This window comes from Anas platyrhynchos, chromosome 2, assembly GCF_047663525.1.
Source record: "Anas platyrhynchos isolate ZD024472 breed Pekin duck chromosome 2, IASCAAS_PekinDuck_T2T, whole genome shotgun sequence".
Classification (NCBI taxonomy): Eukaryota; Metazoa; Chordata; class Aves; order Anseriformes; family Anatidae; genus Anas; species Anas platyrhynchos.
In genome coordinates, this window is record NC_092588.1 from 7,467,781 (window position 1) to 7,538,492 (window position 70,712).

Sequence of the window (70,712 nt, forward strand, 5' to 3'; positions counted from 1 at the left end):
ACATTTGCCTTTCCAATCTAAACATCAAAAGTCCTTTCGCCTCATTTTTCAAAATGTGTTGGGTTTTTAAAAAAAATCAGTGACAGAAATGGAGAACTGCTGTTGGATGCAGTGCTGACTCAAGTAATCTCTGATAGCTCTCTAACAGATAACACATCTTGCTACGCTGCACAGCCACTTTCCGACAGATAATGTGCAATTCTAATTTGAAAAGTGTTTGAACATAATGTTTCTGTCTTGCTGCCTGGTTCTTCAACTTATGTTTCTTTACAGTGTTAATTCTCATATTATAGACCATTGGCTCTTACAGAAAAAAAAAAAATTATCTCACTGTTAGAGAAAACTGTTTATTCATTACTTAGTTTTTTTCCGCATTGCTGTATCACTGAAAAATCCAACAGACAAGAAATATAATACATTTTCTTCACAGATGAGGCTGGTGTTCAAAAAAACCCAGAGTATGAGATGAGGACCTGAGGCAGAAAAATATTCCAGTGACATCAGAAAAAAATCCATGAATATTAGGACACCTGCTGAATACTCACTGGAACGGAACAAAGATGTCTTTCTGGGGAAGACTGAAGTGCAAGTTCTCTTGTTCTTCAATATATTTTCTCCAGGTCCCAGAAAAGTAGATCACAGTTATATAAAAACCATGAAAATTTCTCCTAGGTTAGAAATACGTTGAAGATTTCAAGATATTAGAGAGTTGGGAGATACAGAAAGAAGGATCTTCTCGGAGGATGGAGGCCACAGGACAAACAGAAGAACTAGTTTTCTGGGACAAAGGTTGGCAGGATTGAGCTTACAGGATGAAACCTTTAAATCAAAAAGCTTCAAAGTAAGAAATCATTGTAGGAGATGGTGAAGTTCATGTAATCTTCATACTTTGTTGTAAAGCATAAGGCAGAAGAAACTAAGCTGAACAAGGATACTGAACAAGGATAGAGTAAGGAACATACTGGACATTCAACTTTATTGTATAGTATAGTACATATGTATATGTATAGTATAGTATAGTATAGTATAGTATAGTATAGTATAGTATAGTATATGTATAGTATAGTATATGAATAGTATAGTACATATAGTATATGTACTTGGCTCTGGTGAGGCTGCACCTCGAGTACTATGTTCAGTTTTGGGCCCCTCGCTACAAGAAAGACATCAGGGTGCTCAAAAGAGTCCAGAAAAGGGCGATGAAGCTGGTGAGGGGTCTGGAGAACAAGTCCTACGAGGAATGGCTGAGGGAGCTGGGTTTGTTCAGCCTGGAGAAAAGGAGTCTCAGGGGCGATCTTATCGCTCTTTATAAGTACATTAAAGGAGGCTGTAGCGAGGCGGGGGTTGGTCTGTTCTCCCACGTGCCTGGTGACAGGACGAGGGGGAATGGTCTAAAGTTGTGCCAGGGATGTTTTAGGTTGGATATTAGGAAGAACTTCCTTACTGAGAGGGTTGTGAGGCATTGGAATGGGCTGCCCAGGGAGGTGGTGGAATTACCATCCCTGGAGGTCTTTAAAAGATGTTTGGATGTAGAGCTTAGCGATATGGTTTAGTGGAGCACTTGTTAGTATTAGGTCAGAGGTTGAACTCAATGAACTTGAGGTCTCTTCCAACCTAGACAATTCTGTGATTCTGTGATTTTGTGAAACAGGGGATATTGCCACAGACAGTTGATTTGAAATCATTCTGGAGAAATACTTTTAAAGATCTACAATACTACCACGCTAGAGGGTTTTCTGCAATGATATTGGAGAGAGAAATGCCCATGTCACTAGGGGAAACTGCTCCTTCTCAGTTGTAGATTGGTGAAAAAAAATTAGTAATAACATTATTATCAACATATTTGTTTGCAAAATATGCAACATTAATTCTTCACTGCTTAGTTATGGAACCAGAAGATGTTTCAGATGCATAGCAAAGATTTTCCTGAAAAGCTGGTAGCAGAAACTAACCGTGCATTATGAGCTGAGTGATCATTTACTGAGGCTGCTATAGAATAAGAATATATGACTCTGGGTGAGATACCTCTATTAGAGTGAGGATATTAATAATTCTACAGTCCAAGCCACTGATAAAACCTTGTGTGAAATACTGTGCAACCGTCAGGTCAGAAAAAGTGAATTCAAACAGCAACATTCCTGAGTCACCAGGGAAATGGGAAAAATAGCTAAAGATAAGAGAATAATGAACTTGAGTGTCTTCAGAAATGAAGGCTGGGAAGAGATTTGATTGCTGATTCTAAATAGATCAGGAGGTAAGCACCAGATAAGGAGATCAGTTTTTTAAACTAAAAGCCAGTGCTGGTACTATAACAAGTATTAACAAATGGGCCATGAATGGGTAAGGAAATTGTACCGAATGGGTAAGGAAAAAAAAAAATCTCACCATCAGAATGGATTTCTGGGATAAATTTCCTGAAGAAGTAAAAAGGCAAAGCCAACCTGCATTTTTGATATGGTGTTTATCCATTTTCTGCAAATGAGTTAGTTAACTTATTCTTTCCACACTAGGGGTGAGACAAAGGGAGAAAGGAAACACAAGGCAATGGAATTCAACTACCAATGCTTTGTCAATGTTCTGTCCAGAAGAAATGTTGTGGTTTAACCACAGCATGCAGCTCAGCATCACACAGCCTCTCACTCAATCCCTCCAGGTGGGATGGGGGATTGAATAGGAAAGGTAAAAGTGTGAGAACTTTTAAGTTCTCACTTAAAGATAAGGACAGTTCACTAGGTCAAGCAAAAGCTGTGTGTGCAAGCAAAGCCAACCAAGAAATCCATTCACTGTTTCTGACTGGCAGGCAGGTGTCAGCCTCTCCCAGGAAAGCAGGGCTCATCACAGGTAAGAGTTTCTTGGGAAGACAAATGGCATTACTGAACATTCCCTACTTCCCTCTTCTTTTCCCCAGATTTTATTGCTGAACATGATGCCACATGGTGTGGGACATCGCTTTGCAACTACTGAAACATCAGTGTTTTATCAACATTATTCTCATCCTAAATCCAAAATACAGCATTGTGTGAGCCTCTATGAAGAAAATGGACTCTGCCCTAGGCCAAAACCATGACATATGTTGTTTTAGAAATCCCCTTCTCTCTTCTTCTATTTAAGGCACTTAATTTCCATCCTTGAAAGCAATAGTCATTCTGAAAAGCTTAGGTAGAAAGTTGTGTTGGGAAATAAGATTTCTTTAGGAAAATCTGCTAGGAAATCTTAATAGGTAAACCCTACTTCACTCTTGTTCTGAACAACAGACAGTTAGAGGATTGTACTGAGACACTCATTCATGCCTGCATGCTTTGTTATTCAAGAAATACTATGCTGTTGTCCATGTCCTACAAGAAAGATGTAATTCCTACTCCAAGATTTTCTACACAACAGTTAAAGAAAGGCAGGAAGCAAGGACAGCTGATAAAGAAACAGAAATCAAAGAATAGAAATGCAGCAATTAAACAACCTGCAAATTGTGGACTTCCTAAGAAGTAAGGTAATTCAGCTAGAGATACTGAAGTTGGCCCAGCATATGCTAGAAGAGAAAATGTGACAGAGTGTGACAGGATGAGAAATTCCCAAAATCCAAGACTTATTTCCTTATGGCCAAATTCTTCTGAAGAATGAAAGGAGATGGCTGCTTGTTACATTTTAGGATGGGGAAAAGAGATAAACAGCACATTTCAAGATCAAGGAAAAAAAAAAAAAAAGAATGAATATTAAAATAACACTAAAACAAGAGTTTTCTAGCTCATTTCATTGGAAACTGCTAGATAGTTTTTTTCTTTCCCAGTTTCTCATCTGATCAGAGAATAGCAGTTGCTAAAGGCTAATAAACAAAACCAGACAGTATATTTTTCCAGGCTTCAGCCCCTCCTTTCTGCTAATTATAGGCACATTTCAAGCTTTTCAGACCAGTTTATTTGTTTTTCAGCATATATCATCTCCACAGTTCATTTTTATGTATTTAATTATTTCCATTTTCATCCTCACATAATGAATCACATCTTTGTTTCAAGAGCTCCTTATCTCCTGATCCCTTTTGGGATCAAAAGCATGAAATTTGATACAGTAGTTGTTCTATCCCATTACATTAATTAGGAATGAAGATCATGTTTTGAGAAATTGCTTGAACCTTATTAAGTATTTATTGAAATCACTGCATTTTAAATATATACAATTGTATATTTAGTTAAACAAACAAACAAACAAACAAAAAAAAACAGTAGAAAGGGAAAAATCTTGAAATCATATTCTTCTGGATGGAACTGAAATTGCTGTCTCCAATCATCTGTCTCATAGGCAAAAATGCCAAAGGTAAATAGCAAAATACTCCTTTTGAACTGGAAGGTGAAGATATAATTTCCTATAGTTAAAAGTTAGAGTATGTTATTGATCTGATTAAAAGTCATGTCAAATCCAAAGCATGGCTTGACAACCACTATGCTGGGAAGTCAGTTTTTGATTGAGTTTCTTCTGGGAGATTTTTTTTTTTTATTTTTATCAAATTTTGATAACTCTGTGAATGAACAATGGGACAGCTGTCCTTCTTCTATATTTTAAAAAGTTTTAGTTATCTGTCCTTTCAGCTTCAAAATATCATACTTCCATTAAAAGCATGAACTTGCAAGAAGCCACAAAATCAATACTCTCTCTCTGTCTTTGCTTCTCCTTGTGCTAGTGCAGAGGATGCCCAGATGGTTTCACAGACATGATTTTATGGTGCTGGCATGCAGCTGGGTGTCCAGGGGACTAATTGAGGCCCACATTTATGACACAGAGCAAGCTCAACTGTGCAGCAGTTTGGTAAAGAACAGGATGATGATGATGTTCCTCTCCAGGAATAGGGGGAGGAAATAGCAACCTTCCATCCTTTTTCTGTCAGACAGTGGATCCAGTGGCTTCAGAGCAGTATCAGAACAGAGAGAGGTGGGGGAAATTCCCATTGTCTGTTTTCTCCAGCTACATAGCCCAGACTTTTCAGTCTGGGTCTCCTGGCAAGCCAACACTCAGCAGGTTCTCCAGCCCATGGCAGTGCTAATCATTTGTTTGAATACAGTTGAAATTAATTAGTTTTGCTGAGTAGAAATAGCTTATGGATGAGCTTTAATTCAAACACAGGAATACAGGCTTTGCTGGATATGAGTTTCAGAACAGTCTTTGTTTGGGATTGTGGGATAACAGATCCAGCTATGAATGATCAGATACATAACTTCAGTTTTCCCTGCTGTGAAAATGTTTCTGTGCTCCTGGCATTATTTCTAAAGAGGGAGAATAACACCCCCCTTTTGCCAAGGGATTTCTGAAAGCCTGTAAAGATTACTCATCGTCCCTACAGACTCAGAGCAGAGAAATTTATCCAAAAGTCCTCCCTAAGCTGTTTTGTTCTATGGCTTCTGGAGAGGCTTGTTCTCTCTCTAAATACCTCAGAGAGACAAAACCTAGGAGCCAAAACAGACACAATGAAGTTAAAAAATGAACTGAGTGCAAACACAGGCCAGTCCACTCAGGCAGCTTAGATGAGTTCTGGCAGAGTAGCTGAACTCTTGAGTGCTCAACAGCATTGAATGCCAAAAAATGTTCCCCACCTCTGACTTCAAATCATTTTCTTTACAGCTTTGCCTATATTGTCCTTTTGTTTTCATTTTTTCCTTTGGTATTTTTGTCTTCTTAGATAGCAATGATAGGCATATTTACGTAGATTGCTTAATAGGCAAATGTATTCCTGCATGTGCTCTAATGTGTTTCCTGTCATGTTGTTCATTATTCCTTCAGACTTTAATAATGTTCTCAGCTTGATATGCTTAAGAATAATGAAGCATTTATTCCTATTCAAGAAGCTAATTAAAAGACTTAGTTTTATGTCTTTTAGGTGGGTTGATGGCTTAATTATAGATGTAACATTCAGAGAAAAAAAATTCTATGTTGGGTGGCCCTATATAACTACACCATGTCTCAGTTTCCATTTTCTCCATGACATTGTGTATTACAGCTCCATGAAAAAAGAACAATGAAACAAAGTTTGAAAGAACTAGCAGCAAAGCTATGATGAGCAATCACTACATGAAACTTAAAGCAAATATTATTTGGAGCTGGAACAGAGTTTTCCATTCTGTGTCTGAGAGCAAAACGGGGCCTGACTGTTGTCTCCACTTGCCACCTTCAATTCAGATCATAAGTAATTGTGGGTGAATGATACATGGCTACTTGCCCATCCCAGGCTTAATCCTTCAGAGTGGTGAAGTCTATGGGAAGTCAGAGATATTCGGTGCTTCATGGGGTTTTTGTTTTTGTTATGCTTCATGATAGGAGTGATTTAGAGCTGTACTGGGATGCCTTTCCAAGGGTTTACCAGAATTATGTTTGTATTGTCTGTATAACTATTGTTTGAATGTTATTGTCTTCTTGTTTTATATATACATATATTTGTTAAAGAGCATAAATTGTGAATTAAAGAAAGACATAAAAAAGCTCTCAGTTAGACGACCACAAGCCTAGTGAAAATAGAAATAACTGTGAATCTTCCACCCCATAAATCCTCAGTCCTGCAGACCTTCAGAACCCACAAGAAAAGCAGAAATGCCCCTACAGTCTGACACAGACTGGAAGCAGGGGCAGAACTACGTGGGGTACTCCAGCTGGTAGTCAGAGGCAGTGAAATGAGATTAAAACCTTGGGTGAGAACCAGCCACAGACAGGTGTCTGGCAGGGATTTGTGGTAATGAGCATCCTGAGAAGCTCTGAAGGGGATCTCCTTCCCCTTAAATTACACTGGTGTACTGCAGTAGGATCTGTGACAAACCAGCCCCATCCAAGTGGTTTATTTGAGTGGAGAAAGGAGAAGAGGTGAGTATCAAGCTGTGTGTCCAGAAATTGTGTATCGCTTAATTTCAGGTCTTAAGAGGATCATATAAGGAGCATCACATGTGCTTCCATCCTGGGGAAGAGATTGGAAACAAGAATTAGGACAAAATCATGTTCTTCTTGTACTCTGACTTGTCCCTACCTACAGCACAGCCTTGATAGCTACCATGCATGATAACTCTTTTATTAGAGTTCAGGGCACAGTTGCATATGCCTGTGGTGACATTTTCACTGAACCATATTGAAATATGATGGGATATGGAGACCTGCAGATCTTAGGAGTCAACACCACAGCCTGGAGTTTGGAGACTTCTGACTACACTTACAGGATTTCCTTTAAAAAGCAAGGAAACAAGGATTCCCTGTCTTTTTGTAGCAGAAAACTCATCTTGTTTGCAGTTTGGAGACAATGCCAGACCTGTCAATCATGGACAGCAGGAAATTATCTTGTAATGGCAACCTTTCTAGCCAGGTTCTGCCATACCTACTTCCTTGAGTTACAGATGTTAGTGAAAACAATCATTTTTCTTACTACTGGTCAGGGTAAGTACAGCTTCTGACCATAGCGACTACCCACTGCTTGTTAAGTTTGGCAACAGGAGCTACTTTTTTCTATTTCAGACTACAGTCTTCATTTCAGATATAATTATTTTCTTTTTTATTTTCTCTTTTTATTTTATTTCTTTTTCAATGATTAGATTGCAACTTGAACAAAAAGTCTAAGAAAGAATTAAAGGCATAACTACAATGATGCAATGACACTAACAGGTTGGTTCCTTTCCTGGAAAGCTGGCTTATCAGCTGTAGGGGCCTGTGATAATTTTCAGACAATCAGGAAATCTCAGAGGAGAGAGGGCTGAAAAGTCATACAAAGAAGAAACAAATATTTTATTAATGGAGATGGAAGAAAGGTTTTCACACCCTTAAGATGAAGTGAGGCTCAGTAATAAAAGTCTGATGAAAGAAAGGAATTTAGTGCACATGAACAAAGGCCTAAGGGAAAGAATGAATTTAAAGGAGAGTTATTAAAGTCAGGGCATTTGTCATTTTTGAAATGGTGTGTTATGTTTCTGTAGTTGTTTTATTTAGTAAATGACAATGAAGTTTTGAGAACATCAGTGACTGGTTTGGAAACAAAAGATCTCAGATCTTCAGGACCCAACACAGTGATCTAAGTTATCTAAATACAGAGAGCTCAAATAGATGTATACACCTCATAATGAAAAAAACTAAACTGCTGGATATCATTCTTTATTTCTACTTTAGTTGAACTGTTTGTCTCCATTTGAATGCAATCTGAAGTTCTTTGGCAAAAGGAAATATTAACTAAACATAGATATATTCATTCACCCCAGCAAAATCCACAGCTCAATCTCACTGACATTTCCATAGCAACCCACTTCTAATGCAGAAACCAGGATTACCCTTCAAGTATGGGTGTCCAGTATTACACAGATTAAATATTTGTCTCCATTTCTGCTGGCAAACAGGTATGAAAAAAACCTGCTAAAATTGAAGAATTGTCAGAGACTTAGTTTATTAGACCAACATCTGAACAACAACCTAAAGGCCAGGTAACAGTACTTGTTACAAGATATATGAGGGCTCTGCTTAATGGAGCATCATCTTCTGATTACATCTCGGGAATCACTTAAGAATTAAGAATTAGGAATTGTGAAAATGTATGTAGAAACTGAAGGCACAGAAGGCCTTTGGAGAAAATTGAAAACCCAAGCTAGAACTTCCATCACAACAGCTTCTTTATAAAAGATGTGAAATATTGCATTACTTTCTGCAAAGGCTTAACTCAGGAGGAGTAAAATGCAGCTCCATGATGATATTCTTTGATCTTTCCATCTTCAAAAAAGTCCATACACTTGTTAGGATTCCAGTTCTTGTATATGCCAAGACCTTTCGGCTGTGAAGGCACAACTGTTTTGCTATGATGGTGACCCATTTTCTGAAAAGTTTCCCTGGGAAACAGAACCACCTTCATGAGCTTAGTGTAGTTATTAAGTGATGGGTTTTGCACTGTCAACAAAACAAATTTTACCTGTTGCTTCTCCTTCAGAGAGAGATTTCCCCTTTCAGTCAAGAATTGAATTTGAACCTCTTAGGTCTTCTGGATACCAGATCTCCAGTGTGAGGCTGAGGTATATGATGGTCCAGTGCAGTTAAATTAATTAAACCTTTCAATTTCTGCTATCCTGTAAGAACAGCATGAAAACAGCTCACAGCTCGCTTTGCTGCACTGTACGCCCACTTTCTAAATATATGGTAGCCTTGATGAAAGCACATGGACTGCTTAGGCAGTGCTGCTGAATGGCATTAATGCTGGGATGGGGACACTAAGTATATGGGCAGCTCCAGCTGACTCTAGCCTAGCAACAGGCGGTTCTCAACATGCAGGGTTTTCTTCTGATAGCCTGTGCCTGTTGACACCGGCACCTTCTCCCTCCTGCCTCTCATGTCCTGAGGAACAACAAAGATGCAGAAAAACTTCTCCCACTTCTGCGGGATGTTCACTTCTGCACTTAGCAGTTTGGTCACAGAGAGATGCCGTGCCTGTTTGCCTTCATTACCCAATGCCAAATGACAGCTTTTGTGATCAAAGGAGGAAACTTAAACAATGCCTGCCTACAGCCGATACATCAGAGGACTTCAAAGAGTTTTGATGAGTGGGAGATAAAACTTCAAGCTCTTCCTGAGGCCCAGCACCTGTCTAATCCACATGGGGAGTTTGCCCAGTGGAGTCCTCTTAAATTTAGAAATGTTTTTTTTTTTTTTTTTTTTTTGGCATATGTTATTCAACTTCCACATGACAATTTTAATTATCTTATGCAGTGGTTGTTTGAACTGCACAGTGAGTGTTCTGTGAGCTAATGTATTTTAATTGAAAAAAACATTATTTCTTAAAATAAGCAATGTATAAAATGGGAAATTTACCACTGTGTCTTCCAAAAAGACTAATGGGAGAAACCAGGCATGCAGTAAGTGATATTCTAACTGGAGCACAAAATTATATGGATGAGAAGAGGATAGAAGAGAGAGGATGTGATTTAATCCCCTGCAGGATGTTGTGATTCCCCAGTGTGCATCAAGAAATTGCATCAAGACCAAAAATATTCACTCTGGAAGAACAGAAAACACAAAAGGACTGGTTTAACCTGACGGAGTCTAGTTGGGGTGACCTTTACACTACTACTGAATGACACACACTGACTGAGCTGACTGACTTTGTGTGGTTCAGCAGTGACCAAATGACAAATATCTTCCTGAGCATTTTCTGACAGTAAATGTGTAACTGATGGTGGACAAATGTGTCCTGCAACAGGTATCAGTTAAAGGCACTTTGGAATACATCACAAAGTGAGGAGAGTCTCAGAGGTGCAGAGGATCATTTCTCATTGCCTACAAAGCACAGAGGATTTTACTGGAGAGAGAGGAGGACTTTCAAGCTGTTAGCTGCTCTTCAAAAGTGTAATTCTTTAGGAACTGTAAGCACTTAAGCCTATAGCTCTATTTACTTCAGGAGTTTCTTTTAGTCACTAAGTGTTCTTTATAAATGGAGAAAGTATATTCTCTACATAAAATCATAACAGTGACTATAATTCAAGTGCATGCTATTTCACTCTGGAGGTATAGCTAGTTTTGTGTGTTTGGCTTGTCTTCTGTTTAGGTGCTAGTTTTTCATTGAAAGCATTTTACAACCCAGAAGAGATTAAGAGAAAACTTTTTTTTAAAGTACAGGAGTTTATATGCCCTCCTAGGACATAATTTCCTCTTTTTATGGGCAGATATGATTCAAAACTGCTAATATCTTCTGGTACCTGAAATGACCACCTCCTTGTGTCCTCATTGAACAGTCTCAGCCAAAGAACCATGTTTTGTCCCAGTATGTCACCATTTCCATGTGTCAGGAAGGAGACATACAGATGTAGCAGTACAGACAAATACATAGTGTATGAAGCCAGTTTATGAAAATAAATTAGATTGGTGCATGCCCTTCCCCATTCTTCCTGTCTTTATGTTTTTTGTGTTGGCAAAGCCTTCTTTGGGGCAAACATGGGCTTTTGCCATCTGCCTCTGTGTATTCAGAATAATGCTGATCCTTGTTATTTGTTTGCAGAGCTAATATAATACAAATTATCTCCTCCAGATCTACTGATTCTTTTTTCCCTATTTTAAATACCCTTTCCTAAACCTGCAAAAATCTGTCAGTGCCTTGACTCAAATACTACTGAAATACATGTACTTATTTTTCTTTTCCTTTACCTGACTTTATGTCTTCTTAAATTTTCAAGTAACCAAAATCCCACATAATCCTCAAACTCCTTATCTCCTTATGTACTTTACAATATGTGAAACCATCCTCATCTAAGATCTCACAATCATTTCCAAATACTGGACTGAAATGCATTTCTTTTGTTTCAATACTTAACCAGCTTGATTCACTTCTCCCCAGATCCTGTGCATATCCACAACCATCATATACCAAACCCAGTGCCGTGCTCCCTCCCCACCCTCATAATTTTCTCTCTTTTCAATCCACAATGCTAGCTGGTGGACAGATCATCTTCTCTATGACAACTTTTAGTAAATTTATTTTGTTTTCCCACTTAGTCAGGTTCCCATATGATCAGATTTAGAGGGGAAAGGAGAAGACAGGGAAAAAGGAAGAAAGAAGCAGTGAAAGAATAACTAAATCAATATTTGCTACTGCTGGGGATCTCTAATGCAAGTCAATGTTGTATTTCACTGATTTTCTTAAGTTTTGAAAAAAATAAGTTTTTATCATGAAAATACTAAAAGAAACTAATTTACTAAGAAATACAATACAACAGAGTAGCATGCTGATCTCCTCATTGTTTATCTGTAGACTCAAGAAACTTCCCTGTCTCTCGCTCTATCTGTTATAAGGTCATTTTCTCCCTTTATTTTTGCATATACATCTGTAATTAAACATGCCTTTTGAAGAACTGTCACATCTGATTATATCACTTCTAATTGCCAACTATTGATTGTCAAAATAAATGAGCATCAGAAATGTGATAACATTGTGTTTTTTTTTTTTGTTTGTTTGTTTGTTTTGATTGTGTTTATTTTTATACTCATTAATTTGATAAAATAAGCAATTGGAACAATTTGGAAAATTAACATATCTTATTTATTGAAGATATTCTGGCCCTCAGGGGGCTAGCAAAAAGTCTATACATCATTGTAGTTACGTATAGGACCTGTTTTCAGATTTAAGTGATGCATACTCCTTTCTTAGATACTTCACTGGGGTCAGAGGTGATTTTCATCTTACTGAAGTAATTTGAGGCTTAGTAAATCTTCAGCTAAAAACTCTAGTTTTCATAAGTGAAATATTCTTATAATCCAATCCAGTTGCATGATTCAATTTGCTAGGGCTGAATTTCAACTTATTAATTACTGTCATGAGTCTAGAAGGATATTTTTTCTAACTGCCACTAAAAGTTACAATTTATATTTGATTCTAATTATCTGATTTATCTGCAATTAAGTGACCACTGTCCAAAGCATAACAGACAAAGGACCACACTATAAAACAATGACTACAAATAGAAATAGTTGCAGACAAACTAGAAGAAATAGTTTGGTAATACTTTTGGATTAGTTCCTGCAGTAATTTATAGGCCAGATGTTTTAGAACTCTAAGAAAGCTCCAGATGAAATAGAATGAGGAACTATAATTCACATACGATGTTAATGACAAGTAAGATGGTAATAAGACAGTAGTTATTTTCTAATTATAATTGACAATAACAGTCATATTAGATTGCAAGTGGTATATAAACATTATGAGTTAAAAGAGTGTAAACAGAAAGTGAATTATTTACTTGAGTCAAATAAGAATTGTTTTGAAGCTGATCTCATTAAACTTAAGTGTTACTGATATATCCAACCTCTACTTCATTGGTAGTCTACAATGTCAGTTATATTTAGTTTAAGATAAATATGCTACTTAGTGTTACCTGAGGGAAAAGAGACCTAAACATCTTTCAGTCTAAATTTCTATAAAATCTGAATCTTGGTACACTAAGATCCAGATGCTCAAAAAACTCGGTGCTTCAGTGTCTCCACTTCACCTGGGCATTGCAGAGATGCCACATGAAGGAAAGCAAGCAGCCAGGTTTTATTGAGATCAGTATGTTAAAGCTGACTGTTGCACTGAGACTGAGTTGCTAGAGGAAAATTCTGGGTGCAAAAGGAAAGTGTGAAGGCTTAGAGGCCTGATATGAGACCAGAAAAAAACAGCAGCTGTCCTGCAAAGACTTTGTAGGTCCTAAAGTTGCCTTAAGATTTGTGATATACTAATTCAGAATGAATTTCTGGAAGCACTGGATTCATAAAATGAATCAAAAAAAAAGTCATAAAATAAAGGGTCAATATTTCTTTCTAAAGTGTCCAGGGGTTTCTCTGAGTGCCTAGCCCCCACATGCATAGTGTAATGCTGTTCCTGTCTAGTGACCAAAGCACATATACAATATGGATCAAAATACCAGCTCTGAGGATCCTATTGCAGTCCCACAGAAACCTTCACGCCTCTTCTTCAGCCCACTCCATGAGGAGAATTAATGGCTTCTCTCTGTTCAGAAGATAAAGATAGTTTGGGCTATGCTTCTCAAGAAATGTTTTAATTCCAGAACATCACTCTCACTCTGTCATTTCCTTGCTTCTATACCAGAAACAGTTTTAAACCCTTGGAAGCCCTACACAGGAACTAAACTTCTTGTTCCTCTGTGAGACAAGAACATCCTACTAATTGAATGTCCAGCTTTACCTATTTTTTATCTAGTAATTCTCCACCATGTTTCGTAGGTCAGCAGAGACTGTCTTTGTTTCTCTTCCATAGATATAATCTTGTACTTCAATCAGAGGAGTCAATGGACCACTTGAGGAGCATTTTGACATTATACCATCATTGTCTCATCACAAAAGGCCCCAGGATGGCTTCAACTACCCTAACCAATCCTCAAATGAAAACAAGTTTTCTGCCAGGAATTAGAAGAGATTAATAGGAAGGTATGACAAATGGACAGCAGAAAGCAAAAGAAAGACGTAAAGTAGACTGAAAAATAAGACTCCAAATAAAAGAACATTAGTAGTAGAGCAATAGGCAGAGAGGACTGCTTGGGTGCAAGCTGCTCCTTATTTAGCTTGATGACACAGTCTGGGTAATGATTTATTTACTGTTTGTTGGATCCAAAAAGGAATTGCATGACAGATTGTACTGCAGATGTCATTGTTTAAGAGATTTTGTTATTATTATTTTTATTTTTATAATCTTTGCTTTGCTTTTGTGGAAGAAAAATGAAGTGGCAAACAACATTTACTGTTTGTATTTACCAGAGTTATTCCTGGAAGCAGAAAGTGTTATGAAGTTATGAGTTGGGTAACAGAACTGGGTGTATTTTTAATGCAGTATTGTTTTGTTTCATGAAGTAATAGATCTGCAAATGGGAATAAGAGGGCATTGTAGTCAGATGCTTTAAAACACATTTAATTAGGAAATGCTGAAATTATATATTGTTTCAGTAAACTTTCTCAAGAAAAAGAACTATTACTGTTACTAACTTTTTTTCCAAATGCATAAAATTCAAAGAATAAATAAAAGTCATGGGAGCACCATGCATTTCTAGACATCTGATTTCAAGTGCAACTTTCTCACTTTAGAATGTACTTACAAAGACATGCTTGGTAAAAAAAAAAAAAAAAGCACGCACAAAACTGTATGTTTTTGTGATTTGTTTGATTAAAATTATAATTAAAAAGGAAAGCAAGTTTTCAGCAATTTCAGCAATTAAGGGCTTTATTCTATTGTTTCTGAGGTCAGTGATAGAAGTAGGATTAGCCACTGTGAGAAAAGAGAATTACAGACTGGAAACTTTTTTTTTTTTTGATTAAGTTAGTAATGGTTGGTGACCCTGTGAAGAAGAGTAAAATGGCAGACAGAAGAAGACAAAAGATAGAAAGACAGTGGGTGGAAATGTAATTGAGGAGCTTGAAATTAGAAGTGTGATGAAAATTTTGAAATTCTTCCTATATTTCCTCCTCCCTGCTTCACTTCCTTCTAGCCTTTCTTTCTCTGTCCTGCAATATAGGAATGTAAGAGAACAAGCAGAGTGAAAGGACAAAGGAATGCATAGTGAACAGAGAAATAAATTTTCCTGTAGTTAGTGACCGCAGCATCTAGAGAAAATCTCTGATATAAATGCTTAGCTATTAAAATGCTCCTCCTGCCCAGTCCTTTTTGTGTTCTTCCCCAAAAAGTCATTGTGAGTGTCTCAAAAGTGGCTAAGTTCTGCAGAGCCAGAAAGTACTGTAAGAGCTGAGCACCCTGGGTTCTATTCATCCCATGCATTTGCTGGTAGAAGGTCTCTAGAAGTTTAGGCAAGGTCAGTCTGACTTTTATAACACCCTTACAAGTGTCTGCTCTTGGTATTCAAAGAGACAACTTAATCTCTCCATCAAACGCTACTCATGAATACCAGATTAAGACTGATTTTATTCTTTGCTGTTGGTTTTCCAACAGCAAGAATTGTCATGCTTCATGACACAAGATGATGTCCTGAAAGGAGGGAAAAGGAAACATCCTCACAGCAGTGTGCTGGTGACAGACTGCTTCCTTCTGCTATTTGTACTGCCTGTGGATAATGTGTTCACTGTGAAGGCTGACACGATTTGCATACTGTTAAGAAGAAAACTCCACTCAAAACAGAAGGCAGTGCCAGAGCAGGTAACTTATGAATTTGTTTCAATTCCAGACATTATTCGCTACTAACACTCTCACACACACACCCTCCAAATAAACAAACAAAAAAACCTGAGCTGGTTTAAATCCTTAATGATATGGCCTCATCACATTGCAAACAAGAACAGATATATAATTTTCACTTGGTGACCTTGCTTGTTAATGGTGTTTTAACCAAGTGACATTGAACTGTTATCTATACCACCGACTTGGAAGCACTATCACTGGTTAGTATTTTTGACTGTGTCATATGGTAAGTCAGATTAGAAATTCATTTCAGAAGATCAGAAGATTATTTCAACCATATCTCAAAGTCTGATTTTGCACTGGCTTCAATTTCAGTTTGTCCTGTTATTCAGTAAATTCTAGCACTGTTTCTGGGAAGTTTCAGATAACCCCAGTGTATTTGAAAAGCAATGTGCATGTTCTGGCTAGCAAATTGTCTTGCCAAATTCACAAAGACTATAAAGTACTAATACACACAAAAAGAAATGCATGCACTCTGGCATGTCTGGACTGTTTTATTTTATACTGACAACTCATTTTTTTCAGTATTTTTGAAAATACACGTGGTGCTTTCATAACTTAAAACAAAGTACTTCTTCATTTACATTATAAAATTTTCCTCAGGAAACAATGTCTCTGGGATTAAATCATTCCAAGAATTAGCTAAATAAATGATATGTCATGGTTTTGTATTTAAAATAACTTGTTTTTAAGTCACAATTGCTCTTTGAGTCAAACAAGAGCACAACATAGAAGACTACCTAATAAAGCCTGACTACCAGTCTTTATAGATTTCCTGTAAATATTTCTAATTAAATTAAACTTGAGATTTAATCACATTAAAAGCAACATCTTTTAAAATTTATATTATTTTGAGGAAATGTTTTCAAGTTTCCTAAGAAATAAAGTCATTGCCAACCAAGACAAAGCAATTACTGCATGAATGTTGAATTATTACAGCTTTCCCTACAATATAGTTATGCTAATCACATGTTGTACACATTTTAAATAATTTATAAATAATTATGTTGTTAGGTGAAGGAAGGGTCACCCTAGGTTCATAACTTAAATGACACATATTTACACATATTTCAGCCAAAGAGAATGTGCTTGAATGTAATGACATGGTTGGGCTCTACCTTTTCTTCATTTTGTAACCTGAACAGAAATCCTACATCAATTCAGAAATGTCTCTTCTTCAATAACCATTGATTCTTGTATGCTCAACAAACCTAAAACTGTCTAATACTGAAGTGTTTAGTTAATTAAAATCTGTGCAGAGCTGGTTTGAATCACTGCCTCATTGTGATGAAAGTCATCTGTCTGTTACTTGTGTGACACTAATAGATTAGCTTGCTATCTGCCTTTACCATTTCTGTCTTAGTGAAAAGCTATACCTGTATAGCTTGTCTCACCAGTGATTAAGAGAGAATTTTAAACAAAAATGTACCTCAGTGATCTTGCCCACATTTCTTTCCTGTTTATTATCAAGGTTAATCTTCTGCATTGCCCCATCACTGAGGTTTTGCTTTGCATTTCCTTGGCTTTTGGAGCTTCATCCAACAGGCTATTATCTATACTGAGGAATGGCTGATATGGCCGAGTGTTGTGCTGCCATCCAGATGGACCTCAACAGGTTGAAGAAATGGACCAACAGGAACCTCAAGAAGTTCATTAAGGGGAAGAGCAAAGTTCCTGGGCAGGAACTACCCCAGGCACCAGGGCATGCTGGGGGCCACCCGGCTGGAGAGCAGCATGGCAGAAAAAGACCTGGGGTTCCTGGTGGACACTAAGTTGAACATGAGATATCAATATGCCCTCGCACAAAGAAGGCTGATGATATCCTGGCTGTATTAGGTAAAGTATTGACAGCAGGAGAGGTGATCCTTCTCCTTTACTCAGCACTGGAGAGGCCACACCTGAAATGCTGTGTCTAGTGCTGGGCTCCCCAGTACAAGAGAGGACTGGACATACTGGAGTGAGTCCAGTCAAAGACCACTAAGATGATGAAGAGACTGGAGCACCTCTCCTATGAGGAAAGGCTGAGAAAGCTGTGTCTGTTCAGTCTGAGAACAGAAAGTTCAAGGGGAATCTTATCAACTCAATTAGAGACCTGACAGTACATGATCCCAGGTGACTCGCTTGAGCAGGGAGTGGTGGATGAGTGGTCAATGAGATGACCTCACTTCATCATTTCTCAACATTTCCAACCCCAACCTCTGTGCTCCTGCACCATCTGGTGCTAGCACTGAAAACACTTTTCTCAGTAATATCCCATCCCACAAGTGCACCATGTATCAGAGCTTTTCTTCACTATGCTTTTATTTTCATTGAGGTTACAGGACACTTGAGATTGCATTTTCACTAATCGGTTTGTTATATATCTATTTGCTTTTCTTCTTGTTGCAATGATGTGGTAGACAGTTGACTGCAATATAATAGTCACACTGGTACAGTTAATTTTGCAAGTGCCCATGATACTGCTCTTCCTAGTAACCATGATCTTCACCATTCAAAGCTCTGATTCAACCACTTTTCCAGGAAATGCAAATATATCTGAAGTTAATTTTGTACTGGAATGTTTTTCTTGGTGTTCAGCTTTCAGATACCTAGATGAACAGTGATAAAAAGATGGCCACTGCAGTCTGGAGTTAAGCACAGGTTTCAATAAGCAGAACGTTAGATATAGTTTTGGAAATAATCACACAGATGAGTGTGTTGGGTCTGTCTGAGCTGGAGTCACCTTTTCCCTGCAGCAGCCCGCACAGTGCTGTGCTCTGCACTCGTAGCTGGAACAGCACTGATATCACTCCAGTGTTGTGTCTATTGCTGCGTAGTGCTGGCACAGCATCAGGACTCCTAAGCCCCCAAGAGCCAGCAGGCTGGGGGTGGGCAAGTGATGGGGAGGGGACATTGCCGGGGCAGCTGACCTAAACCAACCAAAGGGATATTCCATAACACCTGATGTCACACTCAGCAATAAAAGGGGGGGCTCTCGTGGGGGAGGGGGCTGTTCCTCCTGAACAACCACTACGCGTTTGAGGCCCTGCTTCCCAGGACGTGGCCGAACACCGCTCGCTGATGGGAAGTAGAGAGTAATTTTTTTCTCTCTCTCTGTGCTTCCGCGCGGACTGATTGTTTCTTTTGTATCTGTTTCTCCTTCCCATTCCCTTTCCCTTTAATTAAACCTTTCTCATCTCAAACCTCGAGTTCTCTGTGTTGTATTTTCTCCCCCTCCTTCTGAGGAGAGGGGGAGTGAGAGAGCGGTTGTGGTGGAGCTTGGCTGCCCACCTGAGTAAAACCACCACAATGAGCAACCAACTATATAGCTGAACCGAGTACATGAGTAAAATATTGTAGGCTAAATTACATTCTCAATAACACCATAGAAATAGTTCCTGGGAAGGCAACAATGTAAATATGGACCAAGGAATAGTTTATTGTATGTATGGGGGGATATTTCATGAACTTTTTACAGCCATAAATGTAATCTTGTGAAAAGTTTTAAGAATATTACATAAACCTAGGTGTCTTCTACTTGTCTAGATGATCTGAATGTTGTTGATAATCACAGACAGATCTGAGCCTGAAGATTGATCCCATATGCAGAAAATATTGCAGTGTTTTACAAAATTGAAATAAATGAACAAAGTAAAATCAATACCTGGAGGCAGAAGAGATGCTTCAGATTTAGTAGCATTGATTACAGAATGATTGTTTAATATCACACACAGGGGGATCATAACTGTTTTCAGGAAGAATAAAATGTTCTATGCAATATCTGAGAAACAAGGCAGGAAGGCAAAAACTATTAAAACAAATGCTAGGAATTTGCTTTTATTTGCCAGAACTTTTTACAGCCAGAGCATGTAAAAATACTGAAGATGAGAGTGAGGGTCATTAAAGCATGTTCCTCAGCATAGCATACAAATTGCAGTAGAAACCACTGTCATTAGGCTGGCAGTCTTGTTCTTGGGTTTAAAAGAAAGATAGAGATACAAACTCTGGGTTCTGCTCATTACAAGTCTGGCTAACTTAAGCAGCTTATGTGTGCATGCATTACAAATACATACAGAGTTAAAAACGAAGCTGTCCCAGATCCTTTCTACAGTCAATTGGGAAAGATAGGCCAAGTCATAGTGTGTAGTCTCACTGTTGCTCCTCATGGAGACTTTTTTCTCCAGTGATACTCATTTAGCACAATCGCTTGTATTTGGGGGTGAACTCTTCTGGGGGAGTTGAAGAGGATTTATGTCACTGCTGTCTCCTGTGCTCTTCTGAATGAGGCACACAGGCTTACAGTTGGCAACAGCTTTATGACCAGTTAAGAAGTTCTTGAATTGCATGGTTTACAGCCTAGTGCAGGAAAATAAACCAACCCTGCTCTGCTTAATATGCTCAGCTACAGACTGCAACATTTCCTCACAGAGTTCAGGAGTTGTTCAGCTCTCTCTTCAAAGGAGTGGCAGCATCTATCATGGAAAGGATGGACAGACAGATTTATCTTTCCTATATATATTATGGGAGTCTGGCATCTTTTGGCTCCCCTGTTAAGTGAATTCATGGAGTAAGATGAATACAGGCCTCATCCACAGATTTCTGCATGACACAGATTAGATTTATTTGTATTTTATTTTTATTTTTATTTTTATTTTTTATTTTTTATTTTTTTTTATTTTAATTTTAATTTTTTATTTATTTTTATTTTTATTTTTATTTTTTGCTTTCTAGATCCTTACTGCGCTGAGCATCATGACACCTAAATCCCTGTGTACTCTTGTCCTAGAACAAAAAAACAGCCCTTGGGTCTCTGGTCTCACAGCAGAGACCAGGGTGCTGGAAGAGACCTGAAGCAATGGTGAGAATGATGTAGCCAAAATATCAATTTTAGGTCTCTAACTTATATCAGTCTTTTGTAGGTGCTTTTTTCCCCCCTATCAACTATACAGGGAGCTTTGTTATCCCACTCTACACTCTGGACACAGGTGATAGCAGATGAGAGGAATCATCACCTCTCCCACCTTGCACCTCCCCCAGCCTCCTTAATGTCTTGTAGAGGAAGAGTAATGGCTACAGAGCACATTACACAAATGGCCTAACAAACATTGAGTTGAGGATGGATAGAAGGTATTGTCTTTCTTGTCTTTTGTACCAAGAAGGTTGTCTCTTTCCACTTAGCCTTTCTGTCTAAGAAGAACAAGAAGAAAAAAAAAAAAAAAGTTACACTTTAAAAGTTATCTGCTGAAAATACTTCACCAAATCTCATTTGCTTCCAATATTTTGTTACCTCATCAAAAATAACAATCAATCTCAGATAATACTATGCTATCATAATATTTCTCCTAAATGTCATGTATATTATTGCAAAACCAGCTGGGCATATCTTAGCATTTATGTTTGAGAGCCTAGCTGTGAACCCGTCAGGTTTTCCCGGAGTATTTTTGCAAGAAAAAATACCAATACTTAGCATTTGTATAGCACAACACTGTTTACTCCTATAGTGCTTTCAAATTATTAACTCATCAATCCTCATAGCGTCTCTGTGCAGCAAAGACAGACTTCTATCCCTATTAGACAAATTCTCTACCCTATAAGAAAATAAGCACCTTTGAGATCTCTAGCCAACGTATCTACACACAAATATGCTTGGGTAAATACCTAAGGTGAAATTATTTGCTTAAAACAATAAGGATTTTCAGATTGACATCGGTAGTGTCAAGGTATCACATTCACATTCCTCATTACTCATATAAGAAAAAAAAAACCAACATACACTTCCTATAGATTTCTATTATCATAAACTATATCTATGCAGCTAAATGGAATAGGGTCAGGAGCTATTCTGGGGCCTTGACTTCAAGGTAATGTTGGCCACATCTACCTCTATGTATCACTCAGGTTTAGATACCATGTGAACTCCGTATAATACCTCTAAAATCCTCATATTGTTTTCTGATTGTTGTTTTTTTTCCCAAACTCAAAGTATCTGGGAAACTGTAACCATAAATATGTATATGCATGTGTGTATATACACATCTATACCTACCTATATGTATTTTTTCTCTCAGACTGGTGGTTTCATAGTATGAAACTAGGGTGTGTCTTGCTTACATGGTGTGTCTTGCTTACATGGTGTGCTTTAGGGATTATAGCCTGAGTTATAGGCTTAGAGGACTGTGTAGTGTGGAGGTAGACAAATCTTGTCAGTGGTTCCAATTTGTATGGGTCTGTGGAATGTAACAGTGACAACAGCAATGCTTGTTGTTGTGGAACCAAACCATGCCAGGGATTATGTTGACAAGGAAGCAGTAGTGACAAGATCAAAGCTCAGCTGAACTGTTTTATCTGCAGCCTAGAATGCAGACTTCTCCATTGTGGCTAAAACAAGAAATGGATGAAATCCAGCCCCAAGCTAAACATCCTTCAACTTTCCAATAAGAAACACATGTTCAGAACCCCTTAAAATATTTACCTTTTTTTTTTTTTTTTTTCCCTAAATTCTTCTGATGCTCCAGATATTTGTATGTCTTAACCAACATATATGATTTTATATACTAATTTTTGAAAGCAAAAATACTATATAGATTAAGAGGGAAATAAAACACGTGAGGATTTTGGTGTAATGGAGAACCAGACTTTGCATCTTTGTCTCTTCATACTTCTGGTAAAAGGCTTATGATGAATTGATAACTTGAGGACATAAAAAGGCATAGACATATGTTAATGCAAGTAACAGTACAGAAACAGTATATTTCTTTATACTTCAGAAATATCTGAAGTATAGGAAATGGCCTTTTTATCATAATTGAATTATATATATTTGAATTGGCAAAACTGGCTAAGAGCAGGAGTATGGAAGAGGACTCAAACTATTTCATGAGAGCCTGTAAGACAGTAAGAGCTCACCTCTGTTCTCATTTTCCTAGCAATAGTGATCCTGACAGTGATTTGTTAGGGAAAGTCTGTAGGTGTTTTCTTACCACAGAATCAGAGAATGGTTTAGTCTGAAAGGTACCTCTGGAGTCCAACACCCCCTGCTCAAGCAGTAACAGCTACAGCTTGTTACCCAGACCCATGTTCAGATGGCTTTTGAAGGTCTCCAAGGATGCAGACTCCACCACCTCACTGGGCAAGCTGTGCCAGTGCTCTGTCACCTGCAGAGTGAAGAATTGCTTCCTGGTGTTCAGAGGGAGTCTCCTATGCTTCTGTTTGTTCCTGTTGCCTCTTGCCCTTTCACCGGGCACCAGTGAAGAGAGTCTGTGTCATGGTTATAGCCATGATGGTCTAAGTACATGGGTAAAACAAGGTTTAAAGACAGATGTAATCTGTTGTACAAGACCAACTGGTATAGTTGGAAAATAAGAGACAAACTTTTTGGTAAACAAGTCCTCCCTCAGGACTGAAATAGATTTTCACAGGCAAATGCTAAGTTCACTTGCTGTTATTTACCCTAAGAGCACTGCAGTTTTTATTCCCTGTGGATTGTCTTGGAGTCTGACTGAATATAAGCAAAGATTCAAAGACTGCCTTATAAGTACAAATCTTGCCACAATCTGCTCTGAGTAGAAGAAGCATGTAAGACTGTTGCTAATGCATATCAGAAAAATAAGGATGGAAAATTCCCAAGTGTTTGACCCTCTTTTTCAAATTCAGGATGACATGGGAACAATTTCTTATAGCAGAAAAAGACTGGAGTCTTCTCGTCCAGAGACAATAAGATAAATCAACAGCCTCCAAGTAATCTTCAGTTTGTGGCCATCAGGTGTGTGTATCTCTGCTTAACAAAAGCATCTTTGGTCTGCAACTGAAAGATATCAAATTAGTGTTATTAACTTGAATCCATGAAATTATTTCTGTTGTGGTCTTGTAGGATGACAAAGCTTAGATTCTAGATTTATTTATTTATATATATATTTTTTGGCTGGATTAGCATTTATTCAGCACAATACTGCTGATTGCAATCAAGTTATGCTGTATTATACCAGCATCACTGAAAGAATAATCTGCCCCGGAGAATACAAGATTATCTGATCATAAAAGCCATAATTTGATTAAAATAATCTTTGGGATGAGAAAGTCATGATAATTCAGATAAATATGAGAATTGGAATTGTATCTGTTTTAATAAAGGATTTAGAGTTTTGTTTAATAAAGGATTTAAGGGAATGTTTTAATAAAGGATTAGATGGATCTTAAAGAATGTATTTAAAAAGAATTCTTATCCTAATTTGTGTAAACCATTTTTCTTTCTCTCTCTCTCTCTCTTCCTTCCTTCCTTCCTTCCATTTTCTTTTTCTTCCTTCCTTCCTTCCTTCCTTCCTTCCTTCCTTCCTTCCTTCCTTCCTTCCTTCCTTCCTTCCTTCTCTTTCTTTCTTTCTTTCTTTCTTTCTTTCTTTCTTTCTTTCTTTCTTTCTTTCTTTCTTTCTTTCTTTCTTTCTTTCTTTCTTTCTTTCTTTCTTTCTTTCTTTCTTTCTTTCTTTCTTTTTTTTTTTCTTTCTTTCTTTCTTTCTTTCTTTCTTTCTTTCTTTCTTTCTTTCTTTCTTTCTTTCTTTCTTTCTTTCTATCTTTCTTTCTTTCTTTCTTTCTTTCTTTCTTTCTTTTTCTTCTTTATAAATTCATCAAAGAGATGAATTGTTTTTCTCCTGAATTCCATGGGTTTAATTGTCTTCATTGAGAGTTCTGCTATGAGAAGAATTTTGTTTGATAAATGTAGCATCATCAGCTCTGTACTGCTCAGCAATGCCAGTAGATATTGTTAAAAGGAATTTATTTATTTATTTATTTATTTATTTATTTATTTATTTATTTATTTATTTATTTATTTATTCTGTGTGTGTGCATGTTTGTTTGTTTGCTTTCAGAGGGAAAGCTTTTCTGTTCTTAAAGAGAATTCTCTTTTGTAGAAGGTCAGATTTTCCTCTAGATTGAGTTGGGATAGGATTAAAAAGAATTAAAATTAGCTCAGTGGTTAATTTCTAAATTTACAGGGTGTTTAAGAAGCTGAATAAGTTTTGAAGAAACCTATGAATGTTTATAAAGTGTTTTGTTTTCAATTTTACTCTATTGGTAATTCCACAGAAGGCTACACTGGTAGTTAAACTTTCTCATTAACTCTGAAAAATTAAATTTCATAATTTAATTATAAATGATCCTGCAAAAGTTGAAAAGGTTAAAAAATATAACAATGGTAATAATAATAACTAAAGAACAACAACAATAGCAACTGCAACAGCAACAGCAACAACAAAAACACAATTCTGTTGGCTGAAATGAGGAGAAACCACTCATTTTAAGGCCCCCAAACTGCATTTTTTTTCTGAAAGCATGACATTTCACTATTTCTCTTCTTCTTTCTCTTTAATTTTCTAGCTTATTTCTGGAATGTGTTATGTGAAATGCAGATAATTCTACACAAATATTATTTCTTAGTATTGTCAGACATTGCACTATTGTCTGATAGACTCTATTTAGAAGCACATAAAATTATTTATTCCTAATGAAATATGTATGTGTGTTTGTAATTCCTTCCTAATTAAGATCTTGTACAATGGCCTAATCAACTGTTTTTAGAAATGTACTGACTTCATAAAAGGCCATTTTCCTCTAAAACAGATAAAAGACATTAAATCAATATTTATTCATCTCTTTATAATGTGCCCAATAAGAATTAAAGTGCTGTTTTGGAAACTCTTTCTTAACCCAAACAGATGTCAGCACCAAAAAATACAGATGCCCAAGAGAGAAAGGAATATCTACAATAGTTTAAAAAAAAATCTTGCAAAAATATAAGACCACGTATCTGTGTAAAAAAGGATAGGAATAAAAATAAACAGTACAGATTAATGTAGGAGCCTAATACCAAGAAAAAGGACATGGAGACCTTCCAAAAATAAGGACTGGGAAGATGTACAGGGGCTCTGCTTTTCATGGAGTGTAGCTTTGGTTACAAGGTTTGATTGCACTGAATTTCCAGAATTTCATGCAGAAATGCAGGAAAGATTATTCAACCATTTCACTTATTGATTTGACTTCTTATACATCATGGGATTTTTGGAGCTCCGTTCAGCTGAGATCTGAGGAAGATGCTTAAATAATGCCTGTGCCCATGCTTAGGAAACTGCATCCTTTAGCTGGGGGAGCTTACATTGAATTGTAAGCACTTGTCCCAGTTATTAAGGCAAAAGGTAGGATTAATTTATCCTAACATTAACCATCTAGTCTAAGCAATGCTCTCTCCAGTCAGAGGAGAGAGAAAGGTTCCCAGAGAATATAAGTCATTTATCTTTAATTAGGTACCTAAGACTGGGGAAGTCAACCTCTGCAAGTGCCTATCAGTCACCAGTGATCCAAATGACAGCCTTTAATAGCATGCTTAATTTTAAATGTCTTAGGCTACTGGGACTTATTTTTTTTTCCACAAAACTGTCATCCTCTCAACACAGTGTGTATGATGTGCAGGACCTCAGTCGGTGTGAAAGCATCTTTTGTGGCCTTTAAGTCACTTTTTTTCAAGCATTACAGGTCAGACAGGAACAGCACCATGTGCTCTTGCAATCTGCTACTCCACCAGTCTTTTTCTCACTTGCAAATTATGCAGGGAAAATTAATCAATTTATCCCTAGCTTTAATCTTCTCTTTCTCTTTCTTTCTCCCTCTCTTCTTCTCTAAAATAATATTGGGTTATCAAGCTATCCTTGGCATATCCAGAGAAAAATACCCTGAATATTTTCCTTTTAAAACCTAGATTTGGTGCTCAGTGTTTAATATTTTTTTCCAGTTCTCATAAAACAAATTATTTTAAACAAAATACTGTCTGTTATCCTTTCAAATGGTATAAGGAAAGCTAGTCACACAACCAACCTTTATGAATCACACCAATATTTTTATTAAAAAAAAAAAAAAAGAGAACAGGTTTGTTTGATCAAGCCTGTTTTACAAGAAGAAATGGTAACTAGGATTAATTATATTAATAAAGATGGAGAAGGAAAAGATAGCATCGCTGATTAATTCTGGCATCACTTTAGAAAGGATTTGCATTGAGCACCTGATTTCTGGCTCTATCAAATACTGAAATTATACAGATAATTCCCAAGACTATGGGGATCTCCCTATTTGTCAAAATGTGTTCAGGTAAACTCAGTGATTAAAGCTGATTAACTAATTATTAGAAATTTTAATGGGTACAAGTTACCTGAGTCTATTTTTGAAAATATTTAATTTGAAAAGCCTATGCCCTATGTTTTTTTTTACATGTATTGTTGAGGAAAAGCATTCTATTCCATATTTACTATTTTAGTTTATGGGTACTGTTTCACTATTTGTAACTACATCTGTAGTTCATTTGTAATTCTAATTCCTATTTTTTTGTTGTTGTTATTTTGTTTTGTTTTGTTTTCTCCCCAATATGAGCTTTTTAATAGCCTGCTATCTTCTTTAACCATATTATTATGAACTCATTTACTTCTCTTATCAATCACTGGCAGATTTTAATTTGAAGTTCACATACACTGCCCTTTATGTTTTCATTTTCAGCTTCATCTATATTTTTAAGCATCTTAACAGTATTGCAACCCTAGATGTATTTGGCCCAGGAGAATTTGCTTTGCTCATTTGTGGGAAGTGGCACTTTGGGTCTTTGAGTGAAATGACTAGGAATATTCATTAAGATCTTACACTTAAACACACTTAGTGAGTTGTGCCAATAACTGCATTAATCTTTTGGAAACTGTTTCACTTTCAAGATCTGTTTTTATGAATGTGGGTTAGGCATCACAATCTGTTTGCACAAGTGAAGTGCAACCAGCTTTGATCCCTGCTGCTAGTTGCTATATTGGCAAGCAACTTCCTTCTGTCTATCATAAGGAGATCTCATCTGTCTAGAGCAGATGCCTGATATTCTACCAAACACTACTTTCACCATCATATTGTGTCCTAGCCAGCTTCTCAACAGATTTTCTCTTTTCATCACAGTCTAGGATCATAAAAAGATTTCTAAGAATATAATTTTAGTATTTATCTTCTGTTTGCTATAATGCCACAGTGGGCTTTTGCCAAAGGTGTATCTTTCTGATTACCAACCCTCAGTATTTTACTTAGAGTTGTTCAAAAGGTGGACCACTATTTTGGCATGAACCCCTATTAACCACCAAATGAACTTTGGCAAGTAAGTGGTGTGCCTCTCTATTCAGTACTGGGATGGCCAAGCTTCTGATTAAACCTCTTATCCTTGAGTGTAAGCATGTCTATATACCTACTGAATATTATTTGAACAGTCCAGACAGAAGGGTGTGGGTGTGATGGAGAGGGTAATGAAGAACTACTTCTTTACAACTTCTGTTGTGAGGCCAAAGGAAATCTGCCCCCCTTACACCATCATACCGGTTAACAGAGTTCAGAATGATGGGAACAAATGCCTCTTCTTGATGCCAGATGCTATTTCATTATTTTAATGAGATTTTGGAGTCATTTTTCCAAGTCAGAACTTTGCCTAGAAAGAGAAGGGGAAAGCATGAATTCCAAAAGACACAGGAAACATGCCCTGCTGCATAAATCAAGATGTCTTTGAGGTTTGTTTTGCAGGAGGTTTGGAGGTATGATGTGGAATTTGACAAAAAGTCGCAATACTTTTCACTTGAACTAGCTTTCAAGTTCAAATAGAAGACAAATCTGAGAAATGAAGAGTAGCGTAGTTTAATACTGTTATTTCTTTCCAGGTAAATGAGGGTTATTCATTTACTAGATAGCTTTGGTAAATTGGAAAGTTCTGTTGTGTTACAAATAAAAATGTCAGATACAATCAGGAATGATGATGTTTTCAGAAGGCTTTGTTGACAGCTTGGTTTTGCTTCTGCCGCAGACACGGTGAGATTAGCATAGACTGGGAGATATGGAGTGATCCTGACCCAGAAGACTTGCCTGGAATGAAAGACTTGCTTGGAACAAAGTTCAGGCCCGAAATGTGGCACAGACCTCCTGAATGACCTCAGATGGCACTTATGCAGTTGACACCACTGGATGAATGTGAGAATGAAAGTGTTAAGGATCATGATGACTTCACTGGGGAGTTCAGGACTGAACTGTGAGGAAACAGTTTGCACCTGTATAATTATTGAACTGTCTTAAACTCCAAAACCTGGTGCTTAAATCTATCTCAACTGCCAGGAAACAGTCCTTGGCCCAGTGTAGCTCCAACCTATGCTGGGGAATTGCCTGGGAGACAGGGAGTGAGCCTAAACCACAACCAGTGATCTGTTTAACAATTTTACATTGCAATCAATGTCATTTAAAAGAGGTTTGAGGTTCAGGACCTGAACTTGACACCTTAGCCTTTGCTGAACTTTTTCAAGGATTGTTCACAGTGTGACTTTCAAGTAGAACAGGCGAGTGTCACACCTATTTAGAGAGCTTCAGAACATGGTGTAAAGGGTCTCTTTTGCAAATTCATCACAGTAGGTCAGTATAACATACAGTTATCAGAAGTGAAGTACTAGTTAAGGACATGATACACACCTCCTATTTTTTTAGAGGTTATAATGATTAACCTCTTCAGCTTCTTAAATATCTCAGAATATCCTTCTCTCTGTACTGGGAATACTAGTGCCTGCTAAATGAGCTTTGTTATACATGAAAATAAGGATTGCCTGTGCTTTTAGGAAAAAATCCAGAATTGAACATCAAGGCTGACAGCAGGAGGTGCTTTGATAAGCCTCCATCTGGAAAGGCAACACATGCATATGGAAGAGAGATCATAACCTGAAGATTAACATGACAAAGCAGTACTGCAAATTTTCAACTGGAAAGACAGAATTACTATCAGCTCACACAATAAATTAGATGATGATTCACATGCAGGGTTAATGGTAATATCTATGGTGTCAGAAGCATGCAGTAATTACATCTATGAAGATGAGCTCTGATCCTCTGGCTGGTGCAACAACTAATTATTTAGTGCTGTTGGAAATTCCTTCAAAAATACCAAAGCTAAAGCCCCAAATGGGGAACTCTACAGCTACCTCCCATCTCTCAATTCAATACTTGTTAACCTCTTTAACCTCTCTGTCAAAAAGTACCTTGTTTTTTAAAGTAAACAAATAAATTATATATAATATTACCTAAAAGCAGGATGCTGGAATAAGTGGCCATAATGTTGTCATACATCTGGTCCCCGTAACTAAGGCCAATTCTTTGCATGAGAATAAGCATATGTGAATGGGAAACCCACTAGTTTGAAGAACAGCAAATGAGACGCATTTGCGTCATCAGAAGTTATCTGCTGGATTGTGAGGCTACTGAAACATTCCTTTTAGAAATTGTCAGTCAGTCCTTTTTTGCTGCTCATTCCTTTGCCTTATTTTATTTATTTCTCTTTGGTTTTGGAGGATTTCTGCAGAGAGACACAGAATCCATCTCCTGCTGTAAAAACTACGAATGACAGGAAAAAAAAAAAAAAGAAAAAAAAGAAAAATGTATTTGTGTATTTGTATATCTCACATGGAAGAGGAATGACTTCATGTTTTCATGCATAAGAACAGACAGTCTTCTGCTTTGATTGTCTGGTTGCCTGCACTAAAATCAATAGGCATTTAGGCATTTGGATAGAAAAACACCAACCACCAGAAGAGATGAAGGTCACATAGCAGCAAATGATGCATTGCATGTCATTTAGGAAGTCTTCAGCCCACCAAAGGCCAACCAGAGAAGGTCAGCTCCTTTCTAGTGAGGAATGTCAGTATGAGAAACCCTCTTTAACATGGTCTGTGGTAAAAAGTCTCATGTTCTTCCTGGCATTTCAGAACTGAAGTGTCCCTGTGTCCCACCTGTCACGTCATAGGTAGGCAGCCATACATCAGAGGGGTCCCACATGCCATACAAGAGATAAGGACACCCCAAAAGGACTGCAGCTTGTGGTCAACCCACTCCAGAGCAAAGTCCACAAGGAAAAGTACAACATTGGAAATCCAGTAAGAGGCAAGCAACAGTGAAGGAAAAGCAGTAAGAAGCAAGGAAGAAATCAGCTAATAATACACACAGAAACACTGAATCTGTTATGGAAACAACCCCAACCTCCTGCATCCCTTCATCTCACCAAAGGAATTGGGACAGACCAAGTGTAAATTATGATGAAAATAGTGGAAGCTGAGACTGGAGAATGGGTAGAATAGTTTTCTGGCTCAAGATGAGCCTGTGGAAATGAGGGTTATGTACTGAAGTGTTTTTTTAATATTTCTCTTTCTTTTTTGCCGTTGTTGTTTCTCAGTACACGAATCAGTGAACAGAAATTGATGTTAATTTGCAAGTAATTATATCAATTTCCAGAGTCAAGACTGTTTTGTCTGCCACAAAATAACTATACGGTTGTTTTCATCGCCTTCTAAGAGTCTTCTCTCCTAAGAAACATTGGATCATTGCCCAGAAGGTCCTACTACTACATGAAGAGCACACAGACTTCTGCTGTCTTACTCAGACCACTCATCATAGTGTAGGGGTATAGCTGTTCTCACCAGTTACACCCTGAAATCAGCCTGGTTTATCAAGGAGCAGCATGGTCACAGGAACCAGTAAATTGACACTGTTACAGGAGGTGGAACAGAATAAGGAAATCCATTGAAGACAATCCAATCCCTTGATTCTGAAATAAAACTATCTTTTGCAAATACAAAGTCAGTAATTGCTACCTGCAGAATCATTTGCCTCTGGAGCACTGAACTCTCCAGCAAATACAGGTGGTAAATGTTGAGATAAATGTGCATTTGCATTTATACACTAGCACGTGCACATATTATCCTGTCACTTACAGGTAGCACATGAGAAGTCTCAGGGCAGCAGGAACTCATGAGAATGTTTCTGTGGCATGCCCTTTAAATGCAGCCTTGGGTATTATCTGCTGGTGTACAGTCTGTTCGGATACAGTCTCCTGGGACTTGGGATGTTGCTGACTCGTGCTGACTTCCCATAGCGTCTTCGTAGCCTGAAACCGGTCCTGAACAGTCAAAAGAGTTTTGTAGCCTTTGATGAGGCCAGGGGAGAGGTGGTGTGCTTTCTCTGACAGGTTTTTTTACTTTAATTGCAGAGACTTGGGCTGGTCCTGTCCAATCCCACATTCCTGTTGGAACTGAGCTCCATGGCCAGGGGAACTGGGAAGAGGCAGAACCTCACAACAGGAGCTGTGCAGTGAAGATGATCTCACCACAACCATATCAAGGTGATGACTACTGCCAACTCTGACTTTCCTTTTGCTCTTTATGACCCCTTCTCACTGTCAGTAAGTCTTTCGTACTGAACCACATTTCTATTAGCAATCTTTTGGGTGTAGTAAGCCATAGTCCTGCCAGACCCCTATAAAATGCCCTACACCCCTTCTTGCAGGCCCAATATTGTCCTTCAAGTCTGCCAGTAATCTCAGGGCGGCCTCTGAGGATGAACTCAGTTGTATGCTCTGTGCACTTCTGATTGCTTTTTTTTTTTTTTTTCCCCGATATTAATCTATATTTCTGTTCCTAAACTCACTGTCCAAGGCATTATCTTTTCCTGTTTAAACGGTGCCACCACCTCTGGGCACTTGCAGTGTTTAATTAATAATACTGTAAGGAGCTGAACACAAGTATCATAGAATCATAGAATCATAGAATATCCTGAGTTGGAAGGGACCCTTAAGGATCATCAAGTCCAACTCTTGACAGCGCACAGGTCTACCCAAGTTCAGACCATGTGACTAAGCGCACAGTCCAATCTCTTCTTAAATTCAGTCAGGCTCGGTGCAGTGACCACTTCCCTGGGGAGCCTGTTCCAGTGTGCAACCACTCTCTCTGTGAAGAACTTCCTCCTGATGTCAAGCCTAAACTTCCCCTGCCTCAGCTTAACCCCGTTCCCGCGGGTCCTGTCGCTGGTGTTAATGGAGAAAAGGTCTCCTGCCTCTCGACACCCCCTTACGAGGAAGTTGTAGACTGCGATGAGGTCTCCCCTCAGCCTCCTCTTCTCCAGGCTGAACAGGCCCAGTGCCCTCAGCCGTTCCTCGTACGTCTTCCCCTCCAGGCCTTTCACCATCTTCGTAGCCCTCCTCTGGACACTCTCCAACAGTTTCATGTCCTTTTTATACTGTGGTGCCCAGAACTGCACACAGTACTCGAGGTGAGGCAGGATGGGGTTTGGGATTATTTGAATGAAGGAAAAAATTGAAGGAAAAATTTGTCTCTGTATTAAAACAAAACCACAACCAAAAATCAGACTTGGTATACATAGCATTAAAATCACTATCAAAAGACACAAAAGCATATGTATATATATATATAATTTTCAACTCTCCGACTTTCACACCATTAGGAAGTACGGATGCCCAGCCAACTGCACCAGGAGCTTCCTCCCAGTGACAGGGAAAGCATCCAGTGCCCTCCTGAGAACACAAGAGAGTCATATGCAAGTGTCTTTGTAGCTGAACAGGTATATGGTCCTGCTCCAAGCTGTGTTGGTCATGTTCACAGCCTCTTGACAGAGAGCTGCGAACATGTCATTTGGCTCACCCTATATTCCTTTTTTTCCCCTGGGATGTCTTCCCCTTTACTACTATCATCCCCTCCCAGATAAACAGCTCATTTCTGTGTGCCATTTCCTCATCGGCCCTGGTTTTGCTGCTTTTATACCGTTATTTGATATTTATGCTATGGTTGCCCTGGCAATTTCTAATTTTGACAGCAATTTTGTCAAGCTACTGCCCTTTTTTGCTATCTATAGTGTCCTGCCGTTTCTCATTTTGCTGTCTTGTTAGTGGCACCACAGGTCAGCATGGGCCATCTGCATATACATTACTCCTCTTTGTGATCTGTAGCATCCTGCCGTTCTTCATGTTGTTATCTTGTCGGAGGCACTGCAAGACAGAGTGAACCATCTGTAGATACACCTTAACACATACCTGCCTGTACCATCTGCCACTAAATTAATAGGCAGAGTTAAATGGAAAAGAAAAAAAAAAAAAGCACAACAGGCAAAAAAATAGAAAAGCCTTTTATAAACCAAGTAAAACAAAATAAAATCATGACCACTTTTGAATCTTATAAGTGAAAATTCATTAAATAAAATTACTTGCTGCAAATGTGGTTTACTGGATCTTGATTTACACTGGAAAAGTGCTTTAATATTTCTTGGAGATGTGTCCTGTGAAGGTGAAAGCATAACATCCCTAGTGTTTCCTGGTCAGTTTCACTTTTGGACCCCCAAACTCAGTCCCAAAACCACACAGGAAACCACAAAGACCTGAAAGTCCCCTTTTTACCCAAGTGGGTGTGTTTGGCTCTGTGGAAGCATGGAGACACCATAGTTTGCCTTTCCCATGCAAAGGGGACAGAGTGATAATCCCTTCATGAAAGATGATCATCAACATGTTCATGTGCTGCACTGGTCCATTACAGACAGTGGCCTCCTGAAATAGGACCTCCACCCTGTCTGGGCTTGGTTTTCCCAGCTTTTTCAAAGTGCCTGATTTCTGCAGGTTTTATTTAACATGTGCCAGTAGCACAACAGTGAGTGGATTGTTTTTCCTCAGTACATTTAGTTATAGCTAAATTCCCAGAGACAAATTTAATTAGCAATCAATTCTCACTCAGCACTGTAGACTTCAAAAACCTTTTTCCCTCACTGAGGTTGCACAGTAAAGTGCATTGTAATTAGAAGTAAATATGAGATCCCTGCCTTTTCTTATTTAGGAAGAGTGAAAGGAAGGGTTATTTTGTTTTCTCCAGGAAAAGTGTGAAATGAAAGCACCACAGCAGATGTTCAAGACATGTTTAATGGTAACACTAACACATTTACAGTCATAACTTTCAGCCAGGAGGGCCAGTTAGTTAGGCAGTCCAGGAGTTGGGCAGATGCAGATGCAGATGTGGAACACTGCATCCATGATGAGCCATCTTTCATCCCTTACTTCAATACTTGTCCTGCAGAAGGTTTTGGGGGGAGTTTCTCTTTCAGCATGTACATTTATATTGCCTAAAGCAACAGATTTCCAATTCTGTAGGTTCTTCTCTGATAGGACAAAGTCTTTCTAGAAAGCAATTCTGAGAAGAAAACTCCCAATTCCTCTCTCTACCCTGCACCAGGAGATCCTCCCTAGCTGTGGGGATATGATCCATGATGACATCAAGGGACAGATCATTATAGACATTATTGTAGCCTCAGTTTGAGGTTGTTGTGGCTCTCCTTCTGCCTCACAATGAGGCAGAGAAATGTTCCCACTGTGCCTGTGGGACAACACAGTAATTCACTGTCCCTTACACCGGGCACATGCCAAAAGCATGGCACACCTTAAAGCCCAGGGTGTATTTTTTCAGCAGCTCTGGAGTTCTGAGTCCTAACTCTGTGATCCTGCAAGGGAGACTGTACAGACAAAAGTTGTTTTCATGGTCTTGGTCAAGGTGGCTGGAAAAAGCTGCTGAACTATAATCTGCTAGAAAAAGCTCTGTGAACTGCATACAGCTTCGCCTAGGGAAATGCCATAAACTCTTAGTACTAAATATTTCACTTGTGTGGAGATCTGTATGTCAGAGATAATGGGCCTAATTTGAGGGTGGCCTTTTACAGAAAGTTTAATATCACATACTGGGTTCCTGTTATGGGTCTTTTGCCTTTTACACTTGCAAACAACATCCCCCAGGCTATGCTGTCAACCAAGAATTGTCTGAGGTTGTCTCTGCCTGACAAAGTCGTGTCCTACTCTCCATCCATTACCTAGATAAGACTGAAAACAAGCTGCAGATACTCCAGAATGTTCTGGGATGCTCCTGATGGAAGCGTGTTTAGTGTTAACACCTTCTCTGCTTAACAATGATGATACACATTTTTCCCTGCTCAGACTGTTTTTTATTTAATATATTTGGAATAAATGGTCTGTAGAACTTGTATTTCTGTTAGTGATCTGTTCAGATGAGAGGAAATAACATTTATGGTAGCTCTAGTGATCTCTTTGCCAGGAAGATAAAAATATCTAGAACTTCTTACCAAACTATTCAAGCATTATTGGTACTTGGGTAACACTGCTTTTCCCTGAATCTCTCGCTCATCTCTTCTTATAGCAATTTAAGTCCAAATGTTCTCAGCCTCTATTGCTGTGTTATAACAGTCACCTTCACACAATACTTGCAGAAGTTCAGATCATTATAGAGTAGACTGATTGCCTACACCACATTGTACAAGCATTTATCACAAATAGTCTATTTGATGCAGTCTCTTTCCCAGTTGCCCAGACATCCTTATCACCATGGGCTGCACTGAAGGCTAGGATGAACCATTATGCCAGACACAGCTAGATGCAGTTCTTCTTCCCTTCTCTTGTCAGACATGAATGACAATACTTTATTCACTTGAACTTCAAAGCTTAACGGTACTTCAACAAAAATGTCTTATATCACTATGTGATATGCAGAACTGGTCTGTAACATTCATTCAATTCTGCTTGTTTACCAGCAACTAGAGGCAAAGTATCCTCTCTCTGGAAAGATTTCTCATTCACTGGGAAGCTTTAGGGGCTGCCTTGCTCAGCTCATGATGTGTATCACCAGAGCCTCCCCACTTAAAATATGAGGGCTTACAATAACAACAGTGTCCAGTCCCTGTGGAGCTTGCCACAGAACACAAGACAATACAAGTTTTACCAATGGTGACAATGCAACACAAAATAAGGCAGTGAATTTTGCAGGAACACAGCAGAGCAACCACAGAACTCATATAACAAATCATTGCTAGAGCATTTTTGTTCCCACTTGGTCATGCAGCCATGCAGAACAGGTCCTCTCTGACCGTATTCATACAGAACAGATATTATTTGTGTCTGGTGTCCATGACTAACTACTTGCCCTCTTTCTGGGCAAGATTGCAGGGGCAGGGGATATGAATATGAAAGAGAGAGTGTTTGGCAACTGATTGCTGCCAGAACTGGCTCTTGATGCTTTTTGATTTCTGCAATGTTACTTTGATTTGGGGAATTTGAAATGACAAAGCTAGTATTAATGTTTTTTGACATTTAAAAAAGGTCACACTTTAAATTAAGTAAGAAAGGTAGAAGGTTTATGAAGTCTCCTCAATGATTCTTTATCAAATCTTCCCTACAATAGGTTTGTAAATTGCCTTCATAATTCCCAAACACCAGTTAGACCATGTACAACTAAAAGTACTGAAGGATTAAAGTGTTAATATTTGATTTCTTTCATTTAAGACATCTGTTATTTAAAAAACAAAAACCACCACCAACAAAAAAATCCAACCAAACAAATAAAAAGCCATAAGACATTGCCTTGTTAGCAGCTTTTATTTTTCTTTCCCTGAAATTCATTTCTTTTATTGCAAAATAAATTTATTAATTCCTTAATCTGAAGAAGCGACAGCTCATATATTGACTGGCCACTTAACATTGCTTCTGAACAGTATTTTCACCTTACAGCCTTCTCTCAATTGCTTCAAGAATGTCTAAAGCGTTGGGGTCTGGAGTCACAACATTTGAAAATTGATCTGAATGGAGGACAGGAGAAGGGGAGGGCTGTGCAACATTGAATTACACATCACAGGAACAGACATGTAAGACAGAATTGTTGTGGAGGAAAGAGCGGGATAAGCTGTGGTAGTTTTCTGGCAACCTTTTCTCCATCCTTGGATGCTGTGTTACATCCAAATGTCCCACACTCTTCTTAATTCAGTCATGCCTATGAAGAATACTGCCATAGTAGCCTCAGCAGAAGTCAGCATGTGTGACAGCCTTTGTTTGGGTGTTGGGACACAGCTAAAATTCAGCAGTTCTGTTAGTTTTGATTGCACCTGAGATAAGAGGTTGATGGAGTTTGGCCTCTTCAGTTTGAGGAAGAGAAAGCTCAGAGGGATCTTATCAATGTATATAAATAACTGATGAGAGGGAAAGAAAAAGAATAAACCAGACTCTTCTCAATAGTGTCCATTGACAGGACAAGAGGGAGTAGGTACAAATTAAAACACATAACGTTCCATCTGAACACACACCAAAAATTATTTTAATTTTATCAAGAGAGGGTTGTCAATGACTGGCACAGTTAGCCCAGAAAGGCTGTGGAGTCTCCCTCCTTGGAGATACTCATATTCCATCTACACATGCTCCTGGGCAACATGTGTTAGGTGACCCTGCCTGAGCTGGGGAAAGAGGGGATTAGGACTAGGTGATTTCAAGTGTTTCTTTCCTACCTACATGATTCTGTGATTTTGCAAATAATTTCAAGCAATTTTCTTTGTTTTTACTGCTTGTTCTCAGTTTAAATCAGGATCTTGCCTGGGATGTTTTTTTGATGGTCTGTTCAATCATGTCAATCTAGTATATATGTCAACATCTTTGCCATTTGGAATCTCAAAGTATAAAACAGATATGAAACAAAACAAATAAGTTTTATCTCATATCACCACAAAGTTAAAGAGAAATTATGCAAGATGAATAGATGCCAAAGAAAACAAGAATAATTATGTTCATAAATAAGACAACAAAAAGAATTTATGTTCATTGTAAGAGGAGCAATGACATACCCTGCTGACTGCTGCAAACATTTGAAAATGTTGTTACTTTTAATGGGAAGCAATTTGTTTGGAATCAGAGCAGGGTGTTAGGAGACCTTTTCTCTATTTCTGATGTCATCTCATTCTGGAACAATGTGCAAGTCATTCAGAATCATAGAAAACAGTGCTGGGAGGGACCGGGAGAAACTGTCCAGTCAGTAATCACTGTGGGGTCAGCTATACCCAAACCACTGATCGCAGATGGTAAAATATGTTAGACTGCCATCCCTCACATAGTCTATGCCAGTGCTTAGCTTTCTTATTTCTTAAAAAAGTTTTCCTAATGTTTAGTGGATTCAATTTTTATTCACATAAAGCAAATCTTTGTTCAACTTACTGAACATGGAAAAAATATCTGCAGATATCAAACCTCTTTCATTTTTCTAGAAAAAATATTTTCAATTATTTTGATGTTTTTCCCCAGATCATCCAATTTACAGGTGTTTCCTATAATTCTTAGGAAACACTGCTGTCCTGTCCCAGGATACCAGAAGAGTTGGACACAGAATAGTTGGCAAAATGCTTGGAATGTCCATCCTCTCAAGAGGAATTAGCATCTCTGTGATGCATGAGTCATTTTGAAGCAAGGGTGAAGCAGTGGGTACTCCTCTTGTTTCAGCGATGGGCACCAGAAGTGGCATTCGGTATACTAAAATTAAGTGATCTGCACCTGCATTAGGGTGGGATTAATCTGAGCCTTCCTCTTTGAGGTGAGCTGTGCTCGTGTTCATGGACTAAGAAAACCCTGCAATAAAGAGTCCTTTGACAGTATCATAGAGATTTCCAAATTAGCTAGCTCAGTTTTGCCTGTATCAGTTACACTTGTTCCCACAAACAGAGCCATCACTCCTCTGATACAGGATCTTGATTGGACATGCAGCTCTTCGTACTGCTTACATTTCCCTACCCTGGGAATAAACACCTTTTCTTTCCAACAGTATTGCATCTCACCCAGTAGGCTCTGCTGTTAATCAGCTGCATGATTTTCCAAGCACGTATTTTAAGGCATTGATAAACATAACCCTGGAGGTTAAAAACCTTTTAATAAGTTGACAGAAGACTTGGAAAAACTTCAAGGTTTTGTGAGGGGACTCTGTTGACTTGAAGGGATGTTTGCTCTGGCTTCACTCTGGTGTAATTCATGTGAGAATTTGATTCTGTGTAATTAGTGTGTATTGAAAGGGACTATCCCATTATGCTAATATTTTAGATGTGCTATGATTTGGTAATCACCTATTTGAATTCCAGCTGTATTAAGAGCAACTTCTCTAAATAAAAACAGCAGTATCTACAGTAACTAGATAGAAATCAACTTTTTATATATATGCCTGCAAATTCCCTACATTGCATCCCCAAGGAGGTTCTCAAAGCGCTTCACAAACATTTCTTAAGCTTCACAGCCAGGCTGCAAGAGAGATAAGAATTCATACAGGTGAAGATCAAATATCTTTGCAAAAGAAATCCTGTAGCTCACACACAAGTTATGGTCCAATGCAGGGAATACAAGTTATGGTCCAATGCAGGGAATACTGAGTTAAATTCTATGCCTGTGTCAATTATGAAGGTGAAAAAGATGATGATAAAAGTCTTTGTTGGCCTAAATTATATGATTCATCATCCCCAGGTGGAGTTACAAGAGAACAAACATATTGACATTTTAAAATGGTAGGACCTGTGGGTATATTTCAGAGTTCTGGGTTACTGCTTTAGGAAGGCCTGTTTTGAAAAAGAAACATTCTATGTTTTTCTTTTGCTTGGAAAGGAAAGTGTCTAGCTTCATAGCTTTAGGCATTTAATGTAGGTGTTTGGTTAAGAGCTACACTCCAAAAAGATATCTATTCAGTGGATAAACTGTTGGCCTAGATAGTCTGAATTGGCTTTTTCGACTCTGCAGAGCTTAAAGGTAGTTATTGCGATTTTGTCCCTGAGCTTGATATGTTTATACACTGCTTTTCACTCTTATCTGAAAAAATATATTTGTCCTTTCTGTTGTGGAACAAAGTGTAATTAGATTATACTTAATGTGATGTTTCCTGTTACTTAACATGTTTTTACATAAGCTGATGTTCCCTTGCACTCATTATAATGATATCATTGTGATTCATGGAAAATTATTTTGGTACAAAAATGTTAGGGAGCAGGCTAATGAGAAAGCAAAACAAAACAAGTTATTCTAAAGTAATTAGAAACATTTATCAGCTCAATGTTTATCATTGATTATCATTCTACACACTATGGTTTTGTTTCCTTTTTGTTTTGTTTAGAGGGACAACGCCAGACAGTGAATCATGGATGGCATTTCTATGGCATCATAAATAAAAACTTTTCCTTGGTGTGATGTCCTGTTCCCTGCTCTAGCTATTTTGTCTTTGGACACAGCACAAAATGGAGCTATATATTAGGTAACATTGATTAATTTCCCAACCCTGATGTCACAGAAGTAGGATGTTGCCCAGTATAGCACCAGACTGTAGGATAAATATTGTTGGTAATTTTGTACACAGAGTTGTGAACACCAGGAAGAAAGGAAACTGTTTTGATGAGAAGTTTATGTTGGCATAAGAATGAGTGGGGAACAATTAACCTTGGATACTGGAAACTAGAATAAACTTTCTAATGACTCAGTGGAATAATGAAATCTTGGCATCGCTGAGGCAAAAATAGACAGCTACTATTTAAGATGGAGCTTGATCAGTTTTATAGCAAACTAAAAGTTCTCTGTTAACAGTGGTGGGTTGGATTTGGTGACTGAAAGTTCCTTCCAGTACAACACAGCATGCCATGTCACCAGGCCCAAGGTCGGCCCAAGGTCGTATAACAAAGCAATTATATGTGCCATCTCCCATGGCACAGAGGTACTGTCTGATAGAGCTCTGCAAGAATAAAACAATCTGTATATTTTTTATTATTATTATTTATTTATTTATTTTCAGGAGGAAGAGTTGACAAAGTAGCTGATAGGACGGGAAATGTTTCCACTTGTGAACCATGAGGACAGTAAAATGAACTCTTAGCTTGAAACTTGAAGACATAAAAAAAGGTATTTGGTTCAAATACAGTTCAAAGGACTAAGAGTTCCCATATACTTCTGGAGTATTCATCTTTCTAGTGCAAGGAGTGCAATTTAACTACACTCAGAGTCCTAAATGTTGTGCTTAAAGTTACAACCAAAGGAAACTCTACAGTTAATAAAATCAAAATACAGAGAGTGGGCTGGTCACAGAAACATTGCTGTATGTCAGCTTGGAACCAACACAGCAGAGGAAAATCTTGACAAAGAAACTGATCACCCATGTTTTCCTGAGGTTCCCAGTGGGCTGAAGTGATGCTGGGTGAGATAAGTGGGTTTTGCTTTTGGCCCAGGCAACACTGAGGACTGCAGCCCTCTTTTTCAGCCCCCAGTATCAACTTCCATTTCCCCATTGGAAAAAAATTTGTTAAATAGGTTGAATTTGTTCAATTCAAAAACTTGAAGGTGCCTCACTAGACTTCATGTAGTACCTACATGATTCCTCAAAGCTGTGTAAAATTTACTGACCCCCTGTAGTAGCTGAGGAAATGGAGACATGCAAAGAAACTGAAGATTCGATCTTTTAAGTATATAAATCCTATTAGCTTTCAGAGGACCTTTCACATAAGTCTCTAAATGTCTGACTGACTTGATCAAAGATCTGTATGGCCCAACAAAGTCCTATGCAGTTCCAACAGTGACTTTTGCAGAGAAAATTAAAGAACCCAGAGATCCTCAAAGAAGACCAGCAACTGTTACTGCCAGCTTACACTTCCTGATGCCTTATCAGTACTGTGCTCAGCTTGGGAATCTCCATTTTACAAATTAAATAGCTCATTGTTGGTATCCAATGAGTTCATCCAAATTAATACTCTCCTCTCCCATTTCTGCCCACTCCATTTTTTCCAGGAGATTTCAAATTCTGCTACCATTTAAAAGAATAAAAGTGGTTTTATCATGAGAATGCTATTTCTGGGGGACTGAAAAGTGGACAGATTTTGTTCTGTCTGGTCTAGTGGGTAATAATGTCTTAAGTATTCCAGTCTCAGTGCCCAGAATGATGTTTGGTTTCTATGGCAATCCAAGCTAGGATCTGCCAAGCAAGGAAGGAGTTATTGGAGAAGGGGAACTGCCTGGAAAATTGGAAAAGGGTGGAGGAGAATGGGAAACTGGTTTGTGGTGGGGGAATACATGATGAATGGAGTGAGTTACTCTGAGCTTCTGGGCATGAGGAAAGAGTAAACAGGGAGGTCACACAGCTCTCAGAATTGTTGGGATAAAATGAAGGGAAATACTACTTTGGGGGAGAAATGAAGGAACGTCCTAGGATGTGCAGCAAGTTTATCCATTGAGGACTTTCACAGAGACCACAGATTGCTCTAGATAGTCTATCCAGAAAACCTGTTTCAGAAAAGTTCAGTTGTTTTGGTTATTTATTATTATTGTTGTTATTATTATTATTATTATTACTTCCCAGAATCATCTTGATCAGTAACTGGCAGAGCAATAATTTAGCTGAAATACAGTGGCAGGACTTTTGTAAGCTTCATCTTGACTTAGGTAGGTACGTTATCCCTTCTTAGGGAGGTTTCATAGGCAGGTACATTATCCCTTATATCAGGCAGGAAACCTGGAGAGGCCAGTCATCCCAGTTCTGCAGAGAAGAAAACACCCAGTGCTCCCTCTTGACAATATAAAGAAACCAAAAATTTATGTGAATTATGCCTTATGGTTACTCTGTTCTTTTGCAACATTGGTCAAAATACATTTTCTTCCATAGCTCTGTCAAGAGGTAATCTCCTCATGTGTTTTTGGCAGTCAGAACAAGGCTGGAACACAGATTTTCAGCTTTCTTGAATTTGGAGTCCAGTATTTGCCTTTCCCTAACTTATTCCACTACTTGAGATTTACACATGGTCTTCCATTCAAGTACTAGACAAGCCAGGGTACTTTATCCAGGAGCAATTGTGGTAAGCCTGCCATAGCCATGGTCAACCAGATATAAAGAAAAATGTAAAGGATTTTGACCACCGCTGAAACAGTGCATCTTTGCTTAGCTCTCAGACTTCCTGTTGTCTCTCTGCATTGGAGTAAATCTGTTAGGAACAGGAATCATCGACCATTATACACTGCTCCAATGAAAAATAATTTAATTACCAACCACAACTCAATTCCACAGAGTCAATATGCATTCTCTCTGCTCATTTGTTACTCATCACAACCAGCTGGTTTTTCTATGAGTCCGTATGCTTTTGTTAAGAAGTAAATGACAGCTGACAAGGTGCGATCTTTCCTCTTCCTTTCCTCTTTCTTCTCTTCTCAGCCTGAATGATATCCCAAGTAAGGCACTACTCCTTTCAGCCTGCAAAATGTCAGCAGAACATAGAGCCCGAGTAAGAAATATAGTGTCCAGTCCTAAATGAAGGAAAAAATGACATTGTGTGCAATGAATCCAACACTGTACATAGTGTTCTGGATCCTGACATGACAGTGGCAGAACTGGCAATACAGATAGGATTAATTCTCCTGTGAAAACCTGGGAGAGGTGCAGATCAGCCTTGCTGTGTGCACCTGCCATCCAAGAAAACCTCTGGTAAAATTATTGAAAAATATTGCCATGGTGTTCCTGGGCTGCTCAGCTGTAATGGTTCCCACATCACAGAAAAGTGGGACAATTAATTGTGGCCTGCACATCCAGAGATGAAGGGATTGCAAGGTTAGCAGGCACATAACAGTTCAAATAACCAGCCTAAGGAGTTATTTGTATTATCTGTATTACACTCTGTGCTCCTGAGCAGACATTGAATCCAAGGCACAAGCTGTCCCTTAAATAAATAAAAAGCACTACAGCTACAAGTTTATTTAACCCACCAGGGAATCAAAGATATGGAACTGCCTCAAGTGGTTTCTTCTTTGGGGTATAAAACTTGGAATAATATTAACTTTTCCAAATTAAAAATTAAAGCATCACTGTGTGGGATTGCTTCCTTCCTCTTACTCCCATCTCTATCAACTGTTTCTTCCAGCATGAACATTCAAAGCCTGGTCCCAGCATTGGCTGGACGATAGTTTTTCCTGTGGCAGAAGGTATTTCATATCCTTCAGCCTCTCTAATATAATCATCATTTTCTCCAAGGTTAATGAATAAAGTTCCTATTATTATATACACTTCCCTCCTAGTGGTGTTATCTGCTTCATGCACATTCCTCAGCACCACATTGTTTGAACACCCCCAGGCACAATTTTATCTTTAATAATAAAATAATAATCAAAAAGAGTGCGTGTGAGAGAGAGCATTTCTCCCCCTCTGCTGCCTGCAGGACACAGTTTGAGATTCCAGGGGTTTTATTGCTTGCTTGAAAGGGAACAGTTTGCATTAGATTTCAGGCACGTCAAAGTCTACACAGTGTGTTTTCATCTTGACTTGCTGTAGCAATAAGAAGAGGAACATCTGTAATAATGTGCTCTTCTAGAGCACCTTTTATCCTATGCTCTCCAGATGCTTGAATCCCATGTTAATTTTCTTCACATTCCTAGAAGGCACAGGCATGGTAGGGTGGAGAGGACAGAAAGACTTTTTTTACCTCCTTCCCCCAGCTTCCATCTGCTGCTGTGTAGGGATTCAGCTGGCACTGACCAGGGCTGCTCACTGAGGATGAGAGTAGTCCAGCACTGTGTGTCACAGTGGATGGACAGGGGGGCTTCAGACTCTGTTAATGGCTAGGGATGAGCCATCAGAAATGCAGCGCAAACCAAACTTCCACAGGACTTGACCTTGCCTTTGAATGGGGCCTCACAAAAGTACTAAATTTTCTTGCACATTTATTTCTTGTGTGAGCTAGGAAAGTTTTCCCAGTGTCTGCCATTTGAGAGTAGGCAAAAAGCATCACAGAGCAAATGAAAGGAAGTATCCAGACAAAAGAAGAAGATCTCACAAACAAAATATAAAGCTTTCCTTTCGGACATTTCTTGAAGTCATGATATTTCAGGAACTCCAATTTTCTTTCTGAATGAATTGCAATGAAGAGAAGTGTAAAGAAATATATTGAAAATATTTTGTATTTTTTGTTCTTTTGAGTTCTCTGACATATAATTTTCATTCCCATTTTCCTTCTTATTTCACTGATGCATATATGCATATATACATATGTATGTGTACGCATATATATGCAAGTGTATACATGGATCGTTATGCCCCCAGTATTGCTGTACATATTTCATATTTTCTCAACACTTTCTTCTCAGAACCACTCATTTATGATGCTTTCTGGTTACCAAAAGAGAGAGAAAAAAGAGTTGTGGCTCACGAAACACTAACATTGACTCATAGGAGAGGAACCCTAGCAGGATATGAGCTCCAGTTTGCAGCTGTTTCAAAAGTAAGACCCTGATGGTCATGATGAAAGTCCAGCCCCTCATGAATATCCTACCTCAGCAGATTTCTTTATTCCAAGTGGTGCCAACAAATAGGCACATTTCATTGAATGGCTTTGTACCTTTTTTATTTTAACAGCCGTATTCAGAGGTATAAATGTGAACACAGAAGCATTGCTGGGTCTCATACAGGCACACAGCAAAAAATCTTGCACAAACACAGGAAGGTCTTTGCATCACTAGTTTATTAACACAATAGATAGGACTTGTAATGAACAGGCAAGAGAGATGAAGTTCTTCCCAAAGTCCCATGCTAAGTCACTGTCAGAGCTGAGATTGACTCTCAGATGTCTATTGCAAGTTTTGGCCACTGGATCATCCCTTCAGACACACCTATGCACACCTCTATCTTATTTGGTATCACAAAGAACCGGTTATTTAATAGCACAGGGCAAGACTTGATGTAATAATTGTCCTGCTGTTTGGCAGAAGAACAAACATTTATTTATGTAAGGGAGAGGAATACCACATCCAATCACATTTGTTCAAACTTTTCCCCCTGTTTCAGCAACACTTTATATTTTGTACTTCATTTCAATCAAGAAATCACGGAACACTTTTCCAAATTGTTTCATTTGATCAAGCCTGCTTTCTGTTATTTGTTAATCTGCCATTAGAAGGCATTTGTCTATTCTGTCAACTCCCTCTGGCTTGCATGGAAGAGTTTATTACTCAAAACTTGCCAGGGCCTCGTTAGCCTGACAAGCTGAATTCTGTTTGCCCTTTAATGTCTCTAATAAGTGCTGTCAAGGGCAGGGAGAGTTAAAATATAGAGCCTGGTAATTTAGTGGAAAGACTTGAAGAATCTCTGCCTATCAGAGCTCATGTGGAAAGTATCTCAGTATGCCTTGATCTGGTGCAGGGTTCATCAGGAGAGGCCTGAAAAAGTAGATGAGATATACGCTTAGAAACATGGTAAATCAAAGGATCATGAGGTAAATTCTGAGGAGTTTGTCACAAATGGTTAATCAGCTGCCACAGTTTAATGCCTGATGTTGGATAGGTAGTCAGATTGGTGACAGAAATGTGATATTGGGTATGACAGGGTACACCTGCATATATTTATGTGAATGGAAGTACCCGCACAGGCTGCAATAAAAATTCTCTTTGCATACATGTTTAACCCTGCCCACTCCCTGCTGCCAGTCAGCGTGATCACTCGACTGATGGTGTCATTAAAAGGCTGTCCTGGTTAATCTCCACTTTATGTTTGCACACTTAGTCAAACAGTGTTGTGGTAGATCTGTCAACTCTCTGAAAGCTGGCAGGCTCCTTGAGAGCAGCACCTGTACGTATGTAAACAAACAAAACAAAAAAAAAGATCAGGAACATGAATTTTCTCCATCTGGCACCAAGCTGGAGCTTTACCTCTATTAATCATGCTCATAGCCTCAAAGGTGTTTTGTAGCTTGTTCATTGCCTGACCCAAAGGAGTAATGGTTCGGTGCTTGGCACTGAAAAGCCAGGGCTCCTGCATTTTATTCCTAGCTCTGCAATCAATTCACAGCACAGGCTTGAGTGAATCTCTTAGGATTAGGTCCAAAGGGCTAAAAACTATAAAATGAAATCAGAGAGACTGTTCTTTCCAGGATTTGGTGAGTAGAGTACAACCCAGAGCCTGAGGATTGTTACCTGGTCCCTCTGTACAGCACCAAGAGGGGGGAGATCTTGAATGAGAGCAAAACACCAGCGAAAAAGGCAGATGTTATACCTTGTCTTTCCTCAATAGATGCAACATTTGGTCTCTATTAAAAGTCTCTGGTTTATCTTCACCAAATTGAGAGCTCTTATTTTTTTATTATTTTTTTTTTAATAGAGATCAGTTTTTGTGGTACAGCTTTATATGCATTTCACTGCTGAGCACACTGTGTGGAAGATCTGATACCAGTCTCACTGTTGACTAGATTTATTCAAAGACACCTCCAAGAACAAACTACCCATGTAGGGGTAGGGACAAAAGACATTTCTTCCATCATTTCTCCCATTGAGACAGGAAAAAAAATAAATTAAATATAAACATGTATATATAGGTTGTAGAATATTGTTGGAGATATTGAAAACTCAACTAGACAATGTCCTGAGCAACCTGAGCTAACTAAAGTTGGCCCTGCTTTGAGCAAGGGATTGAACTAGATGACATCTTAAGTTCTCTTCCAAACTAAATTATGATGTGACTCTATGATTCTAAAATTATATGAACGTACTCTATAGCAAAGAATATGTGAGTTTCTTTGCAGCCTCATTCTTAGAGCTCTAACTGTGAGAGACTTTCCTGTCCTCGCTCCAAGCACTCTTCCTATATTTTATCCAATGCCTATAGCATATGTCCATAACTTACTATTTTTCCTTCCCAGGTGAGAGCACCTATTGCTAGGCAGCAGATGCTCACATCTGAGGAACGGGATGCTGCAAATAAACCCATGGGAAGTCTGATGCCAGACATTCAGGGAAGGTGTATGAATGGTGAAAGCAAAGAATGAAGCAGACTTGAATGTGAGAGATTTGGATTTATGCAGATAAATTTTACCTACTCCACATTGTGTATGTTCATAGTTTTCTTAGAGATGGCCCCAAACCCAGGACTTAAAAATCTTTACTTATGTTACTAGATAAATGACCTGATTTTCAGCTGGACTTAACAGAGACATCTCCTTTATTTCAACCCTAACAGGATCATGACTGAAATGAAATCATATACAGATGAGTGTCCCAATTGCTACTGTTATGAATCCTGCTGTTTAGGTTCATGTTTAACAGGAGGCATATGCAAGGCTCATTTGCTATCAAAACAGTGAAGAAGCTCCTCATCTGTCACTGTCACAGGCACCTGCAGCACTCCACAGTGCGGAGAGCAACTAAGCAGTGTGAAAACCACAGTGGCAAACATGAGGATTGATATATTGATTGCACAATGTGTTTTCCTTGTCAAACTGGAAAACACTTCTCAGAGAATCCAATTTCTCCACGCCACACAGACACGCAATGAGAGTCACAAGATGCCATGGAGCACTTGAGGTGCGTAGCAGTGAATAATCTCTGTTGTAGAATAAATATGTCCCCTGTGCTCTATATACCAGTGCTGGGCAGCATGGCAACTCTTGCCTGTCAGAGAGCTCATGCAGAAGCCCTTTCAGCCAATACTTACCTCAGATACTTTCCATGAGTTTAGCTGTCATCCCAGCTGTTCAAGTGGGCACACCAAGGGCTCACCTCCCAGACACTGTGCACTGTAAACCAAACAGTGCCAGGAAACATGCACAGACACTTGAGTGCAGTCATCCACACACCATAGGAACAGCTCCTAGCACAGTGTTGGCCCAGACAAGCCCTGGGCCATTTTCAATAGGTAGTCTGCACATTTTTCCAGTAAACCAGTCAGTTCCTGGGGAATAAGAGAGTGCCAGACACGCACTTTTCCACACCAGTCTGCCTCAGCTCCAGAGAAGTGTCCTGACAACATTTAATTTCCAACAGTAAATGAAACCACAGATTTTACTGGCTTGCTGGGCATAGGAGTCCTAGCTGTTTTCATTCTGGAGGGGAGGTCAGTGGACAGTTTACAAGTGATACCTGCAGAACAATACCCCAAATATGTATCAACAATACCCCCAGATATGTATCAACAATACCCCCAAATATGTATCACAGCCCTTTGCGTTCAATTGGGGAGTTCAACAAAGTTGTAGAAAGGTTTCCATTAGCTTCACTCAACATCAGGTGAACTGTTTTGTGCTTAACCGGCTGCCCTCAGAGCCAATTCATCCACTTTCCCTCATGCTGGTGTGGGACAGAGGAATTGCAGTACTGGCTCTGGGCCCTGGCCATTTACTCTTGTTGATTGTTACTGACGTGAGCCAGAATGACATACTTAGAAGGAGGATAGAGGAAATGGCAGGCTATTTAGGTGGAGTAATTTCCATCTTGGATGTCTCACTGTAAACTCAAGGGCAACTTCAAATCCTGAAAAACAAGGATTTTCATCCCTATGAATCTCAGAAAGTTGGGCAAGGTAACCAAGGGGATCACACCTCTGTCCCCAGAAATTAGCATTATGGAACTATTACAATGATCAAGAATACCTGTTATAATTCTTACACTACTTTGATCTTCCTTTTCTTTCAAAGCTGAATAGATCTCTAAGGGATGACATTTCTAAAGTATTAAACCAATAAATATTTAAAACACTTTCACACTTCAATATGTATTGCGTGAAAACATTGCCAGGTTCATAACACCAGAGAGTTTTTGAATTTTCTGTTTTACTTTCTCATTAATCCTCAAAGTTTTTGAAATTTCTGATTTATTTTCTCCTTAATCCTCAAAGTCTACCAGGCCCATCTAAAAAACAAGAGAACATACAGCCCAGTTCAAAAGACCCTGCAGTATACATTAGTATACATTCCAAACAAATACTGCCTTTGATATTTCAACCTCAAAATTCCCAGCAATAAACTGGAATAGTGCTGCCTTCCTCACCAGAGGGCCACTTCTCAGAGCTGCCCATCGCCTACAGCAGACTCTGGAAAGCTGCGTTTTCCACTCATAGGCTGGACAAATCACTTTACTTCTCCAGTTCCTTTCCTGCCCTTTTCTGTTTAGTGACAGAAAAGGCCAGCAAGCACCTCTTTTGATGTACCTATCATAGTCCCAACACAGAAAGGGTATGTAGAAATTGCTGAAGTATGATAAATACATTATTACTACTGTTATGGACTCTAGTGAGAAAAATATGCTTACTTGCTGTTGCCTTGTCATTTAGTTTTAAAGATGTAATCTCCACTTGGTAGAGTAACTTTGAGACCAGATGACATTCAATGCTCTGTGCAAACTAGATTTTGTTTTATCTGTATTTTATTTTTATTTAATTGCTATGGTCAGTCAAGTGCCAGAAGTTCAATGGTTCATCTCATTTCCTGAGGGATGTTTCAGTAGACTAAAGTGTCAATATTTCCAGGCAACTCTGCAAATGTAGTACAGACAAAAACCTACAAAAACAGTTGAGAAATAAACACTTAAAAAAAAAAAAAATCTTTCTGGAGCTGAAAAAAAATTACTTGAAATTGCATCTTTTTTAAAGCAAATAGGAAGTCTCTGGTATAAATTACTTTGATGTATTAGATGTGATGCTGAATACAATTTTCCTCTCTCTTTCTTAGATAGTTAAGCTCAAGCAAACAGACTGTGATTTATCTTCCGCCCTCTTAATTTTGACATTGTGTCCATGTTCCTCCTTAGGTATCTAGGAGAAAATTTTGTCTGGATTTAGGATGTATCAGCATTATGAATCTGGATTTCAAATAGCTAAATCATTTGCAAGCAGTTTTGAAAACAAAAACAAAAACACCACAATGTTTACAAGCTATTGATTGTGGCAGTGGAAAAGCTTTTGTTACTGATGGAAGGGAAACTGGACTTGCACTGGTACTGGGAATGTGACCTCCCTCAGCAGTCATCAGGGGAGCAAATAGCATCCCAAGTGTTCTCAGAAACCTTTGCAGCAGTTAAAAATATTTATGAATATGAGAGGAAAGGACATCTGTGTCCTTCGATCAAAAAGAAGGTTGTTTGCCTCACTGCGATGGTGTCCAGAGTCCTGAGCATTACAGGAAACAGTACACTTGCAGGAAGAGAAGCCCTGTGCAGTATGCCATAAAAAAAAAAAAAAAAAGTACAGTGCCTGCACTAAACCCTCAGAAACAGGGTTGTGTCCCTTGATGGAAAAAAGAAATTATCCACAGCACACTTGAGAACTTACTTGATAACTTTGTACCTTCATGAATTACAACGGTTTTTCCATTTTGTTGTTGTAGTTGTTGTTCTCTTCCAGTTTGTTTTAAATTGTAACACACTAAGGAAAATATATTGCAACTTCAACTGTTACCTGTGTGACTCTAGCAGCAGCTTACCTGTAGTAAAGGTGAAGTTCTTTCCATGATCCACAAGCTCAGGAATCCACTGTGGAAATGCACCACAAGAAGGCAAAGTAAAGTTAACCATACAGCTAGTCAAACAAAGCAATGTCAAAGTACAGAGGACGGAATAGTCTTTGAGAAGCAAGAATACACTATTCACGCTACGTGGTGTATTTCATATCTGGAGAACATCATAGACCTAATTCTGGTCTTATTTTCTTCAAAGTCAGAATATCTATACTGAAGTCAAGGTTACGGTCATATAAGCCCTGGCATATAAGATTATAAGCACTCCCACCCGGTGAAGTGATGGGCAAATGGATCCAGGCCACTTTACCATGTTAAAAAGAGCTACTTTCATCTAAATTGTTCTTTAACCTCCAATGTTATACATCCAAAAATAACCAAACTGAAGTCAAAGTGATTCCCTGGCACTTGATAGTATTAGCTGGCTGAAGGGCATTAGACACTTTTTACATCTTTATTGGTTTGAATTTCCCCATATATATTAATAGATATACATTTATAGATAATGGTACTGCATTTAAAACACAATCCAGTGCTTTAACTCAGGGCATAGGACATGCCTGTGATCTGTTCAGAATTTCTGGCTACAAAGGCCAGAGAGACTTCACCTCCTTTTGTAAATTATGGAGGGGACAACTTTGTGAGAAGCATCAAACAGATGAATTTGAACTTCACATGCAAAAGTTATGAGTTCCATAGGACTAAATTTAAAATTTTTAAAAACTTTATGTGGGCTTTCAAATGTGAAATCCTTTAAGCCTCTTTCAGTCTTCGGTCCCACAGGAAGATTTCAAAGATTTCCCTCATACTCAGAAATCGGCAGCTTCTCCCTTTTTCCTCAAAATTATTACCCTTGGCCTTCTCTTTTCAGTCAGTCTTCCTCTAGGGTGGGCTTTTTGCTACTTTTAATTTAAAGATCTTACGAAGGTCACTTTCTCAGCCAACTTTATAAGATATCACCTGTCAGAATGGGGTGCTGAGGCTTAATTTCCCTTCTCCAAAACACCTACTCAGAGACCTACCCCTTCATCCAAGCAGTTCAGTAAGAGATGGACTCAAATCATTGCTTAGCATTACTGAGGATACATTTAAATCCAGAATCTTAATTTCATCCCCAAGCCAACATGCTTAAGAGATCTGTTTTTTTCCCTTTTATACACAGAATTTGGGTGCTTGGCTTCAGGTGAAGGTCTTCAATTCAAGACCCCAACTGGGGGATCAGAAGTCCCACAAAAGACCAAATGCAGTCTTAACTTTATCAGTCTGCTCATCCAAACTGTAATTGTGTTTGTCTCACTGAAGCAGTTGCCATTTCCCATGGGGTCTGAGCATCCTTCTCCTACACAATCCTGAAATAGTGGTCTTTGCAGTCTGAATCTGAGTGGAAGGCTGCCTAGAGTTGTGTGTGGCTTTCCTGGATATCTAGATAACTGTTTTCTCACAGAGTCTGCCCCATAAACCTGTGGGGAAGTATCTGCTATGGAGAGGCAGGAGAAGTAGCTGGTAGCACCCTTGAGCAGTCAGTCAGGACTTGTAAAATGAAGGGGAGTTGAATAAATGTTGTGATCACCTGGCAGCCTTGTGAAACAGCCAAAATCTTTAACCTTGTTGAAGGTGAATCATATGGGAACAAGATCACTGAAATTAAGGTCTCTGCAAGGACTAGACTGGGAAAGTACATAGAAAGGCCTCAACATTTTTTACTTATATTTGGTCACATAAAGCTTCAGACTAAATGGGAACAGGCTGCCCTCAGCACATCACAGGATAAGGTTTTTAAGATATTTTTACCAAACTATAGAAATCACCCATTACTGTTATTTCATTGGAAGAAATGGGTACTGAGACCATGAAGACATCCTCACTCCAACTTGATCTGTTTCTAACCATGCTTCATCTACCTTTGCTTCACATTCTGCACCCATCTACCATGTGCAACAAAATCAATTATAAAAGGCATGGGGTCTGACACCCCCTCTTATTTCAATCTGTTTCATTCAGCAGAGATATTTCTGAGTTGCAATCCAAAAGGGCTCTTTTGGATACATAGCGATGCTGAGTTAATCCAGGTATTCTCTGAACTACTCTTCTGAACTTCTCTCATCTGCTGCCTATATTTTCTTCAGAACTGTGTGTGAAAGTCCATAGAACTGTTTAACAATCTATCTTTACAGTTTTGCAATCCCGTTGATTTTGCAAATATAAAACTCTGTGAAATTTCTATTTCAATCTTTCATGTAGTTTCTGGTGACAGGATACGGTAAGGCAGGATTCATCCTTGTGTGCATTCAGATGCTTAAACACTTCCTTCCATGTCCTCTGGTTATGATTTATTTCCTCTGATGAATGACTGCTTCATCAAAGTAAGTGCATCCAGCTCATGACAAAATTGATAGCTCAAAGCTTTTGCCTACATGAGCTGGTATTTTATTGAAATGTTTGCAAGAGCTGCAATACACAAAAGAGACCCAAAGACAAAAGAATAACAATAACAATGTAATGAGGGTAGCTCTTCTGAGAGCTCCATCGAGATCCAGACTTAACAATATCCTAAATGAAAAAAAAAAACAAAAAAAAAACCACAATGCACCCACAGCATACATAAGGTTCATTGGCAGTGTTGTTTTCTCCATCCAAAATGTTTGTATAAACATAGCCCAGAGGAAGGCAAATCATAAAAGAATACATCTCCTTTAAGGAGGCTTCAGAGAAAGATGAGTCTCAGGATACTCCATAAAGTGTCAGTTAAACAAGCAGCCTTTGGAGCCTGGCCCAGTCCACCTCCCACACACCCAAAAGCTGACATACGGTCCTGCTGTCTTCTCTCTCTGTAGCTGCCCTGGCTGCTGTGACTGTGGGCTTGTCTCTGTAGAGAGACAGCTCTTTCCCTCATCAGGGTTTGTTTTCCCTTCTTAGTGCTGGGCTTTTCTTGCCCAAATGAGCAACCCATTGCCTCATCAGATACTGGGTCTGGAGGTACAGTTTGTCTCCTCTGCCTTTTAGACAATGCTGTTATCCAATATTGTGAGTGCATCAGATATTTCAGAACATCCCTCCCAATGGGATTTTCTGTCAAACTCCCATGTAACAGGCTGCTGATGTATGTCTTGAAGGATTTGTATTCCTAGAGCATGCAGTATCCTACAGACAGCAATGACCTTGATCATAACAGAGCTGTTGTCTTAACAAAAGACAAAGATGAGTCTATGCCATTTCCAACACATTTCATATCAAACTCCAAGCTGTCCCATCTCAATTTTAGAAATAAACATGTCTGATCTGACCAAAGGAATGGCTCAGCCCATTGGTGGCCTTTTCCTGCTAAGAAATAATTCAAATCTGGGCTACAAATAAAGATAAGAGAGCTGTGATATTCTTCTGGAAGGAGATATGTTCTACCTGCAAGTTATAGCATAGAACAGCAACCTGAAGAACATGACCATCTTTACCATATAACCTAAACCCAACAAAAAAGGTTATTAAGAGTAAATGACATACATGGAAAACAATACATGACACTATGGATATTTATGGATAAGATCAGGAATATCTTTGCTCTCCCAAGAGGCTCACCTAGTAAAGCACACAACAATTTGTGTGTGAGATTTGGCAAGTGATTAGACTGTCTTTAAAGCAGGGATGATGGTTCCCTCTGTCATTGTCTCCTAACAAAATCAAGTGTTGTCACACAACTACCCAACACTCAGATTAATTTCAGTCCCTATTCATGGAATGACCTTCTTGATTAGTCTATAGATTTTTTTATTTATTTTTTCCCTCTCCCCACCCTAGAAGACCTGTAATGGATTTCTATCCACAAGCAGCTATGCACAACAAATATGACTGACTGTTTATTCACAGTTTAGAGGACTAGCCTGGTTTTGAGGGAGGCCATGTGCTAATCTTTAGCCCTGTTACACTACACTGAATAGTCATTACTGCTTTTCATCTACCAGCTTCTGCTGTTTCTTGTTTTGCCATTAGACAGCTGCGACGAACTTTGGAGCAAAAGATCATTCTTATTGGGAACACAGGGGGTTAAGTTTCCTCTTCCTCAAGATGACTTTGGCATACATATGCCGATTCTGTTTTCAATTGTGCCATTTCTCTCCCAGTGAATGCACAGTCACAGCTGTGAACGAGTTGCAGGCTTAAATTTTTAATGCTGGAGGCTATTCCTAGCTACCTCTTCGACAATACCACCTCTACTGCATCCTATAATGTACCCATGGAGACATCCTGGGTTCCATTTAATTGGAACACCATTTACATTTGTCTTTCCTGTTTGTTTGTATCATTGAGGTCTTAAATGGAGTCTGGCTGAGGAATGGTAACAAGTTTGTCTTTCTTTGCTTACTCATTTTGGAAAAAAAATATTCAAACTACATTCTCTTCAAACTGTTGCTACAGAAAGAGGAAGAAGAGTTCTTAACTCAGAGTAAAATACATCCAGTTAATATGGAGGAAAGTTAGGAAAATGGTGCTGTTTATTAATAGCTGGAATAAAATGATCACTGTTATTTATTTAATGGGATAAACTAATCTCAGGGTATTGTTTTCCAGAGTATCATAGAAATACAAAAACAAACATACAAAACAAAACAAAACAAAAAACAGCCTCTGCACTGAGGAGAGCCTCTGCTAAATAGAGAGGACTCAAAAAATAGAGGCAGAGAAGTCATCCTCACTTTATAGGACAGGCATAGAAAAGGTAAGGTCAGTAAGTCTTGGAAAATTTGGCAGCTGATGTTGTCTTGTCAGTTTAAGTCCTATACTTTAAACTAAACAGCACCTCTTTTTCATTTGTAAAATTGACACAAATCAGTACCTTGCACAATTTGGAAACAGGCTGAAATCTGTGGGAGATTTAGGTAAAGGACACATCTATAGGAAAAAGAAGCAATATAGTCCATTATGTGTTTCTACAGGACAAAAATATTTTTCATTTTATTTTATTTTTTGCTTATTTATTTATTGATATGTGCCTTGGTTGCCAGTTAGTTAATCATCTTTCATCTTCTGCAGGGAGTGTGCTACCTTCCTGTTGGAATGGGCACCAGAGAAATTAAGTGTTGAACGGGACAAGTAAAATGAAGTGTCTTCTGTGGTGTTGTGCAAAGAAGGATCACTCATAAGGACATTTTGTTGGAGATGAATTTACCTCCTACTTTAGTCTTAGCAATTGTCATCCTCTATATCTCATGATAAATAAAATTAAAATCGTAATTTGCTAGCAGTATTAAAAACAGTATTAATATTGCCCACACTTTCAATGAGATAAAATTTATCTGGATAATCTTCTGGCCATTCTCCCTCAAATGGGGAACATGTTAATGGGATTACCTCAGAGTACTGTCACTGAAAAAAAAAAATAAAAAGGGTGGCAGTGGGGGAAATACAGTCTTCCCTTATAAAATCCTTCAGTTTTGTTTTCAATACACTCCAGATATTAACATTAAGACAAGTACAACCTGAAGGACAGCAGAAAAGAAAACCTAGTTTCTAGCCCTTACAATTTTAGGAATAGTAGAGCTATAAGATATAAATCTAAATGCTTTAAGGAATAAATCAGGCCAGAATATAACCACTGGTGATATGCTTCTCATGGCCAGTGTTATCTCCTAGCAGGCACAAAGTGGTTAAGTACCTGCAAAAATAGTGGATCCTGAGCTTTCTCATGCTGTCCAATGCCAGAACTTACCAAGTTGTTCTTGCTGTTAATTAGGGATGAAGCTTCCTGCTCCAGGATTTACTATAACACAAAGGTAGGTAGTGGGAAATTTCTGTTTGAAAACTTCGGCTAACCTAGGCACAGCTGAGGGTAGGCCCATATTAGTATGTACAATGCTGTCTCAGTAAAAAGGTGACTGTGAACCAGGATGGATGTAGTGACAAGTGCCCTGTAGACATCTGACAGTTCTGGGGTGAGCATATGCTCTGGGTATTTTGCAGATCAGCTCTGCCTGTCTCTCTTGGCTAACTGATGCTGACTCAAGTCCAGTCCTGGCCACTCCATCCTGGGGCTCTTTATAAACCAGCTAGACTTTGCTGAGGGTGAAACCCTAGCTAGCAGGTAAACCAGAATCTCTGAAAAGTGTCCAAATGCTACCATCCATTATTCCTGCAAGGAATGGAAAACATGTTTTGGGTCCTGTCCTGTTCTACGCACATGTTATCCTCTTATATACTTCTCTCACCATCTGAATTATTCCCAGGGTGTCCCATGTATCCAAATTTTCTAAAGCCTGTGTGGACTGAGTAAGGCGGATTCAGGTAAACGGAAGCACTGACCTTGGAGACTGCAGAGCTGTTTCTCACTCCTTGCTCTCCCAGCTGCTGTTGCACAGCATTTTTTATTTTTTTTTTTTTTCCCCTTTCTTAAATCTGGTCTCACAGAGACACAAACAACATCACTTATTGGCTCAGCTCTGGCCAGCAGCAGGTCCCTGTTGGAGCCACCTGAAACTGGCCCTTACCTGACATGGGGCAGCTGCTGGGCTCTTCTCACAGAGGCCACCCCCGCAGTCCCCCACTACCACAAGCTGGAAATGTAAACCCACTACTGGAGGGACCCAGTGTCCTGTCTCATGGCTGGCTATACAGAAAATGAAGACAAAACATCCTAGGGGTACACAGAATAAGGACAACTAGACACTTCATACATGTTGTAGGTAGCAAATACAAATACTGGAACAGGAAACCAGTGAAGTTGTGGGTTCTCCTTCCTTGGAGTTCCTCAAAATTCAGGTGGTTAAGGCCCTGAGAAACCTCCTGTAAATCTGAAGATGCCTTGGCTTTGAGCTGGGGCAGGTAGATGACCTACAGAAATCTTTTCCTGCTTTTTATTTTGCAATTACATATTCAACATGAGGGTAGGACCAACACTTTATCATTTCCCCACAGCTCCTCTTCCAACTTTCTCTAGCACTATTAGTCATTTGTTATTTAGTGAGGTGCTCTGTCATGTCTATAGTTAGCCTGAGAAGACTGTTAATGCACAGTCATGTATAGTCACAGACATATATAAGTCACAGTTTCATATATTTGTATTTTATGCAGTACAACTCATATTCAGATCATTTTGAACCTGTTTCTCGTTTCAGCCTCTTAAATGGTTGTGGCTGGACTTGATGTCAGAGAGACAAACATACAAAGTAATTTTAAGTTGAATTTAAAGAGAATATTGTTGTCCAGGCATCTGTGGATTTGGGCATTACACCACAGACCAACAAATCTTATTTTGCTGAAACACTCATCTTAATTCAGCTATTTCAACTTACTAGGAAGGTACAAATCAAAATTAAGAGGGAAACTGTGGATCTTAGATCAGGTTCAGCCTAGTTGGATTTCACCTGAAGATTTCTGCTGCCATGTCACTGAAACATGATAAATAAATAAATGCAAAAGCATTTTCTTAGTTTACACCAATTGTAGATAGATATAATAGCTAGAGCTGTAGAAACAACTTCAATATGAGAAGTCATTCCTCTGCCCTTTCCAAAGCAAAATGTGGGTATCAGGATCTTATTAAGTTACAAGCTGTTGCTTTGCTGCTGAGCTGCTTTCATCTGCAGGTTTTCTCCTGGTCTGCCTAATGTTGAGCTGAATCAGACAAATGCACTTGAATGCCATTTATAAATTGTATTGCATTTATAAATATGTACTACTGTAATTGTGTTTCTGTTTGTTTTTGTCTCTGAACTCAAGAATCTTATCCCATCTCGATCTGAGAAGACATGGGTTAGAATCCTAGCTATACTGTCCCCTCTTTATGATCTCAGATCATGACAATACAGTTTCCTTATCTGAGGCATTTTGTCTACTGACGATTTGGAAAATAAACACAGCCATAGTTTGCAAATGCAAATGATTGCTGTGCCTCTTCATTGAGATAAACGGCAACAGCCAGAATTTGATTTTTTTTTTTTTTTCCATTCTTATCAGTATTCAGGAAAGTACTTTAATGTTGATTTCATTCATGCTGCAAAACTGTTTACAGAATAATAATGCCTTAATCATGTGGTAAAATGGGGTCACGAATGCAGTGGTGATTAGGGCCTGAAACAGAAATCTCAAAAAATGATACACACAGCTAATTCACTCTGCAATTTTCCTTCAGTAAATGAGTAGTCCCACTGCTAGGAATCAGTGAAGCCTTACATGGGATGAGGTAGGATTTTGGCTGATTAACTACACCACAGCTCAGCTTATGGCCAACACCACAGCTACTTTCAGACTTCCAATTTAAGCATTTAAGCACAGTTCAGCACTAAAGAGTTCACATAGAAGTCACCACATTGAAATTAACAGCTGATGATATGATGAAGTATTTCTGTATACTGAAAGCTCAGTTATTGCTACTGATGTTGTATATGTGATCAAATGTGGTGAAATAACTTTTTTTTTTTTTTTTTCTTTTCAGACACTGGAGTTTTTTGCTGCAATAATATAGAGGAAAAAGACAGAGTTTAACATGTTTGAATTATTGTACCATGCAAAATGTAAGAATCTGGAACATGGATGAATACATGCGTGCTTACTTCTGTTGTCCTCACCGGATACTTTGACTATTTATGAACCCTGTAGCTGAGGTCACCTTCATAAAAAGAACCAATGAGAATGGACTTAACCTAATAAAGCTCTTTGACCGATGAACAACAAAAAAGTTATATGTTCTAACAATGAGTTAAAAAATTTCCAAGAAGCACTTCACGTTTCTTTATTATTTCACGCAATTTACTTTATGAAAGAAAACACGAACAGAAAGGGTGCATAGAATTCTCTGCAAGGTCAAGATTGGTTGCAAACTATTTAGTGGTAAAAAGCAGCCTGCTGAAGACATTCAACTTTACTGAGATTCATAATACATTTTGATTTCCACTGAAATGCTCAGCCCAGCTATCCTACTCCCAGCAATTTTTATAGCTATTTATATATTACCCATATTGCTTTATTATTTTACCTTTAAGAAGTGCAGTTTAATGCTTGAGTGCTTTTCAATTTTGCCATTCAGACTTCAGATTAACTTTATAATGACTAGCTTAATTTTTACAGGTTGTAACATGTATTTTGTCTGAAAGATACCCCTGGTGATATGAGGCTTTAGATGACTTTGGTTTTGCAATAAAAGTTAGATGCAGTCTGGTGCCTTCTTACAGTCATATTGTGGCTGATTATATGACTTCATATTCTTTCTGGCCATTGTAGGATGCAATTTACAGCATATTTCTTTCATGGGGTTTGAAAAGGCAGAGATCCCTGAACTGCAGGGCTAGGAACAATTTTGCCCTTCATTTTTTGAGCCACAAACAGATTAAAAGTGGGTGGGGAGTCTGCATTGAGCCCTTAAAATTGTTTAGTACAATGGGAAATGAGCATCCCAAGGGGAAAAAAATATTTTTTTTAAAAAAAGGACAAAAAAAAAAAAAAGACACGGTCATACTTGAAAACCTGTTAGTGGGGACTGTTATTCAGAGTTGATTTGACTAGCTTTGAAAGGGTCAGACAGAGACAGTAGAACCACAGAACAAAAGCCCTTGTCTTCCTGTTAGAACTTTTTGACACTTGAGTTTTGGATAGGATTTATTTTACATTACCCTGGGAGATTTTAGAACACGCTGAAGTGGACACTTACTAGCTGAATCATTCACTAGGCTCTTCTGAATATATTGACTAGATTCTCATGATCTATTGCAGAGCATAGACACCCAGGGCAGGAGGCTGTAGTCCACACATATGTGAATTTCAGGTATTTCAAGATATCCTCCTTGTCGTCTGCATGCTGCTTGGAAAGCATGGGGTTCTCCCATAATACTGTATCTCATCAGCTACCTCCACATAGACATCTGTGGGGTACCACAGATGACACTAGGCAGATGTCTGAGCAACCCAGTACTTTTTCACATTGCAGATATCTGTATTAGGTGTCTTAGACTCAAAAAGGACTTACTCTGCGTGTCCTCAGTCCAGGTGTCTCCAGATAAACACTAGCTCCCACTGTAGTTAATGGTGAGAAGTTCAGCAGAGTCAGGGAAGTTTAGGATGGGATTCTTCTGACCAAATGTAGGAGCTTAGAATGACATAAACTCAGTCCAAGCAGTCTCAAATGATACTTAAGTGTTAAGGAAGCCAAGTCAAGACTGAATAGGTTCATGCATTTTACTGACTGTTGACCAGCTCTTCAGTGACTGCACAGGGAATCCAGAGAGGTTTGCTTAGACACTTTCATGGCAGAAACCAACATTCAGTCAGTCGAATCTCATCTTGTGTCTCCTATGCAATGTATCACAAGTGATTGGGCAGCAGATCACAAGAAACATAACTTTGCAATTCCAACAGAAAGTCAAGAGCTGGAGGAAACCATTCCTCTGTCTAGGACAGCTGAGCCCACGCGAATTAAATGTTGTACTCAGAGCTGATGCCCCCATAAATTGTATCAGTAGGATTGTTAGTAGCCACTGGACCATCTCACAGTTTGAAGTAGCTGAGGAATGGGGATAAGGTCTGTTCTTCTGATCCGTGAAGATAAGGAGTAGGCATTAATGGTAGCAAAAACCTTCAGGAATATAAACATCTTAAACCATTGGCAAATATGAGAAACAGGCAAAATGTAGCAAAACATTTGCTCATCATTGTACTTCCTATGCGATCCATAACCCCAGTTTTATGTAGAGAGGGAGAAAGGACTAAAGAACTAGACTTAAGCCCTCCACGCATTAAGTCACAGCCTTTCACATACACTGCTGTTTGCTAGTCCAGCATCTGCAATTTTTTTAAGGACCAAATTTTGGAGAAGTGTTACTGAACCATAACCCAATCCATTCTGAAAGAGAAGTTGGATCTCAGTTTGAATGTTACATTACATACAGGTTCCATCTGTGCGTAAATAAATAAATACATAAAAACAAACAAGCAATACCAAAAAACAAAATAAAAAAAAAATAAAAAAACAACCAACCAACCAACTAACCAACCAATAAATAAATAAATAAAGTGATTATCTGAATTGACCTTGTAGATAGGGCTTACGGGTTTACAGCATGTCTACAAGGTGAGTGTGGCTTTAAAAGTGCTCCCAAGTGTGCAAAGCTGACAGTAGAAGAAAAACTTGTTTTCCCTTTAAGTTTGAAAGAGTGAAGCCCTTGTTCGCAGCAGTGGTAGTGCCTGAGATGGGAGTAATAATGTGCATTAATCTGTGAGAGAGTCCTGGTTAAGAAAGAAATGCAACCTGAAGGAGTTAATTCCCCCCAGAAATCAAAAAGCCTAGAAAGAAAGGGACAAGTTCTGCAGTGATAAAAATACATATTTGAGTTCAATCCCTTTTAAGCCACACTTTTATCAAACAAATATTGCCAATCGACAACACTTTTTTTTTTCTTCCTTTTCTTTCTTCAGCGTGAATTTAACATCATTAGAGGAGAAGAACTGTAAAAGCCTCTGTCTGTTTTTGTTGAATGGGATTAAATGCTTCAGATAAAAAAGAAGTTATTTGATGTCATAGCTAATATTACAGAAGAGAAAAAGGTCTGAAAAGGTTTAACGAAATGAAAGAAAGAGAGGTTGCCTTTTTCTTTTGTTTAAGAGAAAAAAAAAAAAAAAGATAATTTCTCATTGACTCTGAGCTTCTCAAACACTCAACTTTTAGTAGAGCTCATGGAAAATCATATATTTTTTTTTTTTTCCCCCAAAGAATTGGATTTCACTCGCTGACATCTGTTTTTAGTAATAGATGCAATAAAACTACCTGTGCCAAGAAAGTCAGAACCTTATGCTTACTGTAATAAAGCAGAAGGATTTACAATTTGGTGCAAAAAGGTTTTATGGTTCACTATAGTTTTTAAATTCAGAGTGTTTCTTAACTTTGAGACAGAAGTGATTAAAGTGAAGAGGTGGCCTGTTATTGCTATTTTTCCTCAGTAAATTTCAAGTAACATTCTGAAGGTGGTATCAATTGTAGAGAAGGTCAAGGATTACCTCCTGGAATTATTTTTCGATGGAAAAAGATCTTTTGTGAAATCATAGTTTTTCCATGTAAAATTCTCCATGAGGAAAACAAAAATGGCAAACGCACATACACCCACAAAAGAAAACACCTGCAATTTCAGACAGAACATGAAATTACAAGACTGCTTTCCAAGCAGTTAACTGGAATGTTACAGTAATACCTGGACCTCAGTTCAAATGCTCTTAGTCTTTTAAAACAGGGAGAAGGAAAAACTGATCTCACAGAGGGATTGGATCTGTATAGTAAAGTTTGTTTCTAACACTAGCTTTTTTTCTCTATTTATATGTTATACCTATTATATTTCTATGTATATGTATTATTTTCTTATATACATGTATGTCCTTATCGTTAGTTTATTTCATATCTGTAGACACCTCTGTTGCAGGAGGAACTTAATTTTTGCATGCTTAGATATAATGTATATTGTACCAAACTGAAATTTAGGTGTAAAGATAAGGTGTAAAGTAAAGATACCACCGTGAAATTCTCTTTATAGCAACCAAGCCTGAAAGAAAACATGATGTTTATGGTTTAGGGAGACATTTTGTTAACTTTTTAAAGATCTACCCTACTTTAAGAAATCACAAAAGGAGAGGAGTTCACAAACACTGCCCAAACAAATTCATTGACGTATCTTTTTACCAAAAGCTATCAGCTCAGAGAATTTATCTTTCACAAGATAAAACTGTAGAAAAGGCCTGAAGCTGTGTGGTTATTCCTGGAGAGATGAAAATGTTACACTGTGATGTGCTGTTGTCTGGACAACAGCAAAATCACTGGCTTGCTAAAGCATTACCACTCCAGACCCTGTGGACTGAATGGTTCCAAATGTCATTCGAAGACATGAAAGTCCACTGTCAAAGGGAAAAAATGAGTGTAGGTTCAGTTCATGATCATGGAAAATGTTAGAGTTGACTATGGGGAAGGTTTGCCAGCTCTCTTTGTTATTTATTGCCAGATACAACATTGAAAAAGTGCTTAGTCTGAGTATGATCTCTAAACTAAAGCCAGAAAATGGACTGAGTTCAAATAGCGCTTATTTACCTTAGTAAATGAGATAAGTATATCTCCTCCTGATGCTTGAGTCATATCATTTATAGCATTGACAACACAACAGGTTTCTGATGAGGAGTTTTCTCTAAAATGCATCCTGTCTACAGCTAGTCTATTCTTCCCATGTGCACATCTGCAATCAGCAGCTAAGTCCTGATAGCAAGCTTTTACTGGAGACAGTGACAGGGAGGGAGTGAGAGCTTTTCATCTCAGCCTGACTAGGAACTTGTGTGGTTTTATGAATAAAGAAAGCACCACATCAGACTGGGAAGTCAGTGAGAGTGGTCTAGTGGGTCAACATATCAGGGTTATCTTCTGACTCTACCTGAATCTTTTTAAAGACTTCTAGAAAGGGAGGTATTTTATTAGCAAAAGGTAGTGTATTGCTACTTTTGTTCCCTTCCACCTCTGAAAGGGCCAATATGATAAACCTGTTTATCTTTTCTTGTAGATGTGGGATTTAAAAGGACATTGTTCAGCAGCCTTTCTTTGTCATTCACAAAGGATGTCATCTCACATCACACCCCTGGTCATCCCCAGGAGTCCTGAGGTTCCATAAGGGCGTGGGATGGAAGAGCGAGAGACTCCAGCACGTGCTTTATTCCAAGTGGTCATAGTGCCACTGCTTTTACCACTGGAATATACTGGCTAAAAGCTAGCTTTGGTATGTCTGTAGTGTTATTACCTACTCTGGGAGAGAATGGGCTGGTTGTCAACTTCTTGATGTCAGACTTGGTTGTTGTCAGGTAGGGAGCAAAATAACACTCTACCAGAAAATCTAGGAGATGGCATGGGACTTTCCAAGCACACAAATGGAAATTTAAGCAACAAGGAGATGAAAAAGTCTGTGTGGGTGTGAGAAGAGAAACTGTTGGGGGAGAGGTACTTAACTTGATTTTGAGGGCTTGCCAAATAAAATATCACTGTACTTTATGAGTCTGAGGGCTCTTGGATCCCTATGTAAATGAGCCATCCCACAACTGTTTGTCAGGTTCTTTTGGGGAAGTAATGATGCAGTCACCCTGAAAGCTGTGTGGAATCAGCAGAAAATCAGGTTTCTGAACTACACTCACAATTAATGCACTCTCTGCTGCAATCAATTTACACTTAATGATGCATTTAGTGGTAATAAATGTGGAGAGCTATAAAATATTCTTACAATTGTTATAATTTGCAACCTCTGAGATGTCAAGGACAGGTGGGAACATGATGTGTACCATTTTGGGGAAAAGTTCCTGAATAGTTGAGGTAGAGAATCATGAGCAAAGAAAAAGAGAACAAGGTTACTGGTAATTATAAGTACTGTTTCCCTATATCAGTCGTAAGAGTGCTGAGTTAGGAAAATAGCATTTAGAAACTTCTTTTGTTAATTAGAAATATTCTCCTTGCATCTACAATACAGTAGTATTCCCTCTGAGATTTCTGTGCCACCAAGCAAGGCGTTTAGGAAGTCATTATGACATACAAATAGAGCATGCTAAATTAAACTGATTAATTCATCATATGAATATTTTCAGCTGCTTAATTTTGGCTGACAGTAAGTTCTAATGAACATCTAATCAGCAAAGAAAGTCCAAACATCTGAGAAATCTGAATCACTGAGGAAGGTATGACACAAAGCTTACCTACAAGTGGAGGACATATGACACACCATTTTCCATGGCATGAGAATTTTGTTCAATATACTCCTCCAAGTAGTTCAGAGCTAATCCAGCCCTGACACAACCTGTGAATCTCCATTTTGGACCTTTCAGACAGGAAAGTTCAGACACATGGATTGATCCATCTATCTCTATCTATCTACCCATCTACCTATCTATCTATCTATCTATCTATCTATCTATCTATCTATCTATCTATTAATTTATTTACAGTACTCCCTACAGTTCAGGATTACTAAGAAATTGATTCAGTGATCCTTGGTGGAGCTGAAAAGCATTTCTATCATCCCGCATTTTCTTTATGGAGACAGGCAGTGTAGGTGAAGGCAGCTAAAAATTAAATGTGGTGATCAAATGGTTTGGACAGGCAGAATTGACTCACTTTTCACTTTCTGCCCTGGAATCCTAAAAGACGTGAGCTCACTTTTTGGCATGGGGAAGAGTGAAGTGGAGGACAGAATGTCTGAAAACATCAGCTTGAGCAGGTGCAGGGAGGGTAGGTGGAAATATTCAGCTATTGAATATTGGTTCACACAGTTTGGATTTCTTTTAGTATTTTCCATAAAAGCTCAGAGTTTTGAGGGGCACAGTATTTTCAGGGGCCATCAAGTTTCAATCAATAAGGAATAGACCAAGCTAATGTGAATAAAACCACAGGCTTGTTCCATTTCGCTTCCAGAACTTCACCCCATCAGATCTAAAATGCTGAGGTTCAAAAATTTCAGTTAATGAGTTTTCTTTTACTATTTGCCCCTTTGGACCTCTTTCAGACTTCAAGCTACTTGCACTACTGTAAAGTTTTCACTACTTGGAACAATAAAAATTACAGAAATCTCAAAGGTAAGATAGCAAGAACTGTCCGTCTTTATCAACAACACAACAGGAATGAAGGTGAGATGTGATTACAGATGCCTCTCTTGTAAAGAAGCCAGAAGAGAGAGAATTAAGCAACGAGTCAGTGCTAGTTTGATTTTTTGCATCAACACAGCATAAGAGAAAGAAGGCAGAGTGTGGTAAGTAAGATGAAAACACTGTATTGTGTTTACATGGCAAGGTTTTGGTAGTGGGGTGCTGCAGGGGTGGTCTCTATGAGAAGAGCCCAGCAGCTGCCCCATGTCAGATAAGGGCCAGTTTCAGGTGGCTCCAACAGGGACCCACTGCTGGCCAGAGCTGAGCCGGTGAGCGATATTGTTTGTGCCTCTGTGAGATCAGATTAAAGAAAGGGAAAATCCTGCTGTGCTGCAGCAGCTGGGAAAGAGAGAGAACCATCCCTGCAGCCCCTCACGTGAGTGCAGCAGGAGGGCAGGAGGCGCTCCAGGCACGCAGCAGTTCTCCTGAGGCCTGTGGAGAGGCCCCTAGTGGAGCAGGCTGTCCCCCTGCAGCCCATGGGTCCCACATGGAGCAGATCTCCACGCTGCAGACCCCCATGGGTGGAGGAGCCCCCGGTGGAGCAGGTGGATGTGGCCTGGAGGAGGCTGCGGCCCATGGAGAGCCCCCGCAGGAGCAGGCCCCGGGCCGGAGCTGCAGCCCGTGGAGAGGAGCCCACGCAGGAGCAGGGGGGCTGGGGGGAGCTGCCAGCACCCGTGGGGGACCCGTGCTGGAGCAGTTTGCTCCTGGGGGATGGACCCCGTGGGACGGAGCCGTGTGGGAGCAGTTCCTGAAGAGCTGCTGCCTGTGGGCAGCCCCCACAGGCTCAGTTGGGGAAGGACGGCATTCGTGGGAGGGACCCCACGGGGAGCAGGGGCAGGGAGGAACCCCACGGGGAGCAGGGGCAGAGAGGGACCGTGAGGGAGCGACGCAGATGAAGTCTCAGGGACTGACCACAGCTCCCATTCCTCATTTCCCATTCCTCTGTGCTGCTTGGGGGGAGAATCTTAGCTTCTCACTGCTCTAGCCTGTTAGTAATAGGCAATAAATTATATTAATCTCCCTGCATTGTCTGTTTTGCCTGACAATGATAACAATTATCAACAAACTGTGCTTATCTCAACCCTTGAGCCCCTGGAATTTAGCTGCCCAGCAGGGTAAAACCACCACAAACGTGCTGAATATGTCCTGAATTCCTGGGAGACATGCTAGGGGAAGTTGAGGTCCTCCTGTGCAGGGAAGTTCTCTTTGCGTTTGTGACCAGAACAAAGCTGTTTTACAGAGAGTCCAGAGCACCTTAGGCTCTAGCACTGCTCTCCTTATTGCTGGTCTTTGCTGAAAGATCAAAGAAAGGAGCAGGCAGAAGAGGCCTGCATGACCTCTGTACTAATGCCAAGTGCATTCTCTCGTTTAAAAACTTACTCTTTAAGTGATCTTTCTCAAGGAGACTGCACAAAAGAGTGGTAGGAGAACCTAGAAGAAAGTGAAAAATCTGTCTTTTAACCTAAAACACATTTTCCCTTGTGTGCATGGAAATTTCCCTGTCATTCTCTTCCCTGCCTTTGGCAGGCAGACATGAATTTTCATTTCAAGATGGCCTGAAGCTGTAATGAAAGATGGGGTATCTTTATTCAGCCCCAGTGATTGGCTACTCATGTTCACGTGCTTCTGGATGGCTTGAAGCACATACATGGTACATTCACATCTGTTTATGAAAGACTACTTAGACACCTTGTCCTTGTTCCTAAAATCTGCCTTCTGCTTCTTTGTCCCCAAGAAACGGCACACTGTGCCTTCAAACATAAAGGGATACCTTTCATAGTAATTCTTGCCTAGATGTTACACGATGCAAACAAATTTTTTTTCCCTGTGACATCACTTCCACAATCTACAATCCAAAATTCCATACTGGCCACCTCAGTAATGGAGGGTGATGACATGTTTATAAAGTGACTTTCTGAGAGAAATTTCTGGCATCAGGAAAGCCAGATTCCAAGTGGAATAACAGGATTCTACTTAAAATTAACAAACATGTGCTTCAGACATTCCCCACAAACCTAAGGAAATGAGGCAATTTCCCCTGCATTCCTTGACAGGAAATATTTGTTCTGGTGATGTCTCAGAGTAGCAGAGCACTTAGGTAGGATTGACTGGCTGTGGAGTAAAAGCACTCCCTGAGCAGCTGTCCTACTGTCTCTTGAAATGTTACCCCCATGCTGTTATCTCTGTTTGGGACAGTGTCCTCTCCGTACCCCTGCTCCCTTCTCTCCGCACCCTCAGTACAGTGCCAGCTTTTGATCTTGCACAGGCTACAATCACATTTAGGTGTGCTGTAAGGTCAGGATATCCAAGCTATTACCTCTCTCACAGTAATTAAAGCTCCTCTGGTATGGAAACTTTTCACCTCTTTATTGACTCTCAACATCGAGGACAGCTTCATTCTTCTGTCCCACTTTGAGGAGATCTGTGCATTGCAACACAGAAAGAATAGGATGAAAAACAAACTTTTACTATTTTTTTTTTATCCCATGACAGAATTCCTGTCTTATGTAAGCCAGTGATAATAGAGCTACGTCTTTTATCCCTTTCTCATTAAAAGTGTTGTGAAGGTAATGGAATATTGTTTTCCTTTTATTCTAATCCTTGAATGACTTGTAAACAAAACCCACCAGATATCCACGCCATCATACATGCAGATATTATCGGTGAAAATTAACTATGTCCCTTACCCCAGTTCATCAGTAGATGGTGGCAAAGAGTTCTTGCTCATCTGAGTGTTGGACCCCAGGGGCTGTACAAATATGACAATAACAACAACTGATGGGTAATATTTTACCATATGCTGTATTCCTTAGCTTCAGCTGCTGTATTTGTGTGTAAATGAACCTGTTGCAACTTCTAGTTGCCTTCCGACATGAAAAGACTTGTGAATTCACAGAATCATTTGCTGGCAATGTTTCCTTTTTCCAGGTACTCCTTATCTTCCAAAGGTCTCCAGACGTTATTTGTCTGGCTGAATCCAGGGAGTGCATCTATCCGCAACTAAGTACTTCTTCTCACTATCTTGGTTTTGTTATTATTTACTCTGTAGCTCTATTATTTAACTATGAGGCATATGAGATATGATGTGTATGAACTATGTGGGAAAATACAACTATATTACAAGTTGCATTACTCTGTAATTAGAAAATAAAATGAAAACTATTTGTCTGTACAAGAAACCAATACACAAAACATGCAAAGTCTCTTACATGGAAGATCTTATCAGAGAAATAATTATCTCCTGAAATTACAGGCACTGTGCTTGAATTCTCAAGAGCATCTTACAGCACAGACTGGTGTTTCATTATTACAATTTCATGGAACTCTCAGATCACTAATCCTAAAGCCTTTATTTGGGATTAGAATATAGATTGTAATTCTTTATGGGCAGAAATGTATTGCAATTTTGCATCAGCAATCTGCTAATAACCAGACCAAATTAGCATTTTAAGCTTTACTTGTGGCAGATCACAGCATGTGTCTATAGTCTATCCTTTAGCAACACAGC

At 38.9% G+C, this 70,712-nt stretch overlaps 1 long non-coding RNA gene across 3 annotated transcripts; it reads left to right on the top strand.

Moving 5' to 3' along the window:
* The first annotated feature begins 23,294 nt into the window (after window positions 1-23,294).
* On the top strand, window positions 23,295-60,608 carry LOC140001688 (uncharacterized). Of its 3 annotated transcripts, none has more exons than XR_011807167.1 (4): window positions 23,295-23,402; window positions 31,710-31,841; window positions 41,128-41,234; window positions 60,000-60,608. It is a non-coding gene; the product is annotated as an uncharacterized lncRNA (long non-coding RNA). The 3 variants fall into 3 exon arrangements; XR_011807169.1 differs by lacking the exons at window positions 23,295-23,402; window positions 31,710-31,841 and adding exons at window positions 38,315-38,398; window positions 38,655-38,904; XR_011807168.1 differs by lacking the exons at window positions 23,295-23,402; window positions 31,710-31,841 and adding an exon at window positions 38,315-38,398.
* Window positions 60,609-70,712: the final 10,104 nt, after the last annotated feature.